Source organism: Rhincodon typus, chromosome 4 (assembly GCF_021869965.1).
Source record: "Rhincodon typus isolate 14 chromosome 4, sRhiTyp1.1, whole genome shotgun sequence".
Lineage (NCBI taxonomy): Eukaryota > Metazoa > Chordata > Chondrichthyes > Orectolobiformes > Rhincodontidae > Rhincodon > Rhincodon typus.
This window is the reverse complement of record NC_063335.1, coordinates 86216328-86277833: the sequence shown is the minus strand read 5'-3', so window position 1 is coordinate 86277833 and position 61506 is coordinate 86216328. Positions and strand designations below refer to the sequence as shown.

At 41.0% G+C, this 61506-nt stretch overlaps 1 protein-coding gene across 5 annotated transcripts; it reads left to right on the top strand.

Moving 5' to 3' along the window:
* The first annotated feature begins 4708 nt into the window (after window positions 1–4708).
* On the top strand, window positions 4709–29378 carry tp53inp1 (tumor protein p53 inducible nuclear protein 1). 5 transcript variants are annotated; one of them, XR_007261938.1, is made up of 5 exons: window positions 4709–4983; window positions 12424–12766; window positions 21929–22070; window positions 22909–23449; window positions 26731–26821. XR_007261938.1 is itself a non-coding variant. In XM_048595918.1 (4 exons), the coding sequence occupies exons 1-4, from the start codon at window positions 4866–4868 to the stop codon at window positions 26734–26736; spliced, it is 609 nt and encodes a 202-aa protein (XP_048451875.1). In that variant the 5' UTR covers window positions 4709–4865; the 3' UTR covers window positions 26737–29378. The 5 variants fall into 5 exon arrangements, 4 of the variants coding, with proteins under 4 accessions (XP_048451875.1, XP_048451874.1, XP_020379875.1 ...); XM_048595918.1 differs by lacking the exon at window positions 22909–23449 and having other exon boundaries at window positions 26731–29378; XM_048595917.1 differs by lacking the exons at window positions 22909–23449; window positions 26731–26821 and adding an exon at window positions 25374–25400.
* Window positions 29379–61506: the final 32128 nt, after the last annotated feature.

Sequence of the window (61506 nt, the reverse complement as noted above, 5' to 3'; positions counted from 1 at the left end):
CTCTTTGACCTGTCTGTCTCCTCTCCACCTATCTTCTCCTCTATCCACCTTCTATCTGCCTCCCCCCTCTCCCTATTTATTTCAGAACCCCCTTCACCTCCCCCATTTCTGATGAAGGGTCTGGGCCCGAAACGTCAGCTTTCCTGCTCCTCTGATGCTGCTTGGCCTGCTGTGTTCATCCAGCTCTACACCTTGTTATCTCAGATTCTCCAGCATCTGCAGTTCCTACTATCGCTCAAATTTCTGAGTTCACTTCTGGGGAAGGGTCATCGGAGGCAAAATGTTAACTCTGATTTTACTTCACAGATGCTGCCAGATCTACTGAGCTTTTCCAGCAACTTCTGTTTTTGTCTCAAATTTTTCCTTTTGTTTGGACATTGGAAGCATATATTTCTGAAAAGCATTTAGAGATTAGAGACGGGTCCCAAAGATTGATCTAGCCTTTCCTGTTGATCCAGTTCACCCTTTTTTTGGCACCACCTTTTGAAATCTTTTTCCATGCGAGATAAAAATCAAAATATTGTTTCTCACTTGAGGGTTGTTATGAAAATTTTGATTTCTTCGTCCTGATGGATATTGGAAAAAATCAATTTGACATGGACATTTATACATTTTTAAAAGAAATGTTTTCAAATTTCTTCATTTTAGCCATTGTCATTTCCACAAGACTTTATCATTCTTGTACTTTCTTCTGTATTCAATGAGTTTTGGTAGGGTTTGTTCTTAGCCTATCCTTTCAACTGAAAACCACTTCTTTTTGCCATCATTCTGCTGGAAAGTGATGATGACCAAAATAGCCTATAAAATGCCTTAATGTTTGTACAGCGAGAGATGAAAAGTAATTTGGTTGTATTATTTTCTACTCATGTTTGAGCAAATGAGCATCTATAAATTAATTGCACAGTTTTTGAGGTGTTGCTGCTACATCCCAGCAGCCAACATTTTAGTGTTTTATACAAAGTTTTGAGCTGACTGTTCTAGAAAGTGAGCCTGACTACAAGGCCTCTAATTGTAGCAAACAGGCTCTTTTAAACTTTCGTTCAAGTTTTGTAATATTGCTATTAAGTTAGTCCTTGCTATTTACCATCACTGTTCCTCATCATGGTTTGTATCAATTCTGATCATTTTCCTAGCTTTAATTTGAGTTCCTTTAGGATGAACAAGTTGACATTTAGCCTGATTCAGTCATGTTGGCTGGAATTTTGCCAGTAGCATGCTGTTTCTTACAAGCTAAATGGACTGGCATGCCTCTTGCTTGGCACATATTGGTCAAAGGAAATTTGGGGATGTTTCCTCCTAATGTGGAAGAAACAATGGGTGGAATTTTCCGCAGCCATGATTGGCATAAGCAAAGGCAAGATATTTGGAAAATATAACATAAATAGAACAGTGAGATTCTCAACATTGTGGAAGAAGACTTCCAATGTTCCCTTGAGGCTTAAATGGGAGTTCAGTGTCTTGCTAATGAGCAGTGGCCATCTTATTTCCATGCATTTGCCTGTTGTTATTAGCTAAACTCCCCTCATTTCAATGCAGTTCCATATTCTACTTGCCTTTCCTAAAAAGTAGACAACACAAATTCTGACGTTAAAGTCAATGGTTATCCAGTGGCAGCAGGCTACCACTTGTTTATCCAGTCCTCATTTCAACCCTGTCCCTGCATGGTCCGTAGACACATTCCTCTTCCATCCTTCATCCATCACCAGTGGATATCACCAAACAATCAGCTTCACCACGTCAGGGCTGCTTTCAGTCTACTTAACACGTGACTTCCGTTTGGAGCTTGGGGGCAGCTATGTCTTGCATCCTTCTTCAAGGACACTTTGCAGCACAGGCACACAGACACCTCTTGCATTGACACAGGATGTATCTTATAGCTCTTAGCTTATTTTCTTAGCACCCACCCATTCTGCACAGTGGCTTCATTTGTGGCTTGCAGTGCATTTATTGCAGAGAGAGGCAAGCAGCTCAGAGCACTGAACAGTCAAGGAGGGGAACATGTGGCTGAATGTCTCCTTACCACATCAATATTGCACCTGCACCACGTGCCCACAGCTTTCACAGCAAACATGCTGCATGTGATAAGTTGAAAGGAACACATCCTTGGTGGGCTCAAGCGGAACTGTGGTCAGTCAGAGTGAACCACCACAGCCAGGTAAAGGGCTTGTCTGATTCCAGCCCAGGGGGTTGGCTTTGGTCGTCAGGTAATCAAAATTTCCCTTCCTGCCTGGTTCAGTCACCTTGCATGCCACATTTCCTGCTCCTGAGATTTTCAGAAAATCCATCCCTGTTTTTACAAGAATTCTGTGCCATGTCCTTGCCATTCTTATTGTTTTGTGTATGTTTATCTTATTCAGTCCTCTAATCAATTGTGAGTGATTGCCAGTTCTTTTCAAATGTTACAGCAGTACAACATTGCGTAGTTATCCGTCACAACCAAAAGAAAATTGTTTTATATCTAAAACAGACTACAATTATTCTGGATATTTTCCAACTAGCATAATCCTCAGTGTACCTTGTGGTCTCGATCAAACACCAGTTGTCAGAATGGGAAGCTTATACTTTCAACAGTTATAAATCCTGTACAGTGATAGAATTCCACCTCATTCACCAAACCTTGAGAGAAAGTTAGATCATAAATAGTCTCCAATCCCCAAATGTTGTTGAGTGAATATTGTAACAAGGTGTAGAGCTGGATGAACACAGCAGGCCAGGCAGCATCAGAGGAGCAGGAAAGCTGATGTTTCGGGTCTGGACCCTTCTTCAGAAATGGGGGAGGGGGAGGGGACTCTGAAACACACAGAGAGAGGGGAAGGTGATGATGGAAGGTGGATAGAGGAGCAGATGGGTGGAGGGAAGACGGACAGGTCAAGGAGGCGGGGATGGAGCCAGTAAAGGTGAGTGTAGGTAGTGAGTTGGTCAGGTGGGAGGGAAGACGGACAGATCAAGGAGGTGGGGATGAGGCTAGTAGGTAGGAAGTGGGGGCGGGGCATTGGTCAGTGAGGTGGGAGGAGCAGATAGGTGGGAGAAAAGACAGACAGGTCAAGGAGATGGGAACAAGCTGGGCTGGTCTTGGGATGAGGTCAGGGGTGGGGAGATTTTGAAGCTTGTGAAGTCCACATTGAGACCATTGGTCTGCAGGGTTCCCAAGCGAAATATGAGGTGTTGTTATTCCAGCCTTCGGGTGGCATCGTTGTGGCACTGGAGGAGGCCCAGGATGAACATGTCGTCCAAGGAGTGGGAGGGGGAGTTGGTTTGCGACTGGGAGGTGCAGTCGTTTGTCACGACTGAGCGTAGGTGTTCCACAAAGGGGTCTCCAGGCCTCCGCTTGGTTTCCCCGAACAGCACCTCATATTTCGCTTGGGAACCCTGCAGCCCAATGGTCTCAATGTGGACTTCACAAGCTTCAAAATCTCCCCAACCGCAACTGCATCCCAAAACCAGCCCAACTTGTCCCTGCCTCCTTGGCCTGTCCGTCTTTTCTCCCACCTATCCGCTGCTCCCACCTCACTGACCAACCTCCACCTCCACTTCCTATCTACTAGCCTCACCCCTGCCTGCTTGACCTGTCCGTCTTCCCTCCCACCCACCTGCCCCTCCCTCCTCACTGACCAACCCCCATCCCAACTCCCTACCTACACTCACCTTCACTGGCTCCATCCCCGCCTCCTTGACCTGTCCATCTTCTATCCACCTATCTGTTCCTCTAACCACCTTCCATCATCACCTTCCCCACCTCTCTCTTTATTTCAGAGACCCCCTCCCCTCCCCCATTTCTGAAGAAGAGTCCAGGCCCGAAATGTCAGCTTTCCTGCTCCTCTGATGCTGCCTGGCCTGCTGTGTTCATCCAGCTCTACACCTTGTTATCTCAGACTCCAGCATGGGCAGTTCCTACTATCTCTGAGTGAATATTGTATTGTTCTGAACAAAAAAAAACTTTGTCCAGTGATTTTTTTTTTCTCCCCTTTTGCATTCCTGAAAATGCACCCTCATCTAGGAGTAGAGTTTATGGGTATTGGTCATATTGTGATACCTTAACTGACTGCTGTGAACTTAGGCGGTAAGAATCAGCAGGTTTGAGCATGACATCGCCACAGATGTGCTGAGTCCTGTTCTCACCTGATAAAAGCCATTTGTACATTTTTCCAGTAGGGGTCGCTGGTTTTCAATGAGAATGAAATTGGTTGCAAAAACAAAGTTGCTAGAAAAGCTCAGAAAGGTCTGGCAGCATCTGTGGAGGAGAAAACAGAGTTAACGTTTCGGGTCCAGTGACCCTTCCTCGGAGCTTTTCCAGCAACTTTGTTTTTGTTCCTGATTTACAGCATCCACAGTTCTTTTGGTTTTTATAATGAAATTGGTTGGCTAGTTCCTATTCCGCCTCCTAACTGAAGGAGATACTGGGTTCAGTTGTAGTAACAGTATTGTATTTGCAAAACATAACTTCACCTAGATGGGGGATACAACCTGTAGCTGTTGTGAATTCTGTGGCATATTCATTTGGGATACTCTTGGAAAGAAATGAAGAATGATTTGCATTGAGGAATTTCACAGGTTTAAGCTGAATTTTTGTGATTTCTAAGATTAAAGTTGTTGCTTTGAGGTGTATTTAGTTTAGAGGTTTCTCAGATTATGGAATATTATTGTATATTTCTTTTATCCCATCCTGTTTAATTTCCCATTATTGATATCTTTCAATCTTTCTTCTACACAGATAAATGAAAACTTGTATTTCTTCACTGTATAGAATTTTGGAATTCTGTGCATTTTGAGCACTCACTGACTTCCTTGCACCACTAAAGCGATTAGTTGCTCCATTCAGTCAATCACCACTGTACAACAGAAGAAGTAACTGACTTGACCAAGCTATGTACCAACGCTTCTCTAGTATGCTCTTTGGAATGATTGATCATGCTGAAAATGACAGCCAGGAACCTGAGCTTTGTGAGAAGGAGGATGACGAATGGATTCTGGTCAATTATATAGGTGAGAAAATTAGATACAGAACACAAATTAACATGAATTATATGATAAATAATAAATTTTATATTTGTTGCTTCAGTATTAGCCTGATTACTTTGTATTCAATAAGGCACTATAACTGATATAGATAGGATTACTTTTTTTATTATGAATCATCATACAATGACCGATATTTTTGGAGATGTTTGAACCTCCATTTTCATGCCAGTTTTGAGAGTTTAATCACATTAAAGCCGTCTTTTGTACAACCAGGATTTTTTTGTCCACAAATTGATATTTAAATTTTCAATTGCTCTAAGTGCCACAATGGTAGCATGTACCATCATGAATTATATAATTTGATTGCCAACCTGTGCTGAGTTAACTATCCTTAATCAAGTAATGCCTAACTGTTTTCTCTGGACTGAGGAAGAAATCTTCTGTAATCCCTGTTAGAAGTAAAAAAAAGGACAAAGAGCAATGTCAAGGTCAGGCTTAGCAGTAGTGGTTAGTTCTATACTGCATTAGCTACATGGCCAAGGTACTAGAGTTCTTGTATTAGAATACAGTTCCCCAGGTACAAGTCCCAAGTTTCTAAAGACAGTGTAAAATTGACTTAGTTAGAGTCACAACAAATACTACAAGTGAGACTATTAAACAAAACTTGAAATAAGAAATAAAATCTCTTGAAGTGCCTCAAAACAAGTAGATTATATGACTACAGTTATATCAATCAAATGATCTCTCAACGCTGTTTCCTTTCATATCGCTCTACCCATACCTATTGAAGATTTATAACTTAATTTCCAGTAAATGGGAAGTGTATTCCAATGAGTTTTCCATTATGTTAAATATTTTAAGGATTGTTTGTATTTTTTTGTGTTTACTTGTTTACAATTGGAACTTGGAGGCAGCTTAGAAAGAGACATTTTATTGCTTCTATTGAAATGATATTCTAGTCTTGAGAATCTGTAGATGGTCAGCCAGGCTCTGCCCATAAATTTGGCAGGAGACAAGCAGAACCCATTTTAAGAAAACAACAGGAAGCCAACTGCACAAGTTTATTTCATTTCCGATACCTTTCAATCTGTCTTGTGATGGGAGAGCCTTTTTCATTGGTTTGCAAGGGTCAAGTATAATCAGTTTACAGAGTCGGGGGAGTCTCACCACACTGCAAGCTTTCACTTCCTCATTTTGTTTAGAATTCATTGCAAAACTGGATGCTGATGAGCTTAGTGAGAGGAGGCATCCAAATTATTCCAGATAAGTGTAAATGGGTCCAACGCTTTCCTTCACGCAACCTCCTAAAAATTGTCTTTTTAAATGTTTTGATTATGGGGGTGGGGTGGAGAGGTGGGGGGAGTGGGTAGTCCTGTCAGATGGGAGGCATGTAGAGAATTTCGACACCTATCATGTGTTGATTTCCACATATGATATAGCTGTCTCACAGACTAGTTAAGCAATAGCCTGACATAGTCATTCTCACAGAATCCTACCTTAGAGACAATGTCCCAGACACCACCATCACCATCCCTGGATATGTCCTGTCCCATCAGCAGGACAGACCCAGCAGAGATGGTGGCGCAGGGGTATATAGCTGGGAAGGAGTTGCCCTGAGAGTTCTCAGCATTGACTCCTGACCCCATGCAGTCTCATGGCTTCAGGTTAAACATGCTGATCACCATGTACCGTCCTCCCACAGCTGATGAATCATTACTCTTCCATGTTGAACAACACTTAGAGGAAGGAAGCACTGAGGATGGCAATTTCAATGTCCACCACCAAGAGTGGCTCGGCAGCAGTACTACAGACTCAGGCTGGTCAGCTCCTAAAGGACATAGCCGCTAGACTGGGTCTGCGGCAGGTGGTGAGGGAATCAACTAGAGAGAAAAATATACTTGACCTCATCCTTACCAATCTGCCAGCTGCAGTTGCATCTGCCCGTGACAGAATCGGTAAGAGTGAACATCGCACAGTCCTGTTGGAGAAAAGTCCCACCTTCACATTGAGAATAACCTCCATCGTGTTATATGGCACTATCACTTTGCACAGATCTAGCAACTAAAGACTGAGTATCCATGAGGCACTGGGCCATCAACAGCAACAGAATTATACTCTAGCACAATCTGTAACCTCATGGCCCAGCATATCCCCCATTCAACCATTACTACAAGCTGGGCAATCAACCTTGGTACGATGGAGAGTGCAGGAAGGCATGCCAGGAGTAGTACCAGGCATACCTGGGGATGGGGTGTCAACCTGGTGAAGCCACCAAACAAGACAACTTGCACGCCAAACAGCATAAGCAGCAAGTGATAGACAGAGCTAAGTGATCCCACAACCAACAGATCAGATCTAACCTCTGTTGTCCTGCCACATCCAGTTGTGAATTGAGGTGGACAATTAAACAACTCACTGGAGGAGGAGGCTCCACAAATATCCCCATCCTCAATGATGGAAGAGCCCAGCACATCAGTGCAAAATATAAGGCTGAAGCTTTCACAGCAACCTTAAGCCAGAAGTTCCAAGTGGATGATCCATCTCGACTTCATCCAATAGCCCCCAGCATTACAGTCTTCAGCCAATTCGATTCACTCCATGTGATATCAAGAAATAGTTGGAGACACCAATACTACAAAGGCTATGGGCCCTGACAACATTCTGGCAATAGTACTGAAGACTTGTGCTCCAGAACTTGCTGCCCCCCTCGCCAAGCTCTTCCAGTACAGTTACAACACTGGCATCTACCTGGCAATGTGGAAAATTGCTCAGGTAAAAAGCAGGACAAATCCAACCCGGCCAATTACTGCCCCATTAGTCTATTCTCAATCATCAGTAAAGTGATGGAAGGTGTCATCAACAGTACTATCAAGCAGCACCTGCTCAGAAACAACCTGCTCAGTGACGCCCAGTTTGGGTTCCGCCAGGGCCACTCAGCTCCTGACCTCATTACAGCCTTGGTTCAAACATGAATAAAAGAGCTGAATTTCAGATGTGAGGTGAGAGTGACAGCCCTTGACATTAAGGCTGCATTTGAACAAGTGTGGCCTCAAGGAGCCCTAGCAAAACTGGAATCAATGGGTATCAGGGAGCAAACTCTCCAGTGGTTGAATTCATAGCTGATGCATAGGAAGATGGTCGTGGATCTCAGCTCCAGCACATCTCTGCAGGAGACCCTCAGGGTGGTGTCCTAGGCCCAACCATCTTCAGCAGCTTCATCAATGACCTTCCGTCCATCAGAAGGTCAGAAGTGGGGACAATCGCCGATGAATGCACAATGTTCAGCACCATTCGTGACTCCTCAGATATTGAAGCAGTCCATGTTCATATGCAACAAAATTTGGACAACATCCAGGCTTGGGCTGACAATTGGTAAATAACATTTGCGCCACACAAATGCCAGGCTATGACCATCACAAAGAGGACACAATCTAACCACCACCCCTTGGCATTCAACAGTGTTACCATCACTGAATCCCCCACTATCAACATCTTTGGGGGTTATCATTGACCAGAAGCGCAACTGGACTCACCACATAAACAGAGTGACGACAAGTGCAGGCCAGAAGCTGGGAATACTGCGGCGAGTAACTCACCTCCTGACTCCTCAAAGCCTGTCCACCGTCTACAAGGCACAAGTCAGGAGTGTGATGGAATACTCCCCAAGTGCCTGGATGAGCACAGATCAAACAACACTCAAGAATCTTGACACCGTCCAGGACAAAGCAGCCCGTTTGATTGGCACTACATCCACACCCTTCACCACTGCTCAGTAGCAGTAGTTTGTACTATCTACAAGATGCACTGCGGAAATTCACCAAAGATCCTCACACAGCACCTTCCAACCCCAAGACCACTTCCATCTAGAAGGACAAGGGCAGCAGGTATATCAGAACACCACCACCTCCAAGTTCCCCTCCAAACCACTCTCCATCCTATCTTGGAAATATATCGCCGTTCATTCACTGTCGCTGGGTCAAAATCTTGGAATTCCCTCCCAAATGGCATTGTGGGTCAACCCACAGCAGGTGGACTTCAGTGGCTCAAGAAGACCGCTCACCACCGCCTTCTCAAGGACAAGTAGGGATGGGCAATAAATGCTGACCCAGTCAGCAATGTCTCAGAAATGAATTTTTAAAAATTACCAGAGTCGAACCCACAGTCGTGTTTTCACTGCGATGCATGTTTGGTATCTTTCTACAGCCTCTACCAATGTGTTGCGGGCACCACCAGCATAGCACTCAATGGATTTCAGGACTTTTCCTGAATGAATTGGAATGCTAACAAACAATAGCATAGGTTATACTTGTTGTTTAAGCAGGGCAATGTGACATCTCCTAAGAGACAGCACACAGCAAAAACTCTAGCCAAATTGCTTCTGACTAAATTGCTTCAGTTAGGGATTTCAGAGGGAGACAGTTGTGCAGTGCTACCGTGACTAGACTAGTAAACCAGACTTGCAGCCTAATGTTCTGGAGATCTGGGGTCTGTATCCCACCACGGCTAAAGGTGAAATCCGAATTCAATAAAAACTTAAAATCTAAAAATGTGCATCATCAAATATGTAACCATTGTCGATTGTAAATCCCTATCAGGTTCACTAATGTCATTCAGCGAAGGAAACCTGCCATCCTTTCCTGACTTGGCCTTTATGGGACTCCAGACCACAGCAATGTGGTTGACTCTTAACTGCCCCTTGAAATGGCCCTCAAAAGTCACTCCTGCTGGCCCAGACAGTAACATGCACTTGCCATGATCGAATTTAAAGAGAAACATTCAATATATGCAGCTATGTAGAAATATTGGTGTTTCTTTCCATAAATCTTATTATGGAATTGCCTTGATTTCTTTCATTCTTGTTTAAACAACTTTAATTGGCTATTCCAGAAATAGACCATAGCATAGATCTCTTATTAATCAAGAACACTTCTAGACTTTGTCACTCATGTTGGATAATTGAATGCATTTCTTTCAATGTGATGCCACTTCCAAAATCAAATGCTGTTTTTCTCTGTTTTTCTCTGCATTGTTTACATCTACAGAGCTGGGATGTTTGTTTAGGTTAGAGCACAGATTCAAGCATGACATCATCTTTTGAACTTCTATTTTTGTTTTTACAAAATTTGGGCCTTGAAGTAGATAAATTGAAACTATTCCCTCTGTTTAAGGGATCCAGAACAAAAAGGCATTATTTTAAAATTTGAGCTAGGCCAGTTAAGAATGAAATCAGGAAGCACATTTTCCATACAAACAGTGGTGCAAATCAGGAATTCCACCTGAATGCTGAGTCAACTTGAATGTTCAAGGCTGTAATCAAGAATGTCAAGAAATATGGAATGAAGGCAGGTAAATGCAGTTGAGGCACAGATCAGGTACAATCTGGTGGAAAGGTGAAACAGGCTAATGGGTTAAATGTCCTATTGAGATCTCTATGGACCACTGTACAGTTCTGTTGGGAGAGGCACTTCTGTAAAAACAAAACAATTTTGTATCTTACAATAGAGTATCAGAAGTAAATTCTCAGTCTCTATGCAGTAACTTTAATGAAATGTTTTTTTTAAAGGTGGAATCTTTTCGCATTAAGCAAACTGAAATAGCAATGTAGAGTTGAGAATGTAGCAACCAGATTTTTAAAAGTTTTAAAACTCATTCACAGTGGAATTTCTGCAGCTTTTTTTAAAATGCTAGGTGTTCTGTACATTTCCAAAACAACTTTTTCCCCAATGTATTTTTCATCAAGTAGCTACTGACTTGCAGATTTGAGATCCTGACTGTGTGCTACAGTTGTATCCAGCTGTATCTTATTTATATATCTTGGAACTAATTTGTACTGTATAACAATAATTTTGGAGAACAGCAGATATTAAAACAATATGTAAGCAACTAAAGCAACCAAGTGTTTTAAAAGAAAACTTCACTAAACTAGATTGCACCACTTGTGAAAGAAAACCAAGAATTTATTTCCAGGCGTACTATTAAATATAAATATGTTGCCAGGACTGATCCTTTTCCAGTATTACACATATTTTCCAGCAGTAGATGTTGGATGATAATCAGGATCGTGCGCTCTAGTCTGGAGATACTGAGGTCCAATGTAGCATTTCCATTTAACTACCAATTAAAATAATCTATCAACAGAAATGAGAAACTGAGCTTGAAGCCTTCAGTCTGCAGTGAAATTGTTTCTTGTCACAAAGATCAAGCAATCTCTATCGTGTGGATTTCACATTTCCTGACATTAATTTCATTCTGAAGGTAGCTGGAAAATAGTGTCTAGTAAAATTGAACTTGTCAAGCAGGTTAAACAAACAAAGATATTGAAGAATTTGTGCAGACAACAAAACAGGAAGTTACAAGCAATGTTTATCATTTGCCTTTTCAAATTTTTCAGAAAGTGAAGTAAAGGTTGAGACATACAAATGGGATTAAAGTAGAACCTGAAATAATATAATAATTATTTTAAAAGTCTGTTTTCATGGTTAGAGGCGTTGTTCAAAAATAAATTAATTAGTATTCTGTTTAAAAACCCAGTTATGTCTCCTTCAACAATGTGCATCAATTTTCAAGGGCTTTTAGCAGCAAGGGTAATAATGAAAAGAATAAAAAGATGCTCTTGTCAGTCATTTTTCGTTGATAATTGTCTGACAATCAGCTCAATAGTGGACCCAAGTGAGGGAGGAGGGATTCATTGGCATTGATTTCCAGATTTTTGTATTTTAATTGCAAATGTGTAGTCACCCCAAGTTGCTGTTGGTCTCCAAAAGTAATAATAGCAAACACTGACAGTTTTTGCTGTCATTGCAGTCCCAAAATCTAGGCCATCATTAATTTTAGTACTGAACTGTACTTTTGATTTGCCCACTTTCTTGTGGTCTCATTGTATCATGGCATTTATAACATTTTGGAATTTGAAGTATCAAATTTGATAAATTTCTACTTATCTTTCTCAATTTTAAAAGTCATTGCTAATACAATTTATGTAATAAATGTAAATTATTATTATGTAAAAGACACTAATGCTGCATAAAAAGTTTAATTTTAATGAATAAAATGTTCCATCCTTGAAGTTGTGTTGAAGGGATAGATTTAATGCTGTAAACATGTTGAAGGCATGTTGAAGGGAGATGTTTATTATGGTGTTTTGAAATCATGCATTGTTGATATGTATTCATTAGCTCATGTTCGTAATATTTGTTTTTAAAAGTGACACAACTTGGTGTTTGGAAAATCCTGTAGGTGCATAACTTAATGTAATTTTTTTGTTCTTTATTGTCAACACTTGTGTACAAATATATGTATTGATTATAATCTGCAGGATTGATTACAAAATAAAATTAATAAATGTGTTTCCTTTTCTCATCCTATCCCTGATACCTGCTTCATTTTTTAAACTTTAATGCTTTGCCACTTGCATGCCCTTTTTTTTCTGTCTCCTAATTCTAACACAACTTAACTGCTTGTTAGATGCTTGCACTGAATTGTCTAGAGAAGAATTGGATGGCATAGACAGAGAAGGCTCTCCAAAATCAGCTATTTTCTCTTCTTCAACCTCTTCTCTTGAGTTGCTCGGCAATTGCAGTGACCCTTGCTTTCTTCAGCTTGACTCCTGTACTTTGGAGGAGAGCTGGTTCATTACCCCTCCCCCCTGTTTCACTGCAGGTGGCCATGCCCCAGTGCAGGTGGAGACCAGTCCAATGGAAAATCTTCTTATTGAACACCCCAGCATGTCTGTATATACAGTGCACAATGTCCGAAGCAATATGAGAGAGAACAGCAGGTCTGTTGAATATGAGAAAGAAACTATCAGGTAGGTTTGTAGAAATGGTGATTTTGAAACTTGTGAAATACAAATTGGGAGTTACATGAGAAAGAGAACTTCTGATCCTATTTTATTTTTAAAAATTCACATAATGTATATTCTTTAAATTACAAAACATGGAAACTTTATTTTGATCTAGCACAAATTCTAGACATAAGAATATCTAAGACACAACATATTGAGTGATGAACTTAATGAATACTAGAACTGAAATAGTCTGTTGTAGTCCCAATATTTATTACAAAAATAGAAAATGGCAATCTCAAAACTGCATTATGGATTGATATTTCAATTTTCAAGAATGCTCATCTTGTCCCATGAACAGTTCAGGAATAAAAATGATAAAGTTGCACAAAAGCGAGCTTTGATTGTGCAATTATATTTTTTTTAGAACTTGAAAACCTGTCATCAATCGAACAAATACGTAAGACTCCTTTGATCAACATTATTTGAACTTTAATATTAATGCCAAATGTAGCTGAGTGAAGAGATATGATTTCATTTTCTGACCAACATCAAGTTGATTACATTTGCCAGGGATAGGTAACATTGGTTACGTTACAGGACCAGTAATCCAGAGACCTATCTGGACATATGAACAAGGCAGAAGAGTAGACCACTCTGCCCATTGAGCCTGTTCTGTTACTCAATACAATCATGGCCGATCTTATTTTAATCTCAACTCTACATTGGTGCAGTGGCCCTGATGATAATTTTTCACCCCTTGACAACCAAGAATCTATCCACCTCTGCCTTTAAACATTTAAAGACTACCACTGCATTTTCAGGAAACGAATGTCAAAGACTCTCAACTCTTTGAGAGAAAAAATGTTTCCTCATCTCTGTGTTTTAAATGGGTGCCTCCTTATTTTTAAACTATGATCTTTAGTTCTGGATTCTTACAAAGAGGCAACATCCACTTGGTCAAGTCCCCTCAGGATCTTAAATGTTTCAGTTAAGTCACTTTGATTCTAAACTCCAAAGGCCCAACCTGTCAAGCCTTTTGTCATAAGGCAATCCACTTGTTTCAGGTATTAGGCTAGTAAATCTTCTCTGAACTGCTTCGAATGCATTAACATCTTTCCATAAGTATGATGACCAATACTGTATACAGTGCGCTAGATGTCATCTCACCAATGCTCTGTAAGACTGAAGCATGAACTCAAATCCCACCATGGCAACTTGGGGGATTCAAATCCAATTAAATAAATGTGAAATAAAGAGCTAATATCAGTAGTGACCATGAAGTCATTGGATTATTTTAAAGATTCACAATTATCCTTTAGGGAAAGAAACCTTGCAATATGTGACGTCTGCAATGGCTTCGTAATCATCTCGAGTACAATTAAGGATAGACAATTAATGCTTACTATAGAAGGTAGGTTTGCTCAGTTGGCTGTGCAGCCAATTTGCGATGCAGGGTGAGACTAATAGCATGGGTTCAGTTCCTGCACTGGCAGAGGTTACCATGTATGTCCCAACTTCTCAATCTCTCCCCTCACCCACCATGACCCCCAGTTGAAACCACCACCAGTTGCTCCTCTCGCTAATGGGAGAGCAGCCCATGATCTGGTGAGACTATGGCTGCTTTACCTTGCCAAGAAAGCCCATGTCCTATAAATGAATAAAGAAAGTTTGCTTGTGTTGCTACTTGAAACAATGCATTTGCAGTAATGTTAGTGATCTGGTTTTAAATTTAGTGGTATTTTAATGTAGGAACCTGCCTGCTAAGAATATGTAATTGAATCTTTTTGTTTTTTCATTGCTAAAATGAAAATCTTAAACTTACAACACTGCTGTTAGAAAGTTTTGAAGAGTAAGGAACTCTTAAAAGGGGGTCCTGATCAGATTGAATATATTTGAAGAATGGTAAAACTGGCTACTTGACAACTTAAGACAAAAATAATATTTAAAACTTTTAACTTTTCAGTTCTCATGAAATACAAAAGAAATGTTTAACTTGCTGCAAGCAATTTGCAGGTAGCGCTGACTGCTGCATAATGTCAGAACAAAGCGTTTCTTGGTAGACAACTTGCCAAAAAAAAAATTTGGTTTGATTTTGATTTTTAATTTTAATTTTACAATGCGCGCATTCAACCTAAACAATAGTTTCTTTTAAGTTGTTTAAAATTTCGAAAAAAATAGCTTTCTCAAAGGGAGAATTGGATCCATATGGTTCAGCTATTCTTTCATTACTTTTTCCTAAGTGTAGCACTACTATGATATTTTTGCAGCTGTTTTTTATTCCTCTACAGTGTGAGCTGCACTTGCATAATCTCTTCAAACTGAGCTATAAAATAGTTATTTTCAGAACGTAAGTTATTTTCCACCAAAAGCCGATTGAATTGCTGCTGTTTTTGAGAGTCTATAGAGTCCTGAATTGGAACAAGTACATATAATCATAGGAACAGTATATTTATTTGATACACTTAAAACGATGGCATATTAACTCCTCCAAAACCATGTGCGATGTTTATGCAATAAAAGGAAGTTGCCCTATATTCAGCAGATAGTAATTAACAAATATATAGAAAAACAATTTGGCAGGGTCTAGAGGAATTGGTGAGAGAAAGACAGTGAGTCAGAAAGAGAGAAACCGAAACAAAAACAGAAATTGCTGGAAAAGCTCAGCAGGTCTGGCAGCATCTGTGGAGAGAAATCAGAGTTAATGTTTCAGGTTCAATGTTCCTTCCTCAGAATTGATAATAGCTAGTAAAAGGTTGGTTTTTAGGGAGGAGAGGGTGTAAGGAGTGAACAATGGGTGGAGATAGAGCCCAAAGAGAGAGAAGAACAGTTGGACAGACAAGAGTGGATAATGGTCAGCCTGGGAGAATGAATAGTTATTAGTGGCTAATGATGGTGTGTAATAGCAGACTATGTGTTAACAAGGCCTGGTGTGTGGAAATTGGGGTATTATAGACCAGTAAGCCTTTGGTAAGTAAGTTACTTGAGAAAATTCTGAGAGATAAGTTATACATGCATTTGGAAAGACAGCGTCTGATTAGGAGGAGTAAGCATGGTTTTGTGCATGGGAGATCAAAACTCAAATTTGTTAGAATTCTTTGAAGTGACCAAGATGGTGGCTGAGGGCAGGGCAGTAGATGTAGTCCATATGGATTTTAGTAAGGTCTTTGATAAGGTTCCACACGGTAGGCTGCACTGGAAGGTTAGATCGCATGGAATCCAGGGACAGCTGGCAAATTGGATATACAATTGGCTTGATGGTAGGGAACAGAGAGTAATAGTGGAAGGATGCTTGTTGGACTGGAGGCCTGTGACTAGTGGTGTGTCTCAGGGATCAGTGCTGGGCCCATTGCTGTTTGTTATGTGTATCAATGATTTGGATGAGAAGGTACAAGGCATGATTAGTAAGTTTGTGGATGGCATTAAAATAGGTGGTGCTGTGGACAGCGAGGAAGATTATTGGAAATTGCAGTAGAATCTTGATCAGCTGGGGAAGCGGGCTGATAAATGATAAATGGAGTTTAATATAGATAAGTGTGAGGTGTTGCATTTTGGAAAGTCAAATCAAGGTAGGAGTTTCAAGATGAATGGTAGGGCCTTAAGGAGTGTAGTGGAACAGAGGGACCTTGGAGTTCAGGTGCACGGTTCTCTGAAAGTGGAGTCACAGGTAGACAAGGCAGTGAAGAAGGCTTTTGGCACACTGGCCTTCATCGGTCAGGGTATTGAGTGAAGAAGTTGGGAAGTTATATTACTGTTGTAGAGGGCATTGGTGAGGCCGCATTTGGAGTATTGTGTTCAGTTTTGGTTATCTTGCTATAGGCAGCATATTATTAAACTGGAAAGAGTGCAGAAGAAATTTACAAGGCTGTTGCCAGGACTCCAGGGACTGAGTTATAGGGAGAGGTTGGACAAGCTAGGACCTTTTCCTTTACAGCGTAGGAGACTGAGGGGGGAAATCTTATAGAAGTGTATAAGATCATGAAAGGAATGGATAGGTTGAATGCACTCAATCTTTTTTCCAGGGTTGGGGAATTGAGGACTAGAAGGCATCAGTTTTAGTAAGTGGGGGAAGAATACCTGGGAACCTGAAGGGCAACTTTTTTATGCAGAGGGTAGCAGCAAATGGAATGCGCTTCCAGTGGAAGTTGTTGAGGCGGGTACATTAACAACACTTAAAAGGCATCATGGATAGGAAGGGTTTAGAAGGATATGGGCCAATCGCAGGGAAAAGGGGTTAGCGTGGATGGACATTTTGGTCGGGATGGACCAGTTTGGGCTGAAGGGCCTGTCTCTGTGCTGTAGGACTCTATGCAGGTAAAGTGCTGCATCACCTGGAAGGTATGTTTGGGCCCTTGGATACTGAAGAGGGAGAAAGTAAATGGGCAGGTGTTACACCTTCTGCAGTTGTAGGGGAAGGTGCCGTGGGCTTTGGGGTTTGTTGGGAGTGAAGGAGTAGTGGACCAGGATGTCCCAGAGGGAACAGTCCTTGCAGAAAGCTGACAGGGGAGGGGACAGGAACAAGTGTGAGGTGGTGGAAATGGCAACTAATGGCCTCTGGATAAGGATGCTGGTGGGATGGCAAGTGAGTTCCAGGGGGACTGTATCACTGTTGTGGGAGGGAAGGGAGGGGGTGACGGCTGAAATGCGGGAGATGGCTTGGACCCAGCTGAGGGCCCTGCCAACTACGGTGCTGGGGAATCCTTGGTTGAGGAAGAAGATGGAAATTTTACAGGCTCCCTTGTCAAAGTTGGCATCATCAGAACTTCGTGAATGGAATAGAGAGTTTACAGGAGTAGGGTGTGAGGATGTATAGTCGAGGTAACAGTGGGATTGTTTGGTTTGCAGTGGATATCGGTGGGGGGCCTGTCCCCAGAAATGGAAACAGATGTCGAGGAAGGGAGACAGGGAGAGACAGAGCTAGGTTCATTGGAACTGACTGGTGAATAATTTTATTTTCTGTTTTCTCATCTCCACTGTAATATAAAATAGTCTGAAAGCATGCTTAAGGCATGGCAAGATAGCTTGGCTATGTGGAGTGCCCATCCTGTACCAGGTGAGGAATTAAAGACACTTTGTGGCCTAGACCATCATGTGCAGGAAGTGTTTCCGGCTGCGAAAACTTGAGCTCTGGGCTTTGGAACTTGAACTTTGGCTGGAGTCATTGAGGTGCATCCATGAAGCTGAGAACTTTGTGGATAGCACATTTAACAAAATGGCTACACTGCAGATCAAATCCAGGCAAGCAGAGAGAAAATTTGTAACTGGTCACTAGGCAGTCTAATGAGATGAAGCAATTACAGCAGGAGTCCACTGAGTTTACCTTGCTGACCTTTTTTTTTTCCATTTTGGATACTGGTGAGGGTGATGGTCAGAAGAATGTAACGAGCGAAGCTTGTGACGCTGCAAGGGAGTTCGGTTCCTTAGGGAGGTCAGGAGAGTGGAAGGATAATAATAGGTGATTTAGAAACCTGAAGAAATAGACACCTGTTTCTGTAGCTCTGGGTGTCACTCCCGGCCAGTATTTTGCTTCCCTGGTGTCAGGGTTGAGGATGTCAAAAACTGGATGCAGAAGATTCATTTGGAAGAGAATGAACACTTAGAGGTCGTAATAGACATTGACAACAAGGAAATAAGTAGAAAGGGGAATAAAGTCTTGAAAGTAGAATTTGGGGAGCTAGGCAAAAATTCAAAAGCAGAATCTTGAAAGAAATAATTTCAAGTTGCTCGCATTACCACGTGCTGGTAAGTGTAAAATTAGGAAGATTGACCAAATGAACTTGTGCTAGTAAAATGGCAACAGGAGGGAGGGCTTTAAACATTCTAGGGCAGGTAGAACCAATGCAAGGACAGGTTACATCTTGACAGGACAGGGACTAATGTCCTCATGAGGCAATTTGCTAGTGTTGTTGGGAGGGTTAGTCTAACTTGTCAAGGGGATGGGAATCCAAAAGGGAATTCAGATACAATGAAAACAAAGTTGGTATGGAATGTAGAAGAACTGTGAATGAAAGTGGAAAATAGCAGAAACAAAATCTCGAATCAACCAGGGTCAATTTACAGAACAATGTTAAAGGAGAAGTAAAAGTGCTATCTGTGTACAAGCGCAGTCGCAGCAAAGTAGGTGAATTGACAGTGCTAGTAGAATTAAAATTGACTTGCCAATACAGAGACATGGCTACAGGATAACCAAGGCTGGGAACTAAATATCAAAGAAAAATCAACATTTGGGAGGGTTAGACAAAATGTAAAAAGAGGTGGGGGGGACTGCTGATAACAAGGGCAGTTTATCCTTGTCAGGATCTCAAATCGAAACAATAGGAAATAGAATTTGGTTGGAGCAGCAGCAGACATTGGTAGGAGTCATTATAGGTCATTAAATATTTAAATAGTCTAAAAGTAGACAGAGTAAATCTCGTGAGTACCCATGCTGTGGAGGAAGAATTCCTGGATTGTGTTTGAGAAAACCTGAGTCCTTGTTGCTTCCGCAACACACTGATTCAGAAAATAATTTTAGAAGTAGTAGTATTCTGTAATCTGGAAGGGCTAATTGATAATCTGGTTGTAAAAGAATGTTGAGGGAATAGTGGCCATGATATGATAGAATTTTCCATTTATGTTTGAACAGAAATGTTGTTTGATCTGAAACTAGGTTCTTGAGCTAAACAGTAAAAATTTGTATGGAAGAGGAGGAAGTTAGCTGTGGCTAATTGGAAAATATATTAAGCATTTTGATGGTAAATAGTTAATGGTCAGTACCTTGTGAAATAATTCTTGGTTTTCACAAAACATTTTCCTTCAAATAACAAGAAAAGTGAGTGTGCCCTGACTAATGAGGGAAGCTAAAGATAAGCCTTAAATCAAAAGAAGAAGCATGTAATGTTGCCAAAAAAGTTGTAAGCCTGAAGGTTGGGAGAATTTTAGAATTCAGCAAAGGAGAACCAAGAAATTGATGAACAAAGAGGAATTCAATAAGAATGTAAAATAACAAAACATAAATGGATTGAGAAAGCTTCAATAGGTTTTTTTATTCACTTATGGAATGTTGCCATCTCTGGCTGGGTCAGCATTTATTGCCTGTCCCTAGTTGTCTTTGAGAAGGTGATGGTGAGCTGCCATCTTGAAGTGCTGCAGTCTACATGTTGTAAATAGACCCACAATGCAGTTAGGGAGGAAGTTCAAGGATTTTGACCCAGTGACTCTGAAGGATATATTTCACATTGGTACATTGTGTAGCTTGGAGGGGACCTTTTAGGGAGTGGTGTTCCTATGTATTGGCTGCCCTTGCCTTTCAGTTGTTAACACTCATGGGTTTGGAAGATGCCATCTAAGGAATTTTGGTGATTTTCTGCAATGCATCTTGTAAATGGTAGATACTATTGCTATTGAGCTGCAGTGTTGAAAGGAGATAATGTTTGTCTGTAGATGTGATGCCCATTAAAATAGGCATGTAAAATGGAAAAGGTTCGCAAATGTGTGTCCATTACAGGCAGAAACAGAAAAATTTATATGAGAAAATAGAGAGATAAGCTAATTAAGTACTTTGAGACTGTCTTCACAGGGGAAGACACAAAACGTATCCCTGAGATAAGTAATATTCTAGGGTCTAGTAAGGGTGTGTAATTAAAAGAAATTAGAATTATTTTTAAAAAACATGATGTAGCGGAAGAATTAATGGGACTTACAGTTATGAATCCTTGGGATCCAATAGAGTGTTGAAAATTCACCCTAGAGTGTTTAAAAAGATGGCAGTAGAAATGGTGGATGCATTGCTGATCATCTTTCAAAATTCTATTAATTCTGCAGTTGTGCCTGTAGGTTGCAAATGTAATTCCACTGTTTGTGAGAGAAAGCATTGAACCTCTAATAGTGTGGAAATACTAGAATTTGCTTCTAAATATAAATACTCGAATCTATTATAAAAGATGTGACCAGTGGATATTTAGAAAATAACTGTCTGATTTGACAGAGATAATACCTTCTAGAACCAGTGCAATCCACTTGTTGTATGTATACCCACAATGCTGTTAGAGGGCGCTCCCAGATTTTAAACCAATTACCCTGAAGAATGGTGATATATTTCCAAGTTTGAATTGGGCATGGTGTGGAGGGGATCTTGCACGTAGAGGTGTTTCTTTGCACCTGCTACCCTTGTCTTTCGAGATGGAAGTGGTCATGGATTGGAAGGTGCTATCTAGGGAGCACTACCATGCATCTTGTAGATAGTACATGTTGCTGCTACTGAGTGTTGATGGTGGAGTGACTGAAGATGCACAACAATCCTGTAAGATGCCAAGCTTCTGGAGTGTTGATGGAGCTGTACTTATCTAGGACAGTGGGACATTCATTCCTTACTATTGGCACTTTGCTCTGTCTTCCCTTGCTTGTTCCATTGGTCCCTTGCCTATGTCTTAATAATCATCCTTTCCGCTATCCGTCTCACAGCAAGATGTGATCATCCTGGACCTGCATACTGCTTCCCTGCCTCAGATATCTGAGAAGCCCCAACATATAGTAATAGGTTCTGCAAGAGGGTTTTACATAGACCTATGTGAATTGCAGGAAGCGAACTCTTAAGACATGTCAGGCAGTTAGCTCAGGGTCTCGAAGGGAAGCAGGACTGAAGAGGTTTGTCAAGAAGACACTGGATGGTCACAGTTGAAGGTGAAATAGACAGTACTTTCATCATTTGTTTGAATAGACTGGTATTCTCTATTTTGAAACTATTTGAGCACTTTTATTTCTTTAATATCACTTCCGCAATTAAACTGCAGCTGCAAAACACTGTCATTTTCCAAAACTAAATATGTAACTAAATAACTGTTAAATAAATCTATTTAAATCTACTTGGTAAACTCATCAAATAAATAGAGAGATAGCAAAAACTGCAGATACTGGAGTCAGAGTCAGTATTGTGGAGCTGGTCAGGCAGCATCAGAGCAGCAGGAAAGTCAACATTTCAGGTTTGCATCCTCATCACACGGCCCTGAAACATCGATTTTCCTGCTCCTGATGCTGCCTGACTTGCTGTGTTACTCCAGCTCCACACTGTTTTGATTTGTCAACTGAATAAACTTTACCAGTAAATTTTAATCAACCTAACATTGAAGGACTTGTCCTCTTCCTGAGATCTCCAGTGTCACAGATGCCAGTCTTTAACCAATTCATTTCGCTCCACATGATATCAAGAAATGGTAAGGCACTGGATACTGCAAAGGCTATTGGCCTGGACAACATTCCAGAAATAGTACTGAAGACTCCAGAACCTGCTCTGCCCCTACTCAAGCTGTTCAACAGTGGCATCTACCTGACAATGTGGAAAATTATCAAGGTATGTCCTCTTCACAAGCAGGGTAGTAATTGGCTAAGCTGCTTTTGTCTAGTCAGTTTCCCCTCAATCAGCAGTGACGGAAGAAATTATCGGCAGTGGTATCACACAACACTTGCAAAGGAATGACATGTTCACTAATACTTAGTTTGGCTTCCACCAAGAACATTCTGCTCATAACTTCAGTTTTGGTCCAAACACGAGTTGAATTCCAGAGGTGAGGTGAGAAAGATTGCCTTTGACATTGAGATGGCATTCGACAGGGTATGGCGTCAAGGCTGTGAAGTTAAACTAGTGTCAATGGGACTCAGCAAAAACTGTTTGCAGATTGGTGTCATACTTAGCACAAAGGAAGATAGTTGTAGTTGTTGAAACTCAATTCTCTCACTCCAAAGACATCATGTAAAAGTTCGTAAGGAATATCTTCAGCTGCTTCATCATTTATCTTCCTCTGTAAGGTTAGAATTTGGGTGTTTGCTGTTGATTACACAAGGTTCAGCACCATTTGTGATAACTCCGATACTAAAGCAGTCGATGTCCCTAAGCAACCAGTCATGGACAAAATCTAGGCTTGGATTGAGATAGGGCTAGTAACATTGCCTGGCACTTGAGTTGCCTGAATGACTATCTCCAGCAGGAGAGAATCTAATGTGCCTTGATTGAATGGCATAACCTTTACTGAATCCCCCACTATCAGCAACTTGGAGGCTACCAATCATAAACTTTAAATTATATACAAAGCCATATAAATACAATGGCTACAAGAACAAGTCAGAGGTTTGAAAATCTGCAGCAAATAATTCCCTTTTTGTTTTCCTCCATGCTTATCTGCCATCTACAGAAGAAATCAAGAATGTGAATGAATACTTGCCTGGATATGTGCAGCTGCAACAACTTGCAAAGTTTGATACCATCCAGGACAAAGTAACTCACATGATTTGTACAGTATCCACCACCTTCAACATTCACTGCCTGCTCCCATCAGTGCACAGTGGCAGCAGTATGTACAATGTACAGATGCATTGAAGTAACTCACCAAAGCTCCCTCATCAACACTTCATAAATGCATGACTCCTACCACCTGGAAGGACAAGGGCAGCAGATAGATGGGAACAACATCATCTGCAAATTCCCCTTCAAGCCACTCACCATCCTGACTTGGAACTATGTTGCTGGGTCAAAATCCTGGACCTCCCTCCTTAATAGTATTGTGCATGTCCCCCAACACTCTAAGGACTGCAATGGTTCAAGAAGGCAGCTCAGCGCCACTTTTTTTCTGGGGCAATTAAAGAAAGCCAATTTATGCCAAGCCAAACACAAAATGGAAAATGATGAAAATACACATCTTCAATCAGCAAGATTTCTGACAAGTTGAGAAAAAGGTACTTGTGCACGAAAGATACACCAGAATAATAAAGCAATATTCTGGCATTGGTTAATAATTCTTAAAAAATCAATGTAATGGATTTTCCTCATAAATTGACCCTCAATTTCTGACTCTTGATGAGATATAATCATAGGATAGGTCTATACTACTCTTCATATAAATATGGGCATTGTTGGGTCCATTACTAGTGTCAGATTATTTGACTTTTGGAAAGTATCAGATGACCCTTTCCAACATAAGGCACTGGGTAGATATCAGAAGAGGAACATGATGGGACCTACGTTTCTTTTTTTAACTTGTTAATGGGATGTGGGCATCGCTGGTCTATTGCCCATCGCTTTTATTGCCCATCTGTAATTGCTCAGAGGGAAATTGAATCAATCTCATTGCTATGGGTCTGGAGTCTTATAAAGGCTGGGTCAGGTGAAGTGGCAGATTCACTTCCCTGAAGGACATTAGTGAATCAGATGGGATTTTAACATTAGTGATTGTATGGTCGCCATAAATCTAGCTTTTTATTCCAGATTTTTATTAAATTCAAATTTCCCTATCCCTCATGATTAGATTCAAACTCATGCCCTCAGAAGATTAGCCTGAGGTTTTGGGTTATTGGTCTGGTAAAACTGCCTCTTTCCACATCAGGAACCGAGAATAAGAACAACACATTCTACTGTCTCAGCTGCTTTGTGTCCATTTGCCCCATCCACTCTACCTTTGAATCCTCATCCTTAGCTGTTTGTCACCATCTCTAAGCTCTTATGGTCCAACCTTTTCTAAAAATAATTTATTCCATCAAGTAGCCCTATCATCAAGTGAAACATCCCTATGGAACAAGTTATCTTTCAGGACGTCCAGAATGGTTGTGACCAGAGAACGTTAGTGAAGTATATTGAAGCAGGCTTCTCATGCTACCTCAAACCTGTGACAGTCTTTGACCTGACAATGATGTATGGCACATTGTGGAAACATGAACAGCTTTTCAAACTCTCCACCAGTTTACTTTTTAGAATAATAAACCATATTCATATTTGCACACCGCTTGCATGTATGTAGTGGCAACCAAAAGATCAGATATAGGACACTGAACAATAGGCATGTATGGAATGAACTGCCGGAGGAAGTGGTGGAGGCGGGTACAATTACAATATTTAAAAGATATCTGGGTGGGTACATGAATAGGATGGGTTTAAAGGGATATGGGCCAAATGCTGGAAAACTGGACCGTATTAATTTGGGATATCTGGTCTGTATAGACAAATTTGACTGAAGAGTTTGTTTCTGTGCTGTACAACTCGATGACTCTATGACTTCCACGCTTCAGATCTATTGATAACCCACTAATCTCTACGGTAATAAAGTTATCACGGAGATGCTTTCATCCATGCTAACATTGTCTCTGTTTGAAAACATTACTTCACCATACACATGATCTTATTTAGAGTTTTACACAAATACTGATGTAGTGAAAAAAGTTGTTATAGAAGTTGATTAGTGTTATTGAGAAATAACATTAGACTAACTAGATTACATGATGCAACCTTACTTCCTGTGATGATGTAACATTTAAACATGTTTATATAAACATATACTTATTGTATCCAGAATACTATCACAACAGATTGATTAATATGCAGTCTCCAGAGACTATGATTTCTACATCAGCAAAGACGTGCTGAGCAATCCTGATCAACCTAACACCAGCCCAGCTCAAATCAAAAAGGCTGTTTGGACTATCACTGAATCTCTTCAGTTATTTCCCGTCAGCCTTGATGACAAATGGTGTAAGACTGGAAGAAAATATCAAATGAATTCCTTTTTATTGAAGAGTCCAAAGTAGGATCAAAATTCCTTTGCAAGCAGTGGGCAGCCATTAACCAGTTCAGAACCAGTCATGGTAAATGTCACCATCTTCCCTGTAGAGAGAAGATTAAAGCATCCCCATCACAAGACTGCAGAACTCCTCATCAGACCTGGAACACTTCTAAGAACATTAACATTACAGAGAGTTTGCAGGCAGCCTACAAGATATCCACACTGAAATAAAATCCTCCAGCTCCATACTGTGCTGTCTCAGACTCCAGCATCTGCAGCTCTTGCTATCTCAGAATCTGATGAAGAGTTAGATGTTAACTCTGTTTTCTCCACACAGATATTGCCAGACCTAATGAGTTTCTGTTTTTGTTTAAGATGTCCACACCATTGTATTAAAAAGCTTTTGACCTGAATATCTGACTAAAATATTGCTGTTAGATTTGATTTTTGTTGCTACGTTACAAAATACGATGACCTATCAGAATGCTGGTACTAATTGCGCTGTCTCTTCCATAGCTCCAAAGGATCTTTTTGGTGGTCTGCTCTTTCTGAACGATATTCTGTTACTCATTCATATCATCTTAATTTTGCGCTGTTAGATTGGCTGTCAAAGATCAGCTCATGGATGAGTCACAACTTCCTGCCATTTGATATCAAGGTCAAATCCGTCACTTTTAGCTTTTTTGGCAAATTCCGCTCTCCTGCCTCTGACTCTATCCCCCTTTCTAACTGGTTTTACAAGTTAAGCCAGAGCCAGTTTGCACTTTTGATGTCCTGTACAATCCTGAGCTGAGCAGTAAGTCACACATCCAATATCTCACAACCAATTCATTACCAAGTGCTCCTACTTTGCAGCATCATCCACCTCCTCCAATACCTCAGTCTTTCAGACCCTAAATTTAAGTACACTTTGTAACCTTCAAACTTGGCATGGGCAGTGTTTTCCTTGCTATCCTCCTATTGCTGCCTTCTATAAGCACCAATTTGTCCAAACTTTTTAAAACTTGTATCCTGTACCATGCTATGGGCAGAATTATTAACGAGACCTGCAGACTGGCACACTGAATTGCTGGTGTGTGCAGATGGGCTGGGCACTTAAACTGTGATCAAAAGGGTGAGAGTTACTAGTGCAATAAACATTTCCATTGCTTTGGAGGTAAGGGGACAGGTAATCTGGTGAGGGGCAGTTGTTGAAAACAGTGTCCTGGTGCTTATGGTAGCAAGGGAACCTCCTCATTTGTTTTAGCCGTTGGCAATAAACTCGGGGATGCCTAAGGCATTAGTAAGTTTCAGTAGCACAATAAATACTGCACTTATCAAATACACTAGGGAAAACAGTTTAAAATGATGCTTGCAATAGTCTGGATTATATTTATGTAAAGTTTAAAGTCAAATGCCTATTGAGTTATCTTGATAGTTTGGACAAATACAAGTTGTATAAATGATGTTCTATTCTCATTCTAGAACTGAAACCCCTAGCAGGGTAGGCCACCATATTCGCTGCTATGCAGCTACTCTGGCCACCCACAGCAGTTTCGTAGAACAAGCCAATCAGGTTCGTCATGTTCAACGTGGTAAAGAACATGGTGCAAAACACCTCATTAACCGCAACAACATTCGCCGCCAAAACCTTATTAGAGAGTGCAACTCTCGACAAGCTAAGCACAATGGACACATTCTACACCAACCTTGCCAGCGCCAGTATAATTACTAATTGTCATTGCAGTTTCAATTTTTAAAACAATGTTTTTTGTTGTAAATACTGTATGTACATGTAACTTTTTTATAGGATTTCGTATTTAACAAAATTAGGAATCATTAATCACTTGGAGTATTTTAGGGTTTCTATTCTACTTTCTGGGTGCTTTAAAATCAGTATCACCAAATGCCTTGCTCTGAATGATAGGATTTTACTCTTAAAACCTATAAATCTCCTTGCAATCTTCTTCTTATATAGGGTTCGTTTGTTTGTTAAGAATTCCATCTCCAAATGAAGATCCATTTTGTCTGTGCAAAGTATTTGTATTTGTGTGTGTACATGTGCAAGGTATTGCTATATTATTAAACATGAATGCTGTCAACATAATCAATAACAAATGTTGCCTGGGAGATGGAGTGATTCTTTCAGATGTGATTTGTTATGTGAAGTGAAATTTATCTTATTTCACAACACAGATTCTCAGGGACAGTACATTCTATATTTTTTTCTAAATATCTACATGACAGCAAGGAAGTCTTATGTAAATGCATACTTCATTTTTTTTAGAAACAGACATTTTACGGATTGATGGCATTAACATTGCTCCACGGTATTTATAAATAATCAAAGATTTTGGGGCTACATACATGACTTCCCTCTTGGTGGCAGTTTGAATATATCTAAAAATGTTATACTTCTAGGTTATCCATGTTTTCCCCCTAATAAATTTACTGTAGCTTTGACATGTTTTGATGATGAATGATACCTTAGTGCTCTGTATTTAAATGAAGGACTTTCCCCTAACTATATTCTGGTTTTCATATTTTACAGAATAATGGACCTGCCTTGGTTATAAATTCTTTCCATTTAATTATATATTTCTGTCCCATTTCCTAAAGGCTTTCCTGCGTTTTGTTTTGGAGAAATGTGATGTTTTGAGTAAGTGGGGTTCTGGTAGCTGCAGAGGCATCATTTTCCCAATCTGGATCTTTTCCTCAAGTTCATTTTTAATACTGCAGAGCATATCAAATAATAAACAAATGTCTGTCCATTATTCCATTTTTAGGAAAGCTTTATATAACAAGATTTACTCTGGATAAGCACCTTGAAGAAATAGATTGGAAAATTAAAATAAATAACTTAACTCTAGTTAATTAACTTTTAAGGTTTGCATGCAATAATAAACAAGAATATCTAACGAAATTTTTAATTGATTAGCAAATTATCCAACCATGGCTCAGGATTTGTTTTTAAAGTTGCAATTACTTTCATACATCACTGTTTTCACTACAGATAGAGGAAACTTTTAAAACCATGCTGTCCAGCAAATGTTATAAAAGGCCTCATTAATGCCTCTTGGGTTGTCCAAGAAACTGAGTTAAGAACCAAGTCCACCTTTTGAGAGTGCTTTGTAAAATGCATAAACATCAACACTGGTGAAAAAAAGCGATAAAATATCTCCCTTTTGCAATTATTTTGGATATTGATCACTGATAACATTGTGGTAGACTCTAATTGGATATTTGATGAAATGCTTGCAGATGTTTTATGCTGTACAGAAAATTCTGTAGTTGGACATTTCAGGTAATGTAGCCTAAGCAAACTGTTAACTGCTTTTGATGTTGTACAGGTTGATGACATTTGACTGATTTAGTTTGTTTTTGTAAAAACGTCTTTGTACATTGTTTCATCGGGAGTTGATTACATTCATTGTGATGAGATTAAAACAATAGAGAAAACCTAAAAACAATTGAACAAAGCTTGTACGTGTTACTTCAAGAAAGTGTATGTTACAAATAACGATATTAAGCTGTAGCTTTGGATTGCTGAATATTTGAACAGGGATTCATGTTTGGTTTTGTTCTATATGTGCCTTCCAGTGTAAATTCATTACATTAGCAAATTGTTTTGTGTTACATGTGAAGAAGATATGAAAGAGCCAGATGATGTAAATATGACAAACAATGCAACTATGCACAGGAAGGAATTTGTTTGTGGAGTTACTTTGTATATTTTATATTCATTTGAACCAGATAATTGATGAGAGAAAGCCTGGAGATATTTTGACTCATTTGGGACTTTATGGCCATTCAACTGACTGGCATCATTATCCAATTTGCAGAATAAATACAGCACTTTGCCAAATAAGTGTGTCAACTTTATAGACTTGTAGAATTAGTGATATAATTTTATTTACTAATTTAGTATATACCTATTTATTAGTGAATCCAAAATGTTAACTAGTGCAGATTGCACTGTGAAATTGTGTTTTTTTATAAAATGAATATTTTCTTGTTATCTCTCTATCCACATAACCGGAATATGTTCTTTGTTTTATGTTCTAATAATTGTTTATTTCTTTCTTGTATTAAATGTGGAAATGTTTAATTTGTCAATAAATGTAATAATTTGAGTTTGATTATTGTCACTTCTTTAATAAAAACAAAAGCAGAACCAAACAAACTGATAAACTCTAAATCAGTGAGGTCTAAATGATACCACTGCCTTCAGTATGATTGTTGAGAGGTGCTGAACATTGAGATGGGGAGGTGAACATTTACAAGTTGTGGTCCAAGTGGGAAGGAATGACACAAGAAGGAAAGGCTTGAGGTCCTGCAAGCTGGGATTTAGGAGCTAGAGAGGAAATTTAAGAGCAACATTAAGAGACAACAACAGGCAGATGAAATAAAATGGAGGGTAGTATTGAAGTAGGAAAAGCTGATGAGGGGCAGTATAATATTAGAATTTTAAAGAAGTGCTGGAACAGAGGCACCTTTGGGTGTATATTTATGTCTTTGAATGTGGTAGGGATGTTGAGGCTATTTCAAAAGCATATGGAATCTTTAGATTTATTAGTAGAAGCATAGTTAATAAAACCAACAGGTTACAATTGTTGGGCTTCAACTGGAGTGTTGTGTTCAATGCATGCTTTTGGACGATCTCGAGACCTAAGAGAGGTCATGCAGAAGGAACTAATTAGAATTATACCAGCCATTGGCAACTTCAGTTACGTTGACAGACTGGAGAAATTTAGATTGCAGTCCTTAAAGTAGAGAAGGTTAAAATGAGATTTGACAAAGGTGCTCAAAATCATGAATGGTTTTAGAAAGCCAGGAACTTAGAACAATCATCATCATTAGGGAAAATTACTGAACAAACTGTAGGAATTGAAGGCACACAAGTCCCCAGGGCCTGATGGCCCATGTCCGAGGGTCTTAAAGAAAGTGACAGCAGAGATAATGGTTCCACTGGTTGTGAGACTTCAAAATTCCCTACATGCAAGAAAGGTTCTTGTGGATTTGAAAAATGCTAATATAATGCGCTTATTCAAAAAGAAAGGAAAAAAGGAAGTAGGAACCTATAGACCAGTTACTGTACCATCTGTCTTTAGAAATTGTTAGAATTCATTACTGAGGAAGTAGTAACAAGATGTTTGGAAAGTCAAAACACAATCCATCCAAGTCAGCATGGTTTTATGAAGGGTAAATCATGTTTAATTAATTTGCTAGAGTTCTTGGAAGATGTAACAAACAAAGTGCATAATGGGGAACCTGTGATGTTGTATATCTGGACTTCCAGAAGGCATTTGATAAGGTGCCATACAACAGGGTTATAAACAAAATAAGATTAAATGGAATTAGGGGTAATTTATTTGCTTGGATAGAGGATTGACTAATCAACAGAAAGCCGACAGTTGGGATAAATGGGTCTTTTCATGGTTGACAAGATGTAAATAGTGGGATGCCATACGGTTTGGGTCCTCCGGACCCAAAATATTTACGTACAATATTAATATTTGGATGCAGGGATAGTAGGTGAGGTTGTTGACTTGCTCATCGAGCTGGCTTGTTTTTGTTCAGACGTTTCATCACCATGCCAGGTGACATCATCCGTGAGGCCTCCAATGAAGCGATGTTGTTCTACACCACTTGGAATTGATACTGTCAGGTCTGTAATGGTGAGTACTGTCATTTCCAGTTTTGTTCTGTATGGGTTTCAATTCTATATGTTTGTTGATTGCATTATGGGTTGAGAACTATGCCTCTAGGAATTCCTATACATATCTATGTTTGGCTTGGGCTACTATGGTTACGTTGTCCCAGTTAAACTGATGGCCTTCATTGTCCGAGTGTACTGATATTAAGGAAAGTTTGGCATGTCGTTTTGCTGCTAGTTGATGTTTGTGTATTCTGATGGCTAGTTTCCTTCCTGTCTGTCCGATGTAATGCTTGTTGCAGTCGTTGCATGGTATTTTGTAAACTACTCTGGTTCTGCATGTTGTGGGATAGTAGGTGCCACAGCCAAATTTGCAGATGACACTAAAACAGGTGGGAAAGTAAGTTGTAATAAAGAAATAAGAAATTTACAAATAGATATGGATAACTAATGTGAATGGCCCAAAATTTGGCAGATGGAGTTTAACATGAATAAGTACAAAGAACAGTACAGCATAGGAACAGGCCCTTCAGCCCACCAGCCTGCACCAGCACATGAAGCCTTTCTAAAATAAAAAACCCTTTGCCTCTACATGATGCATATTCCTCTATTCCCTGCCTATTCATATACTGTCAAGATGCCTCTTAAATATTTCTATTGTATCTGCCTCCACCACCTCCTCAAGAAGCACATTCCAGCCATATACCACCCCTATGGCTTCTCATATCTCGTTTCAACTTACCCCCTTTTACCTTAAATCTATGTCCACTGGTAATTGACATTGCTACGCTGGGAAAAAGACTCCAACTATCCATGCCTGTCTTAATTTTGTAAGTTTCTTTCAGGTTGCCCCTTCATCCTTTGATGTTCAAGCAAAAGAAAAGACCCAAGTTTGTCCAATCTTTCCTCATAGCTAATAACCTCCAAGCTAGGCAACAAATGGGTAAATTCTTTCTATACCCTCTGCAAAGCCTTCACATTCTTCTTGTAATGAGGCAATAATACAACAAATTCCAAATGTGGCCTAACTAATGTTCTATAGAACTGCAACATAACTTGCCAATTTTTATACTCTACAGCTCAACCAATAAAGGCAAACATGCCATTTGCCTTCTTCGGCCACCTTATCCACTTGCGTTGCCATTTTCAGGGAACTATGTTTCTGCCTAGGTCCCTCTGTATATTGATATTACTAAGGGTTCTGTATAGTTCCTCTTGCATTAGAGTTTCCAAAATGCATCACCTCGTATTTTCCCAGATTAAACTCCATGTGCCATTTCTCTGCCCAAGTCTCTAGCCTATCTATATCCTGCTGTATCTGGTAATCCTCCTCACTATCTGCAGCTCCCTCAATCTTTGTTCATCCTCAAGCGTACTAATCAGATTACCTACGTTCTCCTCCAAGCCATTAATACATATATATCAAGTGTGATGTTACCTATTTCGGTCAGGAATATAGAAAGGCAATCCATTAACTAAATGGAGAGAAACTTAAGATTGCTTCAGTGACAGGCATCTGAGTGTCCTTGTGCATGTATTGTAGAAAACTAGTATGCAGGTACATTGGTTAATAAGGAAGGCAAATGGAATTTTGGCATGTATTGCTGAAGGAATAGAATATAAAAATAGGGAAGTATTCCTGTAACTGTAATAGGTAGAAATGTGTATAATTTTCATCCCCTTACTTGCATTGGAGGCAGCTCACAGGAGGTTCACTAGATTGTATTCAAGAGTTGAGGAGTTTGTCTTATGTAGGGAGATTGATCAGTTCAGGCCTGGACCCTCTAGAGTTTAGAAAAATGAAAGGAGATCTAATTGATGTGCATAAGCTGCTAATGGGGATTGACAAAGTAGGTGTAGAGGGGATGCTCCCTTGTGGAGGGGAGCTGATGGCATAGTGGTATTATTGCGAGGCTATTAAGCTGGAGGCATAGGTAATATTCTGAGGACCTGAGTTCAAATCCCACTCCTGGTCAATGGTTGAATATGAATTCAATAAACATCTGGAATTAAAAGTTTGTCAATTGTCAGGAAACACCAATCTGATTCACTAATTTCCTTCTCAGCAGCATGGTGGCTCAGTGGTTAGCACTGCTGCCTCACAGCACCAGGAAGTTAGGTTCAATTCCACCCTCGGGTGACTGTCTGTGTGGAGTTTGTACATTCTCCCTGTATTTGTGTGTGTTCCCTCCGGGTGCTCTGGTTTCTTCCCACAGTCCAAAGATGCACAGGCTAGGTGGATTGGCCATGCTAAATTGCCCGTGGTGTTCAGGGGTGTGTAGATTAGGTGGGTTATAGGGGGATGGGTCTGGGTGGGATGCTCTGAGGGTCGGTGTAGACTTGTTGGGCTGAAGGGCCTGTTTCCACACTGTAGGGATTCTATGAATTGTGGGGCAATCTGGAATGAATGGTCATAGTTTTAAGGTAAGGAGTTACAGATTTTAAACAGAGACGAGAAGAAATTAATTCTCTCAGCTACTTCTATGAATTTGTGGAATTCATGACCCCGAGTGTGATGGACTTTGAGTAAATTTAAGGAGGAGATATACAGATTTTTAGTTGAAGGGCTGAAGGGTTAACAGGCAGGAAAGTGGAGTAGAGGCCAAGATGAGGTCACCCATGATACAATTGAATCACAAAACAGGCTCAAGGAACTGAACTGCCTCCTCCTGCTCTTAATTTTTATGTTGTGTTCTTATGTTCTTAACAAAGTGAATAAAGAAATGGTTTCCAGTAGCAAAGGGGTAAGTAACCAGAGAACACAGATTTAAGATTGGCAAAAAAGAAAATCAGAGGTAACATGACTTTTTGCACAAAAACCAAAAGAACTGTGGATGCTGTAAATCAGAAACCCAAATAGAGATTGCTGGAAAAGCTCAGCCGGTCTGGCAGTACCTGTGAAGAGAAATCAGAGTTAATGTTTCAGGTCCGGTGACCCTTTCTCAGAAATGATGGTAGCTAGGAAAATGTCAGTTTATATGCAGAAGATAAGGTGGGGGAAGGGGGTAAGGAGTAAATGATAGGTGAGGATATAGCCCAAGGAGAGAGAAGACGGTTGGACAGACAAAGGAGTGGGAACATCTTGCTAGGACAGTGGCTAACTCTTAATGGAGACTGGTAGTGGCCAACAATAGGTTGTGTGTAATGGCAGACCATGTGATAAGGCCTTGTGTGGGGTGAGGGGCTGGGACATGAGAGAGTTTAGGCCTTTAAATTATTGAACTCAATATTGAGTCTGGAGGGCTGCAATGTCCCCAAGCGGAAAATGAAGTGTTGTTCCTTCAGCTTGCACTGAGCTTCGCTGGAACACTGCAGCAAGACTGAGACAGAGATGTTGGCCAGGGAACAGGGTGGTGTTTTAAAGTGGCAGGCAACTGGAAGCTCAGGATCCTTTTTTGCTGGCAGAACGTAGATGTCCTGCAAAGTGGCCACCCAGTCTATGCTTGGTTTGTCCAATGTAGAGGAGACCATATTGTGAGCAGTAAATGCAGAGCGACTAAATTGTTTCAAGTCCAGCTAAAGTCCTGCTTCACCTGGAAAGTATGTTTGGGCCCTTGGATACTGGGGAGGGAGGAGGTAAATGGGCAGGTGTTACACCTTCCGTTGTTTTATGGCAAAGGTGCCTTGGGGCTGTGGTAGGGGTTTTTGAGAATGAAGGAAGAATGGACCAGGGCATCCCAGAGGGAACGGTCCCTGCGGAAGGCGGACAAGGGAGGGGATGGTGGTGGCATCTTGCTGGAGGTGGGGAAATGGCATCTGATGATCTTCTGGATGTGGATGCTGGTGGAATGGTAGGGAAAGACAAGGGGAACCCTATGGTTGCTGCGGGAGGGAAGAGAAGGAGTGAGGGTGGAAGTGCGGAAGATGGGTCAGACTCGGAAGAGGGCCCTGTCAATAACGGAGCTGGGGAATCTTCAGTTGAGGAAGAAGGTGGACATTTCAGAGGCTCCCTTGTCGAAGTTGGCCTCATCTGAACATATGCGATGGAGACGGAGGAACTGAGAAAATGGGATGGAGTCTTTACAGGAAGCAGGGTGTGAGGATGTATAGTCCAGGTAGCTGTGAGAGTCAGTGGGTTTATAGTGGATATTAATGATCAGTGTATCCCCAGAAATGGAAACAGATGTCAAGGAAGGTAAGGGAGGTGTCAGAAATAGACCAGGTGAAAGTGAGGGCAGGGTGGAAATTGGAAACAAATCAATGAACTTTTCCAATTCTGACTTTTTGCATGGCAGGTTGTTGAGATCTGCAAAGTTCTGCCTGACAGTGACAGGAGCAAATTCATTAGTGACTTTCGGAAGGGAGTTTGATAAATACTTGAAAGGGAAAAAGATGGTGATTGACAAAGAGCAGGGTAGTGAGAACAATTCAGTAGCTCTTTGAAAGCACTGTTAAAGGCATAGTGGGCTGAATAGCCTTTTGTTTTGTATTAAGCTATGATTACATTATCTGTGGGCACATCTCTGCAACTTTCCTCCAAAAAAAAATTTAAAGAAGAAGCTTGTAGTCAAACAATCCAATTTCTAAGTTATGGCATTCCAAGTATCAATTTTACAAATGAAGCATTTCATGCTCAGTTGAGCGAAGCTATCATAAGAACCAATCATACAACCATCCCCTCAAAGGTACATCATTGCTTTTTGAGACAGTTCCCTCCAGCTGGGTTGCTGAAAAAACCTGCTTTGAAATTAGCTATACAGCTTACATTTGGACAAAGGAGATGTAAATATTTTGTAATGTCCTTTTTTTGTAGATGCTAAGTGTCACTTTCAGTCTATCATCATACATTTTGTGTTACAATTATTTGGTAAAATTGTGATTACTTAATCTGGATTACTGCACTCTTTCAATTATTGATGTACCAAGATTTGAATACCAAGTTAAATTAAACTGCAGTGGTGTCATGAAATAAAACATGTCTTTTTCTATATTTGTATTATCAAATTAATTTCTGACCTCTAGTATATTCCACAATATGTTTACAGTGAAAGTTGCTAGATTCCACTGAAGACTGTGATCTTTAGAAATGCTCCCAAAATGACACATTTCTAAACGCAGATACATTTCTGGAGGAAATTGCAAAACACTTGAGAGCATGGACCGCATTACTACGGACATAGTGCAATTGAAAGGAGAAAAGGATTTTGGTACTATCAGACTCAACTAATATAGTAACTAGGGTCTCCAAGAAAGTAATGAGCTATAATGTGAATCTAAAGGCTGTAGATTCCTTATGAAAGTCTTTTTAAAATTTCCATGAGCAGGTTCTTGCTCAAAGGGTTTTTCAATGAGCAGGTCAATGATTTCAGTCAATGAGCAGAAAAGTTCTATATTAAAAGTCTTTGCTGAGTTAGCTGAAATTAGTCAAAGGTGTTAATTTTTTTGAAAAATACGTTCTTGCAATGTGGATGTTGCTGGCTAGGTCAGCAATTATCTTCAATCCCTAAATGCTCTGGAATTGAATGTGTTTCTAGACTGCTTCAGAGGGCAATTATGAGTCAACCCACTGCTATGAGTCTAGAGTCACACACAGCCCAGACTAGGTGAGGACAGCAGATATCCTTTCATAAAGGACATTAATGAACCAGATTGGTTTTTATAATGATGAACTGTGGTTACACAGTCACCATTATGCTACAATTTAATTTCAGATTGTTTTTACTGAGTTGAAATTCAACATCTGCCATTTCCGATTTGAACCCATTTCCCTAGAACATTAGTCTGGATTTCTGGATTCCCAGTCCAGTGACATTATCGGTATGACATGACCTCTCCTAAAAATACCTTCAATATTCCTGGGTAGGGAGTTGCAAATTGGCCAGGGCTCCCCTGACTGCTAACTGGTAATTTAGATTAGAAACATTTATGTTGGATATTGACACAATGGCCCAGGTCAATCCTGTGTCATGAGTTAAACAGAATGCAAAGCAGTACAATAGGAATGATGTAATGTGATGTATATGAAACATTAATGATCTTCTACATTCCATGGGGGAAATGCCACTATCTTCTCTGCCAACACTCAGGCTAACTTTGCCACTGCACACACCTCTTACCAAGGCTCACGGACTACAACTCTCACTATTGCATGCATCATCTCAACTTAACAGCTCTCACCTACTTCATTCTTCCAAACCACTATTCCTTCCTGCCCTCTGCATTTCCTGCTCACTCAGCCAGGCATCTCATCGTTTCTCCTGCTCCACCTGCTCTTCACCACCAGCTGCTTTTCCATCTATTTCCAGCATATTCAACCCCTCCCTTTGTGTTATTACTGGAAAAATCGGCTCATAACCAGGCTGAGAATGATAACGCCATTCGTGGGAAATTGGCAGACATCAGGATCTTCATTCCTTTTGAGAAAATACTTTGTTTGGCCGGAGAAGGGCACAACAGTTTGTTGGGGACAGTGAGACTTCAATGGCAAACTATCCCAGTAACCATCCTTCTGCTGTGCAGTGTTGCTCTCCCATTAACACCAGTGCTAACTCATTCCTTATCTACACAAGCTTTTATCCCTCTTGTACAACTAATTCCCTTTCTTCTCTTATGCTGGCACTAGCATATCCAGAGAACCTTCACCCAGATGAGGTCAGCGTGGGAGACCCTCAGCTCCAAGCGTCAGCTTCATCTCTGAGGAGGAAGCCACTGAACTCCCAGACAATGCACTGGCGAGATTTCACCTGCACCCTCCCCCAGCACAGAGACTTTCATTTAATAGGCTTTGCCTCTAGATTAGACTCAGGAACACAATTTGATCAGCACATCACTGACACATCTCCACAGTTGATCGAGGAAGAAACACTCCATGTCTCTGGCACTTAGAGAACAGTCAGACACCAGGCACCTGCTTAGGTTCAGGCAGAAGACGAACCCAATAATGATTTAATTACTCGAACAAAATGCATAGTCAGGAACAGCAAGTGGTTTCCTCACGGGCGCTCAATAAGCTGTTTCAAAGGATAGAGGAGTCCACATTTATCCGTATTATGTTCCAATGTGCATAGGTCTGGCTGTCTCTATGGAGAGGTTGGCAAGCTCCTTAGACACTCAGGCCCAGCACACCTTGACATCTCTCCAATATGCTCAAAGACCTGCACTCCATCCATCTAGAAATACTTGTTCAGGATCAAGGCCCAGGCCAGAACAGGTCAAGGGACTCCGACCTCACTCCAGGTACCCCTTCTCCTCAGGGCGACATGGTGGTGCTAGCAGACGCCACATAGTCTCCTTTTCTGAGGAAGGATGATCTGGCTATGGACAGTTCTGAGGAAGGATCACTCTGTTACATTAGAGATAATAAGGTGTAGAGCTGGATGAACACAGCAGGCCAAGCAGCATCAGAGGAGCAGGAAGGCTGACGCCCAAAACGTAAGCCTTCCATTTCTGATGAAGGGTCTAGGCCCGAAACGTCAGCCTTCCTGCTCCTATGGTGCTGCTTGGCCTGCTGTGTTCATCCAGCTCTGCACCTTGTTATCTCAGATTTTCCAGCATCTGCAGTTCCTACTAACTCTGTTACATTAACTCTGTTTTCTCTCCACAGATGCTGCCAGACCTGCTGAGCTTTTCCAGCAATTTCTATTTTTGTTCTGGCTATGGAGGGATTTCAGTGAAGGTTTGCCAGACTGATTCCTGGAATGGCAGGACTGATGTATGAAGAGAGACTGTATCAGCTAGGATTGCATTGACTGGACTTAAGAATCATGAGGGAGATTTCATAGAAACCCATAAAATTCTAACAGGCCTAGACAGGGCACATGCAGGCAGGATGTTGCTGATGATGGGGGAGTATGCAACCAGCATCTCAGAATTTGGGTAAGCCAGTTAGGACTCAACTGAGGAGAAATTTATTTACCCAGAGAGGGAGAGCCTATGGAAGTCACTGCCACAGAAAGCAGCAGAGGCCAAAGCATTGAATCTCCTCAAGAAGGAGTTAGATGTAGTTTTTAAGGATAAAGGGATCAGAGGGTGTGGGAAGAAAGCAGAGACAGGTTACTGAGTTGGAAGATCAGCCATGATCAAATTGGATAGTGAAGCAGGCTCAAACGGCCAAAGGGCCTAATTTCTAAAGTCAATGTTTCCTTCTGAGTGCAAGTTCTGCTCCAGCAGATGACATGCTCCAGTTATGATGGCCTGGGATGTTCTTATTCAGCATTTGCACTGTCTTTCAGAGGGTGGAAGAAAATTATAGCGAGATCTTTGAACCAGGGCCTAATCAATCTCTTCTGCTTTCCTGGGAGATATCTACCTGGTGCTTCTCTGGAGGATGTGTAGCAGCCACTGAGGTTGCTGGCAAACTTGTAATTGTTGACCCCGTCTGTGTTGTCTTTGCATTTGAAGCAAGACCATACAAAACCCAGCCACATCAATGCCCATGTTAGACATGTGAGCATATAATTGGTGAGGAAGGTCAGAATGATAATGCATTGTAAATGTAGGAACTCCTGAGCCTTCACATCCAACACAATGGAGCCTTATGCTCTCGTACAGTATGGTATGGAAGCTTTCAGAGGAAGTCGTTGTCATGTTTCGATTAGGAGATCTGAGGTATGCCACCTTACCCAAAAATATGTCTTACAACCAAATTTTTCAAGTTAGTCTGTACAAGTAGAATTCTGCCAATGAGCCAACATAATAACTCTAACACCAAGCAAAATCCATCACAGACCATGTCCTTGTATATGTGACAGCTGTTAAGTATTGTGTTCCAGTTCTAGCTATGCAGTATGTTTCTGATATGCAAAGCTCAAGTGACACTTTGTCTGATTACATTTGTTTAACTGATATGGCAAAGATATAATTAACGTGCACAATGGTTGCTTCAGGCCATAATTCTTGGATAGTGAATGAATGACCTGCTTGGTGGTGCAAATTAAAGACGATTGTGGTTGACATTACTGATTGAGTAGAGGCAGAATTATTGAAACTGCCCGCAAAAGGAGCTCAGAGTCCAAAAATTTACTTCACCCTACCACTCCCAAAGAAGTCTGCTTACTTGACACACCATGTCAGCCATTTTGTGCAGGTATTGTGCAGTTGACTTTTGATCCAAAATGGCAAGGTTCCAATTTTGTTTTAGTCTAAATGAGTTCCAGGCTCCACCCATCCTTCATGTTTCGTTTTTTTATGTTTACCCTGTGCCCCGCCCTACCCATAACCTTTAGGCTCCCCCATAACTGTTAATTCCCTTTATATAACTATTAATGTTTCCACTGTACTCCTAGGGATCAGGGTGACTGTGATCTTTGAGACCTATCCTTGAGCTCCCCATCTTCTCCTGCATTTATAAGGTCCCACACTTTCATCTAGAATTGCCTACTTTCTCTGTAACCATTCCCTCAGTGACTCAGTGCAATGAAGCCTACTGCAGAACTGCCCCCGATGAGCTTCCTGATCATTATTGAACAAACGCACAGGACTGAAAAGGTCCCCATCCCCCTGCTCCAAGATTGACTTGAAGGGCAACCCCGTAGGACAAGGCCCAGCCTCTGGGCTGAGACCTCCACAATACGCCAATTGACCTACTTGCAATTCCTGTACTGGTGCATGATCTGCAGGATTGACTGTGGCAAACCCATTGGACAGGAAGCAGAAGAGCACTTTGAATGGCTGTGGCAGCTCTCCCTGACTGACAGGTCTCCTGACCATTTTGATTACTGCTCTCCTATGACTTTCAAGCATGGCCATTGGTTTGAAATGCATGCAATGCATTAGCCACATCGCTGCTGAAGGCACATTTGTGGGCATGATGCTGACGTAGCCTAGTGTTGTACAGCAACATGTCCAGCCCTTGAATATTTACTGCCACCCCCATGCTGTGACAAGTTGGTCTCCTCTCCATCTGTGCTAAAGCAATGCAAGCCATTGAGACTGGCTGACTCCAAATAAGTCAAATTGCATAAGCTTAAAGAAAGCAAGCTACGATCCATAAGTTGCATCCCATATAGATACATGTGTCCCTGCACGCAAAGCAACCTGGCAGAAGCACGCACGTTAGATGTGTGTTCCCAAGCTCCCAGGTAAAGAATTGAAGTGTGTGTGAGTTGGTCTGAAAGCAAACATAATAATGTCGTGAGACTGGTTGTTTGCTGCTCTGATTTGCATGGATAAAGGGTTTAGGATGTCGGCTGCAATGAAGAAAAATACCAGCTTTTCTGGTCTATCCACATATCATAAAGTCTTCATCCCTGGTAAAATTCTGATAATTTTCTTCATCCTCTCCAAGTCCTTGATATCCTCATGTGTGGGTATCAGAATTGGTCACTTTATCTCTCCCAAAATATACCATTCTTCTCTGAAGGAAATTTCATGTTACATGCTTGCCCAGTTCTTCACTACCCTCCAAAATTATTAATTGCATAGGCATACAACTGAGTTAAATACTTGGAGATACTTCCTTTCAATGCAATTCCTTGAAACTCTGGAACAAATTGCAAGCATATGCAGTGAGCGTAGATTTGCTGGAAACATTCAAGGTGTCTGCATTTCTATATTGTGGAATGTAACACTGATTCAGAGAAATCTAATCAACTCTCACCATCAAATCACACTATGACTCAGGCATCATATTGGCAAAGAGAGAGGTCATTAAATTCATGTTCCTCTTTGTTCCAATTTTAAACTGTTCTATTTTCCTATTTATTCCCCATTATTTTCATATACCTTTCTTTTTCATGTAATGTGAAAAAGCTGCAAATGAAAATAAACAGATTAAGTGAGTGGGCAAGAACATAGCAGATGGAACATGATGTGAGGAGTTACAAAGTTATCATATTGGTAATCAGAGGGACCTGTTTGCCTCTCAACATGAATCATAGAAAGCCAACATACAGACACAGTAAATAATTAGAAAAGTAAATGATGTGTTTACCTTTTATGAAAAGAAATTAGAGTATACGTGTTAAGATCATACTGAATTTGTACAGAGTTGAGGGAGAATTTACTGGGAATACAGTGTACATTTTTTTTCCTTCAATACAGAAGAATATATTTTCCTTAAGGGAACATGACAAAGATTCACAAGAATTATTTTTGGGATGAGAACAGTTCTACAAGAAGAGATTGAGTAGCTTTTGACTGTAAAATGCCTTAAATTTAGAAGAATGGATGGTGATCTTATTGTACCATATAGCATTCTGAAAGGTAAGGCACACATTTCCTCTGGCTGGGGTGCCTAGAATCCAGGGTCATTGTTTCAGAGTAAGGGGTTAGCCATTTGAAACTAAGACAAGGGTACATTTCATCACTCAATGGGTTGTGGATGTTGGAATTGTGTATGCCTATGAGGGCTGAGGAAGCTCAGTCATTAAACATTTTCAAGACAGAGAATAATATGTATTTGCTTACAAGAGAAGTTAAAGGATATGGTGATAATGCAGGAAGGTGAAATTAAAAAGATCAGCCTTGATTTTATTGAAGGACAGAACAGGCTCAGTGATCATATGGCCTTCACCTCCTCCTATTCCTTATGTCCTTATTTATTAAGTAAAGAGTTTGTTAACATGCAGTGCTGAGTGTAAAGTCTTTTGCATTTATTTTCAAATTGAGTGAATGTTTTCAAACCAATTTTCATTAATTTGTAAAACCCACTTTTAAATCTATGTACTTCTGTTTTGTACCGATGATTTCCTTGTGTCCTGAGGTATAAGAGGAACATTTCTAAGCATAGTCACAACAACTTCTAAGATCCAATTCTATCCCAGTATTCCTTCTCAACCAAGATCTTACTGAAAAGATGGCACATCAGCCCGGTCTGAATTGAAGCTATCTTTGCTCCATAAAGTAAAAGCAATTTCTCTCCCTTCCCCATCCCACTTCACTTCGGACGCTGTTAAAAACGATGTCTAAAGGAAACAGAAGGTGGGAAGTCATCAGTGCATTAGCCTGGTGGGAGAAATTTCTTTAAATAGAAGGTTGTTAACTGCTCTGTCACAGGGTTGAGGTACAGAGTTTAAAAGAGAAGCTGAAATAAGTATTTCAATATACCAGAATACCAAGATATGGGGACAGCACAGGATCTTGGGATCTGTTCTGAACTTTGTGAGCAAAGGTGTGAACACAGTTAAAATAGCTTGAATGATTTCCTCTGTTCTGTAAATTATTGATAATAGCAAAATGAACTTCAATTCCAAGGAGGAAGATGAAAGCCATGAAGATTTTGATAGCATTGAAAGGTAGATCAAGTTTGAAGGGGTTGAATAACCTCCTTATGTTCCTATTTCATACTTTATTATTGATTATGTTTTCAAATGTTAACTTTGCTCTCGCACTGATTTCTGTTTATAACAAAGTATTTCCACATCCTAATGATTTCTTGCATAAAAAAAGCTAGAAATTTACTATGACCCAGAACTCAGTAAAATAGATAATTGGCAGTGAACACTCTAGGTCTTTTGCACTCTAAACTTCCTAAGGCAAATTCATATTACAAACTTTTGGGAAAATAATTAGAAAATGCTGTTTCTGATAAACATCAAACACACAAGAGTCAAAACCAAAATGAAACAAAGGGCTATTTAACATTTGCATAAAAGTAAAGGGTTAAACAGGCAGGTTTCCTGTTTGCATATGTTTAAATTTGATTAGAACCCATGAAGTGAACCTGAATTTCCATGAGTGTTGGTATGGTAAAAATCATTCTCGAGCTGATCTTGTTCTGCTGAAATCCTATAAATGTTTCACTTAATGTCCATATTTTGAAACGTTGGGCTGAATTTTCTCAGCCCCTAAGTGACAGAAGCAAAGTGAACCTGATAGAACAATATGGCAAGGTCAGAAAAATTGCATTCTCCGTGTTGAGAAAACATTGTCTATCTTTTTGTCCAAGATTTGAATAGCAAGATGAGAATTTCACTAGTGAGTAGTAAGAGGCCTGTTTGCATCTATTAGCATCTTTATTTAAGACAGAGATCAGGAGGAATTACTTCTTTCAACGAGTTATTAATCTGTGGTAGTCACTACTCCACAATGCAGTGCATGCCGAGACACTGAGTAAATTTAAGGAAGAGATAGACAGATATCTTAATTAGTAATGGGTTGAAGAGTTATAGAAAGCAGTCAGGGAAGTGAAAGTAAGTTCAGCCATTGTTGTTTTCGTGGTGATGCAGGATCGAGGGGCTGATTTGCCTATTTCTGCTCCTAGTTCTTTTGTTCTTATTCTTGCTTCGACTATCTGCAGTTTGCTATTCGCCCATGTGGTGGAGAGGAACTAAATTCAGACAGTTTCCAACTTGAAAGTTGGAGGGGGTACCTGGCAGCTCCAGCTTGCTGCTTCTTGGCCAGCAATTCCCCAACATCTCAGGGCATGTTTTATGGACAATGATAGCCTGCATCCTTTGAGCACAGAGGATTTGGCATTTGACAAATACCAGGCTCACCACATCCTCATGGCACAGCTCTGACTCACTTAGAATACAGTTCTCCACTTTGATGCTGCCCTTAGAACGCACAGACCGCTTCATTGCAATGCTGTTGCCAGGCTGTTTTCTGTGTGCAGGAACAAGTTCCCTTCTCATGGATTACAGCACAGTGCATCTCAGGGCTCTTTGCTTGCTCTCTTACTGCCTTCACTTACTTCGTACCTACTTGAATGCTATTTGGCCTATTGCCATATCATTGTAACATACAGGCTCACCATACTTCTGTCCCTTTGCCTCTTTGCACTGTCCCAAATCCAGGCAGCCTGTCATGTTTGCCAGCAGTGCTCAGTCAAGGAGGCAGACAAATTGCTGTATGGCACCATACATTGCAATGGTCAAGATCATCACTGCAGCATGTGCTAGCAGCTTACATGGCTAACACCTGGCATGTGCGTCAACAAAGTGGCCCAAGATTGAAAGTCTAAAGAGAGTAATCTTTAGTGAAGTCAAAGGGGGAACTGTCATCCATTAGAGGGTACCAGCACAGTAAGTCAGGACGATTGTTCAGTCCGGGATTTTGAGCACGGTCTGTCAGGACCATGGGGCAGTCAGGGTCAGGGGTTCAGGATCATTACAATCCAAGGAGTGGACCATGGTCAACCCTGCATCAGTGCAAACAGACAGGGGATTGGTAATAAGTCAGCTGGGACCTGAGAAGAGATCGACTGGACTGGTCACTCATCAGTTGGGGCTGTCCTTCCAGATCAGTCAGGAAGGTGGGTCACAATTAGTCCTCAACAATGACAGGATTTTATGCCACTTTGAGCATTAGAGACATAATAATAACCCTTGGGTAGGGTTCTAACATAGTGTGGCTAACATAGTAGCTAAGGACAGGTAGCCTGTATTTTTGTAGCTGCAGTTACAATGACAGCAGATCAGACAGGTAATAATGTAAAATAGCTATACACTTATGAATGTGAGCATCTGTTTCCAATGAAAGTGTCACCCATGCTGACTTTGTGCCCTCAAAAGCTGTTCCTTTTAATTTCCCTCTCACTATGGGTGCTATAAAGTTCTATTTGTAGCAAGAAACATTTGTTCTGATGCACAGCTGGGTGATAAATATGACACCGGCAGTAGAAATCCTGGAAGGTCCTGGCAGTGACAAGTACATCCACTGCTCAGGAGCACCCAACCTCATGAGCATACATAATGAGGTGTGCAGTGGATAATTATACAAGATAGCTCTGCAGAGCTCATAGAGAGAAATCTTCTATGAAGCTCCCTGAAATTGACACTTAGTCATTTTTGGTAGAATTCAGACTCTGTTTCTTTCTCCACAGATGTTGTTCCAACTAATCCTACATCTCTCCTTCCCAGACTGCTGTAGATTGTGGTATTTAGCTACAAATAATGGTTAAAGACAAAATGGTTTAATTTAAAATGGGGACTGAATTATATGTGTCACGGTCCACTTATTTTGGGCTGTTTTCACCTAATTCCTGCGCTTCATCTTGACTCAATCCACCCTTTGCCATAGGTGATTGACTAAGTATGTACTCCATCATTAGTAAGTCTCTTGTGGCAATACATAGTGAGTCAAGCCAAAAGTGCAGGGATTGGGAGCAAATATTAGGGAATAACTGGACCATGGTGTAAAATTCAGTCTCCATTTTTTCTCTTCCTGTATTCCTTGGGTGCAGTTGAGAATAGGTGTTCGTTGTTTAGCCTTAGATGAGAAAAGAAATCCTCCCTTACTCAATGTAAGAGATAGGGTTTAATGAATATATAGATGAAACTTTGAGGTATGCTATGATGTTACTGTGATCTCAATCATCATATGATAGCACTCTGACAGAATTTTGGAGTTTGTACAGCTTAGAGCAGACTGTTCTGTAGCCTTACCATCATGTACCATTCATGTTAATAAAAGTGGATTAAAACTAACTTAGAGATCTGTCCGGTGTGTTTTTTTGAACTGGGGAATGCATACTAAAATGCAGAAGGTTATGAATCTTGGGAATTTTCTACTCAAAAGAACTTGGCTGTTCAGACAATAAGTGTACTGAAATTGAGATTGATTGATTTTTGGACACTAAAGCAAAGGAGGTGCATAGAGACAGGGCAGGAAAGTAAAGTTGATGTCGAAATTCAGCCGTGGCATTTTTGATTGGTGGAGTATAGCCTACTTTTGCTCCTTTTTCTTATGTTCTTATTGTGTTCTTATGTTCTGAGTTCAGTTTTCATTATTCATTTATGGGATGTGGATATTGCTGCCTCAGCCAAAATGTATTTCTCTTCCCCAGTTGCCCTTAGGAAGGTGGTGCTGAGCTGCCTTCCTGAACCGCTGCTGTTCATGTGCTGTAAGTAGACCATCAATTCTGTTAGGGAGGGAGTTGTAGGATTTGGACTCAACAACACTTAAGGAATGGTGATATATTTCCAAGACAGCATGATGAATGGCTTGGAGAAGAAATGGCAGGTAGTGGTGTTGCCAAGTATCTGCAGCCCTCATCCTTCTAGATGGAAGTGATCATGGGTTTGGAAAGTGCTGACTAAGGAACTTTGGTGATGCATCTTGTAGATGGTGCACACTGCTGCTTACTGACCATTAATGCTGAAGGGAGTGCATGTTTGTGGTTGTGGTACCAATCAAGTTGGCCACTTTGTCCTGATGGTGTCAAGCTTCTCAAGTGTTGTTGGAGCTGCACCCATCCAGTCAAGTGGGGAGTGTTCCATCATACTCCTGATTTGTGCCTTGTAAATAATGGACAGGGTTTGGGGAGTGAAGAGGTGAGTTATTTGCCATAGTATTCCTAGACTGTGACCTGCTGTTGTAGATTTTGTATTTAGTATCCAATTCAATTTCTGGTCAATGGTAACCTCCTAGGATGTTGATGGTGCAGAATTCTGCGATGGTCATGCCATTGAATATGAAGGGACAACAATTAGCTGCTTTCTTGTTGTACATGATCATTGCTTATCATTTGTGTAGGGCAATTGTCATTTTCCACTTTTCAGCACAAACTTGGATATAGTCCAGGTCTTGCTGCATTTGAACATGGACTGCTCCAGCATCTGAGAAGTTGTGTATGGTGCTGAACATTGTGCAATCATCAGCGAACATTGCCATTCTGACCTTATGATGGAAGGTCATTGATGAAGCAGCTGAAGATGGTTAGGCCTAGGACATGACTCTGAGCAATTCCTGCAGAGATGTCCTGCAGCTGAGATAACTGACCTCCAACAACTATGACCATCTTCCTATGTGCGAGGTATGAGTCCAACTGGCCGATTGCTTTCCCCCTGATTCCATTGATTCCAGTTTTGCTAGAGCTCCATGTTGCCACGCTCAATCAAATATGGTCTTGATATCAAGGACTGTCATTTACACCTCACATCTACTTTCAGCTCTTTTGACCACATTTGAACCAATGCTGTAATGAGGTCAGAGGCTGCGTGGCTCTGGATGAACTCTAACCAGGTGTCAGTGAGCAGGTTATTGCTGAGGAGGTGCTTGATAGCACTATTGATGACACCTCTCATCACTTGACTGGTAATTGAGAACAGACTGACGGGGTAGTAATTGACTGAGTAGTATTTGTCTTGCTTTTTGTGTACAGGACATACATGGACAAATTTCCACATTGTCAATTAGATGGCCACTGTTGTGGCTGCATTGGAATAGCTTGGCTAGGGATGTAACAGGTTTTTGAGGTCAGGTCTTCAGTATTATTGCCGGAACATTGTCAGGGCCCATAGTCTTTGTGGTTTCCAGCACCACCAACAGATTTTTGATATCATGTGGAATGAATTGAATTGGCTCAAGTCTGGCATCTGTAATGCTGAGGACCTCTGGAGGATGCTGAGGTAGATCAACCTCTCAGCAATTCTGGCTAATGATTTCTGTGAATGCTTCAGCCTTATCTTTTGCCCTGCTGTGCTGGGCTCTCCCATCATTGAGGATGGAGCCTTCTCCTCCAGTGAGTTGTTTAATTATCCACATCATTCATGGCTGGATGTGTTAGGACTGCAGAGCTTAGATTTGACCCATTTGCTTTGGGCCTGCTTAGATCCGTCTATCGCTTGCTGTTTACACTGTTTGCCATGTGTGTAGTCCTTTATGTCAGCTTCATCAGGTCACACTTCATTTTAGGAATGCGTGGTGTGGCTACTGGTATGCCCTCCTGCACTTTCCATTGAACCAGAGTTGATCCCCTGGCTTGACGGTAATGGTTGAGTGGAGGATATGCTGGGCCATGAGATAATGCATAGGGTTGGAGTACAATTCTGTTGCTGTTGATGGCCCACTGTGCCTCATGGATGTCCAGTCTTGATTTGTTAGTTCTATTTCAAAGTCTATCTGATTTAGCACAGTGATTGTGCCACACAACATGATGTAAGGTATTCTGTGTGAATGTTGGACTTCAACTCCACAAGCACTGTGCAGTGGTCACCCTTACTGATACTGTCATGGATAGATGTATCTGCATCAGGCAGATTGGTGAGGATGTGGTTAAATATTACTTTCTTTCTTGTTGATTCCATCACTAGCTGACACAGTCCCAGGCCAGCGGCTATATTGTTTAAGACTCGACCAGCTCAATCAGTACTGCCGCTGCTGGGGCACTGTTGCTGGTGGACAATAAAGTTACACCCAGAGTACATTATGTGCTCTTGCCACCCTCAATTCTTCCTCCAAATCGTGTTCAACATGGGGACCACTGATGTATCAGTTAAGTGTAGTATGTAATAATCAGCATGAGGTTTCCTTGCCTATGGTTGCCCTGATGCTATGAGAATTCATGGTGGCCAGACTCAATATTGAGAACTCCTTGTGCAACTCCCCAGCTGAGTGTATACCGCTGTGCACCAGCTCTGGCTGGGACAGGATATATTCAGAAATGGTGGTGATGGTGTCTAGGACATTGTCTGTAAGGCGTTATTCCATGCATATAATTATGGTCAGGCTTTTGCTTGATTTGCCTATGAGATAGTTCTCCCAATCTTATCATGAGCCCAGGATTTTGCAGGGTTGACAGGGCTGCTTTACCATTGTCATTTTCAGGCCTAGGTCTAGGCCAAATGGTCCATCTGGTTTAATTTCATTTTTGAGACTTGTGATTATTATAACTGAGTGGCTTGCTAGGCTATTTCAGACGGAAATGTGTTATGTTTATAGTTGGTGGTATGTTATTTTGGGACAGGGACCCTTTAAGGAATGAGTCATGTGACACTGGTGAGTCATCGGTCAGAATTCACAAGTTTGTTCAGCCTTATTTAAGCTTTTACGGATTGCACAATTAAGGAATAAAACACCTCCTTGTTGGGTTGCAGCAGACAACGAGTTTGTATATTGTTAATTCTGACTGAAACCTAGTAACTGCCCAGTACAGAATAAAATAAGAGCCACATTACTGTGGGTCGGGATTCACATGTAGGTCACAACAAGTAAGGACCACAGCTTCTGCAAAGCAGTTACCCAATCTGCACTTCCCAGTGTATAGCAGACCTCACTGTGAGCAGCAAATACAGTTGATTAGATTGAGCGAATTGCGGTAAAGTGCAGTTTCACCTGGAACGTGCATTTGGGACCTTGGATGGTGAGGAGGAAGGAAGTAAATGGGCAGGTGTTACACCTTCTGCAAAGGTGCCATGGTCATGTGGGGAGGTGTTGGGAATGGAGATGGAGTGGACCAGCGTGTCCCAGATGAAACAATCCCTGTGAAATGCTGACAAGGAACGGGAATGAAATATGTGCCAGGTAGGAACATCTATTGGTGTCTGCAAGTCTGACCTTGAGCTTCCACTTGCCTGCCACTTCAACACACCACCATCTTCCCAGGGCAATATCTCTTTCTCAAGCCAGCTCCAGCAAGACTCAGCGCAAACCGGAAGAACAGCATCTCATTTTCTTGAGGACCCATAGCCTTCAGAACTCAATACTAAGGTCAATAATTGTCAAAGCCGAACACCACCTTCTGTGTCCTTTACTCACCCTCGTACCTCATGCTTGTACCTCATACCTGTCATGACATGGACTGCTGTCAGCACTGCCAGCCTATTTTCACCAATTCATGGTTCCTATCATCGGCTTTCTTTCTCCCTGGCTTACTATCCCTTTGCCTAACTATTGGTTTTGCTCTTCCCTCTGTGTTATATGTTCGCCTCTCCTCCTCGCCTCTCCATCTTCATATATTCCATCTTTTCCGAGCTATTAAGAGCTCTGATGAAGGATCACTGGGTATGAAACATTAATTCTGCTTTCTCTCCACAGATGCTGCCAGACCTGCTGAGTTTCTGCAGCAATTTCTGTTTTTTATCTCCAGAAAATAATGTGGATCCCTGGATTATGACTAGCCTAGGCCATCATCACCTTATGTTGCAAGTTTTGCTCATCACAGTAAGAAACCTGTCCATCACCATAATTAATCTCCAATAGAAAAATGTGAAGTATGAGAATTTATGAAGTGAGTCAAACTTAGTCAAAAATATGTGAGTACATTGCTCTGCATTTATATGAGGTAAGTTTTAGATTAATCTATCTTTCATACATTTATAAATAAATGCTTATTAATCATGCATAGATACTCATAAGACTATTGTGCTTTTAGTGAAAAATATGATCTCTCACATTAAAAATATGTGGAAGTAAGCCACAAGGAAAGTGAATTAGCACAGATTCCATGCCCAAATTGGAACATGCACGCATATGAATTAGAAGTATAAACAGGCTATTTGGCCCCTCGAGTCTGCTTCACTGTTCAATAAGAACGTGGCTGATCTGATTGTGTTTTGAATTCCATATATCCCCTTCATTCTCATAACCTTTGATTCCATTACCTAACAAGAATCAGTCTGCCTGTGCCTTAAAAATGTTTAATGATCTCACCTCCACAGTCTCCTGAAGCAGAGAGCTCTAAAGGCACACAACCCTCTGACAGCACGGAAATCTCCTTATCTCTGTCCTAAAAAAATGATCCCTAAATTTTAAACATTGTCCCCTAGTTCTGGACCCCATCCCAAAATAAAAGAATCATTCCATACCTATCTCGTCAAGCCCATTCAACATGTCTTCCCTTCGATCGTTGTGTCGGCACACAATTATATACCATGTCTTTACTCCCCTTTATCTGAGTTATCAATATAAATTGTTAAAAGTTGAAGCTTCAGCACAGACTTCTGTGTAATATCCTGCCGATAACAAAATAGCTGATTTATGCATGCTCACTGTTTTCTGCCACCCAGCCAATCCATCCCGCTACATCATGAGTTCATATTATGCGCAATAATCTTTCATGTGGCATGTTATCACATACACTTTGGAAATCCAAGTACAGTATGTCTACAGACTCACCTATATCCGCTGCACATTTTACTCTTTCATACTTTCTTTCCTTCCTTGTGTCCAGAGGTGTTATCACACACAACCGAAAAGCTTTTTCTCACCACCAAATTGCCAAAGGTGTTTTTCATTTATTAACCACCACAAGAAATCACCAACTGACTAATTTACATGGAACGCTTGTTAAGGGCAATGCAGGTCACCAAAGGTAAGGGAGGGGGCGAAATCAAAGTGGAGTTGGAAGGGGGAAATTATTCTTTGAAATAACTAAAATAAATTGATTAAACATGATTTCTCTTTCTCATTCACAAAACCATGCTGAATCTTCCAGGTTGTCTTGCGTCTTTATAAGTGCCAAGCTGTAACCTCCGTAATGATCGATTTTACCACTTTCCCCAAGACATGCATCTAACTAACTGGTCTGTCATTTTCCACCTCTTGCCCTTGTTGAATAGAGGAATTACATTTACTGTTATAGGACTATATCTGTAGTTTGATGTAACTTTTCCTGGATCAAACAAAGTTTGGAAAATTGACACAAACTCATCACTGTCTCATTAACCACCTCTTTTAAGACACTAAGTTAAGTCCATCAGAAATTGAAGACCTAACAGATGCCAGCTCCAACACTTTTGTCACTACTGCTTCCTAAATGACTAATTTCACCAGGTTCCTTTTTCCTTTCCATCTTCTAATTTAGAGCTAGTTTTTGGATCCTCTATAATGAAGACAAAAGCTAAATATTTGTTCATTTCATTTTCTATTTTCAAATTATTTACTATAAACTCCCCTTTCTCACTCTTTAGAGAACCAAGATTCGCTTTACTTACTCTATTTTTTTTTAAATACCAAAAGAAGCTCTTGCTATCATTTAACACTTCTAGCTAGCTTCCTCTCATTGTCTAATTTCTTCCTCTTAATTAACCTTTTAGATATTCTCTGCCATTGTTTACATTTTGTTCAATTATCTGACCGGCCACTCAGTTAATGCTTTTCCCTTAACTTTAATGTTTTCCTTAATTTCTTTAGAATGCCTTGGATGGTGGGTTCTCCTTTTAGAACTTTTTGTTACAGTAGGAATGTAGCAATTATACTTATTCCTATTATAAACATTGAATGTTTGTAAGTTGTGGGGAAACAACTGTGTGACACAATAACTCTCTCCAAAACTCTATTTGAAGAGCTGTTGAATAAAGAAAAAATGCTGGACCAGCAGTGCTGACAAACACCAAGAATGGGGAGTCAGAGTGAAGAGGTTAATAGATAATGAACGGTGTTTGGAGATTTACCAACAAATTGCAGTAGCTGGAGCAGGGTTTGGGTTGACTGAATATCTTTGAAGTAATGGAACACAGTGATCTGTAGAAGAAGGCCATGTGTATTGGTTCAGTGGGAGCTTCTGAGTGGGAATCAACTGATTTCTGAGAGAAAAACATCATTATGGCAATTGTCCTCAATAAAAAGGCCTTTGACTATATTGCCCTAAGGACTATTTTATCACAGAGAAAAAAATACATGGAATAAATACCAACACCGTGATGCTAAAGATGTGTATAAACAAAATGCAAAGAATATACTGTCTGAGCCAGAATCTAAGTGAAATAAAAGCTTCATAAAGGGAGAAAGTGTAAATCTAAGATTTTCAGAGATGCCAAAACCGCTGAAGAATAAAATTAAAACAAAATAGATGTGCAGGTAAATTTATTTCATTATAAAATATGCTATTTTCAATACATTTTTGATGCTTTTGCTGTTGTTTAGAGCTCTGATATTTGAATTTGTCAGAAAAGAAGTAGGAGATGTAAAGATTTTGGGAAAAATATTTGAATAATTAATTTGGTTCAGTTTCTAGTTTCAATGTGGTTGGTAGATTTCCCTCAGTGCAGATAACTAGACAGTTCTGATTTCTAAATGTGTCACACATACGATGTTTGAATCAAGAGAAGAAATGTAGACATCATACAATTGTGAACCTGTGTGCTGACGTAGGCCGTGTGATGCATGTGCCATGATGAATGCACTCTGAACTGTTTATAATATGTGGACTTCCCCTGGAGTTGATCATGGTAAGTTGGATGATACATTGTTTTTTCAAGACAGTGGATCATATTATTTGTTGCACAATATAGTTTTCTAATAAAAGGCAACTTTGACTCTCAAGGCTACAAAGTCTAATTGTTGGTAAGTAAACTTAAGTTCAGGTTATAAGTGGTACTTGATCAGAGAACTTTGCAAATTGCAAACATGGGATAGGAAAATGGATGAGGGTGATTTAACAGCGGTTGGGTGGATTGTTAATGTACAACATGAATAGTTGTAGTCCCAACACTGACCCTTGCGGAACTCCACTGGTCACCAGCTGTCATCCTGAGAAAGACCCCTTTGTCCCTACTCTCTTCCTTCTGCCCATCGGCCAATCCTGTATGCATGCCAGTACCTTGCCCCAACACCATGGGCTCTTATCTTATTTAGCAGCCTCCTGTGCAGCACCTTGTCAAAGGCCTTCTGGAAATCCAAGTAGCTCACACCCACTGGCTCTCCTTGTTCTAACGTGCTCATTACTGCCTCAAAAAATTCTATTAAATTTGTCAGGTATGACCTCCCCTTGATGAAGCCATGCTCATTCAGCCCTACTTTCCAGTGCACTTCCAAGTACACAGCATCCTCAAGAATGGACTCTAAAATTTTACCAACAACCGAGGTCAGGCCAACTGGCCTATAGTTTCCTGTCTTCTGCCTCCATCCTTTCTTAAACAGTGGCATTGTATTAGCCATTTTCCAGACCTCTGGCATCCTTCCTGACTCCAGTGATTCCTGAAAGATCACCACCAATGCCTCAAAACTCTCCTCAGCTCTCTCCTTCAGAACTCTGGAATGTAGTCCACCAGGTCCAGGTGATTTATCTGCCTTCAGACCTTTCAGTTTCCACAGCACTATCTCCTTAGTGATGGCCACTACACTCATCTCTGCCCTGCCTGCCATCATTAGTCAGCTGGTTGTTTTGACAACATATACAATTATTATAATTTGCTACAGCCCAGAAACAGCTCAGTCCAGAATAAAAAGCTTTCAATGAGTAACTCAGCTGCCAGCAACTGGACTGTACTGGACTGAAAGGCCAAAGCACTAATTCTTTACTCCATACCAAACTTTTGTGTTAATGTTTTAGGAGTGTACAAAAGGATGATTTTCACAATCTGATTTTGAAATAGAGGAATAATATGGATTGGGTGGCAGCTTAAGCAGAGGGTTTAACTGCACGGCAGGAGACAAGAAGGCTGTAGCCAAAACAAATATGAAGTTGGCGATAGGTGGCAGGAAGATGGTTATTTATTGCTGAGCAGAAGGTTGGCAGGCTGTGTAGGTGCCAAACATATCTAAAGTTGGAATTGAGAGTTTGAGAAACAGAATCATTGGAGGATCAAGGTGAGAAATGCATGTGAGCCCAAAGAAAAGATGGTCCTGGAGAGCAGAAGCTCTATTGAAGGGGCATGTGGCCAGTAAAATGGTTTATAGTACAGGCTATGGAGAATTCCCTTTACAACACAGTTTCAATGATGAGGCAAAGCCGAGGTAGAACACAGAGTCTGGGGTGAAAGGGATAAAGTTTCTGAGGCAGGTTGCAGAACAGGAGATCACTGACGTGGTGAAGGATAACATGATGGAGGATCTTTCTAATTTGCTAAGAATTTCAAAGAAAATGCATTAGAGAACCATTAGCGTAGGAAAAATAGGATTAATGACTGACTGAAATTTGTCAGTTGTGCTACCTACAACTTCACATTCTTATACATTTTGCTGTTTAAGCCCTAAGCCACACAGCTTACCTGTCCTTACCCACATTTCATCTTACATCACTCTCTAAATCACTGCGCAATTTTTCCTCCACTGTCCACTCGAGCTCCTTGGTTCAATGTGTGACCATTACATACAGGAAAGCCTTCAAACACTTCAAACCAGTCACTTGTATTCAACAGCAACAAAAGCAAATAAACAGAAACTGCATTTGTGTACAGAAATGGACTTCTTGCTTTTCAAACAGCAACAATTTTATGGTCAATGAATAATCAATGCACTGAGCTCTCATCAACAGGAAGTGGTTGCCAATTTCATTTCTGTTTGAATTATAGAATCCGTGCAGTGTGGGAAGTGGCCATTCAGCCCACTGCCCCTCTGGAGAGCATCCCACCAAGACTCAGTCCCCCATCCTATCCCATAACCTCGCTTTTACCATTGCTAACCCATCTAATCTGAACATCCCTAGACACTACATGGCAATTTAGCATGGCCAATCCAGATAACCTACTCATGTTTGGACTATGGGATGAAACCAGAGTACCTGGCTAAAACCCATGCAGACATGGGGAGATCAAAACCCAGATCCTTAGTGCTGTGAGGCAGCAGTGCTAACCACTGAGCCAACATGCCACCTTGTTTGATTTAGAATGATGCAGCAGTGATTGCTACATCACGCAAAAGGTGATGTTCCTCCTATCAATATCCTCAACTTCCTCCTTGGAATACTGGTCCTGTTCTGCCAGCTTGTCAGCCTCTCATTGCATCTCCTCTTTTCTTTGTCCAGTTATGCAGAGCACATCATGCTAGGCCTACGTAACACACTCTACCTGGAGGGTACTGAAAGGTTAACAAGCATTGGAACTTCTTCTTCAGGGGGCCACAACACTGGTCAAAGAATGGACTACATTGTATCTACACTTGGTTTCAGTCAGAAGATTTGTGTAACAGAGTCATCAGCCTTGGTCACATCTATGTTGTCAAAGTCTGTTGCCCAGGTCTGACCTTGTCATGGGAAAATGAGATGAAGTATTGTGATCTGCTACAAATTACATCACTAGCAGCCTTAGTACATTTTGTAGGTCAAGAATTGAGAAATACCTAGCGGGTCCTTGGAATGAGCTGGCTGCAGAAACATTTAATCAGCTTTGTGGTCACCACAACAGGATGGCTCACCCTCCCCCACTTCAGTACGCAGTTTCCACTCCAACAGTTGGCATAAGTCAGTGACAGTGTCTCCAGACATCTTCAGTCTGCAGTGTCACTGTATCTAGGTCATCCAGGGGAAATGGCTTCGAGGATAAAAGATTCTGGCCCTCCTGTGCACCCTGAGGGATTCTGTGGCTGTGACCTCCTCATGTGCAGGTTGTTTGGCAGCTATTGGTCCTGGGCTTGCTGATGCATCTGTTCCTCCTCCATTTCTCTGTGGCTTCACTGCACCACAGCAGCAGCGGCGATAGCCCCTGCTGTGCCCGGATCCATCAGCCACACTTGCAGTGAACCTGTGAGGGCAACAGGAGAAACCAAGCAGGTCCTTAGTAATGCGAGCAGTCTACACTCACATCACCCTCAAATTAAGGTTTTCTATACTCCTCTGTACAGTGGGACATGGAGTACTCTGACAAAAGGGCCATGGAATGTATTTTGACTTTATACCTTATGATGCAATGCTTCACAGTCATTTTGTAAATAGCCAGTAGGAGATTGTAAGTGCTGTATAAATACTGAGACCTTGTTCTCCCAGCCCCACATCATCCAAGAAAGATATCATTGCAGATCAGACTATGTTGTATTTCAAGGTGAGATGAATAATTCCCATGGCACTCTGCAGCCTGTGAAATTGCGGATTAGTTTTGTGCTTTGTGGCCCACTGCTGTCACTTTTAGGCCACCTGTGATTACTTCCGCTTTATTGAGAATGCATTCTTCATTCTGCAGTGACCAGTAACATGGTCAAAATTGTTTCTGACCAATTTGCACCTACAGTTACACACTGCATGTATTTCACATGCACGACGATACGATTACGAATGACTTCGATTGTACTCTGTGAGTGAATGACTGATGCAATTGCTCCTTCAAGGGCCTTCCATCCATCAGAAATGAAAACTCCGTGTGGGGGCAGGAAACAAACACTGACTTCATCCACTGTATGTGTGGGCACAGCCATTTCCAATTTTCAGTTCACATTGAAGAGTTGGAAGAACTTGGAAGGCGACAGAGATTGCACTTGGCACAGAGTCTCAGGCCCAGCCTGGTAATTGGGAGCTCACCGGAACCTCCATGTCTCTTTTTACCTGGCACTGCTTGGACACTTATTGACCCTCCACATGTTCCCTCCCACACTTAGAATTATGACTGCACTCTCTTCTTTACCCTGCAAACTCTGTGCCATCAGTTTCACCCTACCCATAATGTAAAACTCCCCCTCTGATGAAATGGTGATGATGAATACCATTAAGCTGCACTCCCACACCATCCCTTCCTTTTATAGACAAATTTTTCCTCTTCAGTTCCCAGCATTAAGCCCCCCACTTCCCAACCACTGCAGTGTCTCCTAGTATCCTCCCTTGACTTTTATCCTGTTAATACCCAGGATTCACCATGGTCAAGCCACACTCGCCCTTCTCCCCAACAATTTGGATGGACAGTCCTTACCGATAACTGACCAGAACCCTGACCACTCTCTGTGCAGGTCCCTGACTAACTTACTGCAAATCACTTGACTGCTTACACTGGATCTGCAGGAATAACAGCAGCCCATTCCCCACACTAGTGAGATGGGCCTCCTGATCCTAACTGCACCGAAGAACCATGCTCAGATACTCCTTTACTGACTGTAATGGTAACCCTGATTGACAGCAGCCCCCTGTGACATGACGAGGACTGCTCCCTGTTGACACTGGGACATGACCATTTGTTGATGAACATGTAATATGGTTGCTGTGTTGGCTGAGCTGGCACATCCTGTAGGTATGAGATTGATATAGCATGTGCCACATAGCAACATATTCCATCTATTTGAGTAATGTCAACTATGACAAGCTCCCGGATTTTGTGTCTTTGCTAAACAGCAAGACAAAGCAAAAGTACAGTGACCCTTTAACATGCAGCTGAGGAGGTAAGGCAATGCAGGGATGCCATGAGCATCAAATAGGCACAAAATAAGTGAGTGCTGAGAGAACAGGTGAGAAGTCCTGAGAGAAATGCTAGTCCACACCATGATCTCTGTGCATGAATTGTCCTGCAACATCATTGCAATGAGAGTGCTGCTATGTTGCACTGTGCAGCACTGAGTGAGTCAGGGATATGTGATGATGATGATATGGTGAGGCCGATATTTGTGGGATGCCAGTTTCCATGCATGTGGGGTGTGTATGGTAACCATCCATGGATTGCACCCTGACAGGTTGGTACCAGGTATCCTAGATGGAGTCTGGAGGAACAAGGTGTGAGCTGCAGTTGCCCAGGTACCCGCTCAGACTTCTGTCAGGTCCTCTCAGCATCGGGTTTCCATCCAGCCTGAAAATGTGTAGTAATGAGGTGAGATTAAATTATAATGAGGATGATACTGAGCTATAGTCCCTGTTAATAGGCCTCTCACTGCTCACTAGTGAGAATCTTGTTCTGCCGTCCAACACTTGGTTGGAAAATGGGAATTTTTGATCTCGACATCAGGAAGGTCCCTGTTGAAATCTAACCCATTTTTCCACTTTTCTTGTCATGGCCCATTTTGTTCAGGGATGAATGATCCATCATGAACTTCCAAGATCCCAACATCATAGATGCCATCCTTTGGCCAATTTGATTCATTCCATGTGTTATCATAAATGGGTTGGATACTTCAAAGAGTATGGGCCCTAACAACATTCACAGGTTCGAATCATTAAGCATTTGCAGCACAAAATGAGGCCACTTGGCCATTGTGTCTTCACTAGCTGAAAAACAAGCCAATCACCTCATCAATTTTCCAACATTTGATCTGAAGCCAATTTAGTGCATACAAACATATGAACTAGGAGTAGGAATAGGCCACTTGGCCTCTTGTTCCTGCTCTTCCATTCAATAAGATCATGGCTGAACTGAATACTCCACATTCCGGATGATCTCCCATAACCATCCCCTTGCTTATCAAAAATCTATCTACATGAAATTCTGACAATAATTTAGAATATCAGTGGTCCAGAATGTGCAACACCACTAGTAAAGCTGTCCCAATCAGTGTCATCTAACCAGTGGTGTGGAAAATTGCCCAGATATGTCCTGACAACAGAAAGGAAGAGAAATAGAACCTAGCCAATTAACCCATCAGTCTGCTCTTCATCACCAGGAAGGTGATAGAAGGAGATAACAAAGTGTGGAACTGGAGGAACACAGTAGGCCAGGCAGCATCAGAGAAACAGGAAAGCTGACGTTTCAAGTTGGGACCCTTCTTCAGAAATGCTAAAGAAATGAAGGTGATAGAAGGGTTGTTCATAGTGTAATCAAGTGACATTTACAGCAATAATCTGTACACTCATTCAGATATGCTCCAACAAGGCTGCTTAGCTCCTGACCTCATTACAGCTTTAGTCCAACATGAGCTAAAGAATTAAAGTCCAGAGATGATTTGATAGTGACAGCACATGACATCAAGGTATTTATTTGAGTGTGGCATCAAGAGTCTATATCAAAATTGAAGGCAATGGGAATTGGGGGTAAACTCTCTGCTGGTTGGAGTTGTATCTAGCATAAAGGAAGATGGTTGTGTTTGTTGGAAATCAGTCATTTCAACCTCAGGACATGGCAGTAGCAACTCCTGAGGCTAGTATCCTAGGCCCACCCATCATCAGCTGTTTCATGAATGATCTTCCCTCCATCATAAGGTCAGAAGTGAAGATATATTGGTGATTATTGTACAATATTCAGCAAAATTCATAAATTCTCAGAAGCGAAAATAGTTGCCTTCAAATGTAGCAAGACCTCGAAAAGAACCAGGCTTGGGCTGATGAGCATTAAGTGACATTCACAGCATAAAATTGTCAGGCACTGACCATCCCCATCAGGAAATAAAAATCTAACCATCTCCATTTGACAATTAATGGTGAATCTATCACTGAATCTCCCAATATCAATTACCAGTGAACTGATATGTTTCAGCTATTTAAGTACAGAGGTTGCAAGACTTAAGTCAGAGGCTGGGACTTCTGCAGTGAGTATCTCACCTCCTGACCCTTCAAACCCTGTCCAAAATCTACAATGCACATGCCAGGAGTGTGGTGGAATACTTTTTACGTGTTAGGATGACTACAGCTCCAATAACACTCATGAAGCTCAACATCATCCTGGGACAAAGTAGCCCACTTGATTAGCACTCCATTAACACCTTTAACATTAACATTTCCTCTACCACAATGGCAGAAATATGTGCCATCTACAAGATGCACTACAGTAACTCACCAAAGCCCCATAGCAACATCTTTCAAACTCATGATCTCTACCACCTAGAAAGCCAAGAGCAGTAGATCCATGGGGACATCAGCCACTTACAAATTCCCCTGCATGTCATACATCACTCTGACTTGGGACTGTACAAATATCCGAGTTAGGAGCAGTAAGTATGGCCTTCAGCCCTTCAAGTCTGTTCTGCTATTCAGTAAGATGATGGCTGATCGGTTTGTGTTCCAAACTGCACATTCCCATCTATCCCTGATCATCTTTGATTCCCTTGCCTTAGAAGAATCTATCTACCGCCACGTTAAAAATATTCAATCAGTCCATCTTCACTATTGTTCGAGGCAGAGAGTTCCAAAGTCTCTCAATCCTCTGAGAGAAAACAGTTCCCCTCGTCTCTTGTCTCAAAAGGGAGACCTCTAATTTTAGGACAGTATCCCTTAGTTCTGGGTTATCACAGGAGTAAGTATTCTTTTGACATTCACTTTGTCAATACTGTTCAGGCTCTGGTAAACTCTAATCAAATCATCTATTGATCTTCTAAATTCCAGTGGAAACACACCCAGTCTAAACAAGCTTTCCTGTATGACAGTCCAGTCATCCAGATGTCAATCTAGTAAATACTCTCTAAATCCATCTCCAACACATTTATGTTCTAATGAAGAGTCGCCA

Excerpts from the sequence above, each read along its gene's own strand:
- tp53inp1 (XM_020524286.2), top strand. The coding sequence starts at position 4,866 with ATGTACCAACGCTTCTCTAGTATGCTCTTTGGAATGATTGATCATGCT. Across the intron at positions 4,984-12,423 it reads GATTCTGGTCAATTATATAG|ATGCTTGCACTGAATTGTCT; the intron begins GTGAGAAAATTA and ends ACTGCTTGTTAG. Across the intron at positions 12,767-26,730 it reads TATGAGAAAGAAACTATCAG|AACTGAAACCCCTAGCAGGG; the intron begins GTAGGTTTGTAG and ends TTCTCATTCTAG.